A 72,089-nucleotide genomic window follows, 5' to 3' on the forward strand; every position below is an offset into this window, starting at 1 on the left:
GGTATTTGGATTACGGGGACATGTACCGTGCCCTACATTGTGATGTCTAACCTTAATTACCAATCTGATTGACCTGAGCCATGTCCACAAGATGAGGAAGAGTATAACTCTGGCTGTGTCTGAGGACTCTGACCCTCTTAAAGGTTAATCCATCCATGAAGACAATGTTTGAATAGACTGTTAAGAAGTGAGAAGACAGGCCTGGATGAAGAAAGCAGGTCGTTGGGACAGGTCCTGAGAGCTACACCTTGCCACAGGCCATTCCTGTTAGTGATCCACCCTGCTTTTTATCCACCATTGTAATGTGAACTGCTCCTCTGTGCCCTCCCTACCATGAAGTCAAAACTATGAAAATTAATCAGATATTTTATGTAATGTGCATATATAATTATGTTAGCTATTTTGTCATGTCAATGCCAAGTCTAAATAACACACTGTCACGTTTAGGTAAAATGATAGAATTGGGGCTATGGTGTGCCAGTGGGAATTAGACAGGAAACGTGAAACACATGCTGGAGGATTTTGAAAGGAAAAAAAAAATCTCAGATTTGTTTGACGATGATGATAGATAAAGCCAAAGCACTTACCTTTTTATTCTTTGAGAATGTGCATGTAAACTTTCTAAAAAAAAAAAAAAAAAAGTGTCCTAAGTTTCTGTCTTCTTTATTTTCTAATCTCCTGGCCCTCCCATTTAGGACACTATCATTGGAAAATAACTTCCTCTTCCTGCTTAGATGCTCCACAGAACTAGTTGATGTAATTGGAGATGACATTTTGGTTGCAATGAATAGAGAAATCAAGCTGGGAAGACATCAGTGGTCTTACCCTGCTCTGAAACTTTATAGTTGGTAGTACCAATCAGCTGGGCAGTATATACACAGCTGAGCAATAGTGACACAACTGGACTAGATATAATTAACTATTCTCTGATAGAATTTGAGGCTCACTACACAAGAGGAAATCTGTAGTTACTACTGTAAACCCAGTTAAACAAACAAACAAACAAAACCCGGGGCTGAGGAGATTAGACCCTAGGGTGAACTTACTACTTTTGTTTAGCTAAGCTATCATGGTGCAAAGCTATCTTCTAAATGTGTTGCTAGACTTAATCTGGGAAGCCTGTCTTTGAACTGAACAGTAGTGAACTCAGTTGTATGTCCTCTCAAGAGGCCGAGAATGAGTTGAGTTCTCAGTTGGGTGTTCAGTCATAAAGAAGACATTTACCACCACGTCTAAGGAGCACAGGTGATTGTGGAACAGGGAAGAGAAAAAGAATGTAAGAACTAGAAGGCAGGGGAAAGGCCTGTGAAACACTGTCTATGGGGCATGACAAAGCCAATGCAGCCGTGATCTTAGAGTAGCAATATGACCTTACACATTACCTACAACATGTCTAGACAAGACTGGATCCGGTATCAGACTATCACGGGCTGGGCAGAGGCTCATAGGGCTCTGCCCCTCTCTGCTGAAGTACTAGCTACTGTTGAATTCCTGGGGAGAGACAGTTGTTGTCTTCAACTGTGTACCCCACTAAGGTGCCCATCAAGTACCAATGGATAATTCCGAACCTGTGTCTATACGTTTGATCCATGTTAAAACTCCATGGTTTTCAAACAAACAAAGAAACAAACGACACAAAACCCAGGAGATATGAGTGTTTGAGAGAGACTTTTAGCAAGGAGAGAGTATCAATAAGGCTGGAAGAGAGGGTAGAGGTTATGCTGATCCAAATGCACTTTATATGTGAATGAAATTGTCACTGAACAAATGCAATAAAATAAAATATTAAGCAACTTTCTCTATAGTGGCACCAATGGACATAGGAATCAGAAGCCTTGAACACATGGGTCTCTGTGGAGCACTCATGGTCCACATCGTAGATGCTCTCATCTCGCTTACTCTTATGAGAGATTAGAAGATAGTGAAAACAGAGAAAAGACAGAAGGAAAAAGACAGCCTTCTACAAGGAGAGACATCAGAATGAAACCAGTGTTGCTGACTGGTCTACAAAGTTTTTGCTTCATTATGGACACCCTATCAAACTGCTATAATACCTGTGGAAAGTACCAAAGCCTTTACAAAGGGGCTTGTCAATCAAATTCTTCAGGAAACTAAGGATTAAATAGTACCTGCCTTATGGTACCTGAAGCTCAAACTGTAGTCAGATCCAGTAATTCCTAAGTAAAATGTGCATTTAGTTTTTGTCCATGGACTATGGGGTTTACACTCACCCTAACTTTAAGTATTATGAGAACTTTAGCATTCTTTTTTTTTTTTTTTTTTTTTTTTTTTTTTTTTTTTTTTTTTTAGGCTACCATGGGCACGTGTCTGTGTAGATAGCTTACTTTCTTTGGGATGCTATATCTTAGTGTCTATATCTGAAACCTTCTTGTTGGAAATGTAAGAAATGTTGGAAATGTAAGGGTTGGTTTGGTGACAAGGAGTGTTACATGAGCCAGAAGACCCAGACCCGCATCTTCATTCTGTGACAAATGTTCTGAAAGAACTTAGCCAACTAAATATACCCATTTGAGCTTAAGGTCCATACATGGACCTCATTGATGATAGTAAGACACTCTTCCATGGGACCCCGAGAGGCTTCTTGTCAAGAGCTTGACAAACTTTTCATTTAGCTTCTCTTGAAGAATATACATAAAACATTATTTTAGGTGCAGCAATACATATATGATACATTCAAATGTGTTTTGTTTCACAGTTTAATGTGCCTGCGAACACCAATATGTTAAAATGTGTTACTGGGTTAAGTTGAAAGAGCACCAGAATAGTATCTTGTCATCTGGGCGCACATGTTAAATGAATTAATGCTGCTGTTCTCTGCACTGCTCTGGCTGACTTATTCTGATGTGGCTGCTGCACATTTCCAGTGACATAACTTTCCACTTGCGTGTGTGTGCGACCACAGTGCATTCACACCTGCTCACTTAGGGGCCAGGTCAAATTCATTTGTATTTGCTTTCTTCACAGCGTGAGACTTGTTTGTATATTGCAAACCAACTCACACATCTTGAAAACATCACATTAGAACTGAAGGGATGCTTCCGTTCTGACTTTATGATGAGAAATGAATGACTTTATTAGGTGTTTGCAACAATTCGACTTTGAAACAGACATTTCCTAGCACTTGTTGTGTGAGCTTCTGGATGAGTTAAGTTGAGCAGGGACCAGACTTGTTGAAAAAATTACTTTGAAACAAAACAGAAACTATGACCATTTGCAACCATTTAACTAGAAAAATAACTATTTTACAAATGTGCAACGGAAGTAAAATATAATAGTAAATCAGATGCTGAGGATAACATGATTCTTTAACTTTTTACAGTCATCACAGTTGTCTCATAGCCATCAGTGACACACTTTCTTTCTCTTGTGAAGCTCTGTGTCTGTCTGAACACTAGGATTCCATAAAAGACTTTACTTTCATCAAGGATAAAGAGAAAGCATTAGTTCAAGTGACTTCTGATATTCATCTGGAACTCACCCTTGAATCTTTCAAGGTAGGCGTGAATTAAGTATAGGGAGGAATGAGTTAAGGGCTCAGGGAAGGTAACTGGATGTCAGTCTCTTTACCAGGGAGAACTGAACACACACACACACACACACACACACACACACACACACACACACACAGGAAAAATGAGATGGTGATCAAAGATTTAGGTAATTAAAAAACACAGGATGTCATTTTTTTTTTTATCATTACCAAGTATTGTGTGTCGTCTACAACTGCATGCTGCATGCATTAACACAGATGGCAGCACAATAGCTTGTTTACAGCATTCTCACCACAAACACCAGAATAAGACATTGTTCCACAAGACAGAGACAGATACACAATGAGACTAAGGAAGGCAAGAGCAGGTCCCCATGTCGCATGCTGCATGATAATCAGTAAATTTTATGTTTACTCCGTGGTTGATGAAAATGTTCTTCTTATCTTCTTATGAGGTCCACCTCTTCATATTCTTCTTTTTTTTTTTAATTAAAATTAGGTTTTTCCCCCACACAATATATACTGATTATGGCTTTTCCTCCCAGTTCTCCGTACCTCATCTCCCGCCTAGATCCACCCCCTTTCAGTCTCTCAAAGAACAAACAGGAATTAAAGGGATCAATAATATACCATTTAAAGAGAACAAGAGAATATAAAATGTAAACAAGCAAATGGGGGAATCACAAAACAAACAAACAGAAAGAAAAGAGGCCAAGAAAAGGTAAAAGAAACAAACAGACACAGAGAAAATGCATGTTAGCACATTCAGAAATCCCAAAGGAACACAAAACCAGAAGGCATGATATACACACAAAACCTGTAGGGCTGAAAAAAACAAATCAGCCCTGACACAACATTTTGAGACAAGAAACCTTCAAAGATACGGTTGAATTTGTTCTCTATTAGCCATTTACTGCTGGGCATGTGACCTACACTTAGGAGTAATTTGTTTCTCTTGTGAGACTTCCTTGGAGAAAACTAATTTTTTATTTGAAAGTGGTTATCAATTGAAGATAGCTTCTTTAGGGCTGAGTGTTCTGAGGTCTTTCACTCTCTGCCTATTTTCTGGCTGTGGATTTCTGTATTTATACCTATCTGCTGCAGGAGAAAGCTTATCTGATAAAGACTGAGCAAGGCACTGATCTAGGAGTCCAGCATGGACTTTAGAAATCATTTTATTACTATGTTCCTTTTGTAGAACAGTACTGTTTTCCCCCCTAAGGCCTTGGATGATCTACTGTCAGCTTCTTGTTCACCCAAGCAGCACTAGGTATGGGTTCCATCTCTCCAAGTGTACCTTAAATCAAATGAAGGACACTGGTATTAATTCTTCCTTAAAAGTCTGTGCTAAAACCCATCTGGTCCTGGGCTCTTGTTTTGCTTGGGAGACTTTTGATGGCTGCTTCTACTTCACACAACCAGTGGGTCATGACCCTTTCAGAGGTGTCTCCTAAAATAGGAAACACAGATATTTATATTACAATTCATAACAGTAAACAAAATTACAGTTATGAAGTAGCAACGTCAATAGTTTTACTGCGAGGTTTACCCCAACATGAGGTATTAAAGGGTTGTGGTATCAAGACGTTTGAGATCCACTGCACTAGGAGTTATAGGTTATAGGTCTGTTTAAATTGCTTACATGATCTCGATTTAACTTTTGTAGGTGGTATGTACTGAGAAAATTACCCATTTCTGTTGGATTTTCCATTTGTTGGAGTATAGGTTGCTAAATATGTCCTATGACTCTCCAGATTTCCTTAGTGTCAGTTTTTATGCCCCCATGTTTATCTCTAATTTTGGTACTTTGGATCTTTTCTCTCCATCTTTTAGTTCATTTAGACGAGGTGTTTATTTCATTTATTTTCTCAAGGAACCAACTCTTTGTTTCATTGATTCTTTGTTTTGTTGTTGTTGTTTTGTTGTTGTTGTTTTTTATTCTATTAGTTTAAGCCCTCTGACTCTTTTTTGCCCATCTACTCCCTTTGAGCATGATTCTTCTTTTTCCATTTTAGATTTTTCAGATGTGCTATTAAATTGTGAGTATGAGATCTCCCCATTTTTTAAAAATGTAGACACTTATTGCTATGAACTTGCCTCTTAAACCACTTTCATTGTGTCCCATAAGTTTGGGTATGTTGTATATTTATTTTCTTTGAATTATAGAAACTTTTAAATTTTTTCCTTAATTTTGTCTTGACTTGTTTTTCACCTAGTAGTGACTTGTTCACTTTCCATGAGTTTGTAAGCTTTCTGTTGTTTCTGTTGTTGAAGTTCAGTTTTAATCTGTGGTGGTCTTGGAGGATACCCGGTGTCATTTCAGTTTTCTAGTATCTATTGACACTAGCTTTTTGCCCAAATATGTGGTCAGTTTTGGAGAAAGTTCGTGAGTTGCCGAGAAGAAGATATATTCTTTTATGTTTGGGCGAAATGTTCTGTGAAAAACTGTCAGGTCCTTTTGGTTTATGACATCAATTTGCTACAGTATTTCCCATTAGTTTTTGTCTGGATGGCCTTCTATGAGTGAGTGTGGGGTACTGAAGTCTCGGTGCACATGATACATATACTGATAGTGGGTGATGGTCAATATGTAATTTAAGTGTGGCAGTGTTTCTTTTACAGCCTTTGGTGCCCTTGTGTTTGTTGCACAGATGTTAAGAATTCAAATGTTATATTGATGGATTTTCCTTCGATAAGTATGTAGCATCTTCCCCATCTCTTCTGATTAGTTTTTCTTTGAAGTCCACTTTGTCAGATATTAAAATGACTGTATTGTTTTACTTCTTAGGTCCATTTGCTTGGAATATATTTTTTGCCTTGAAATGCTGTCTATCCTTGACATTAATGCATGTTTCTTGGATGCAGCAGAAGGACGATCCTATTTTCACATTCATTCTGTTAATCTTTGTCTTTTTATTGGGGAATTGAGATAATTGATGCTGAGAGATATTAAAGAACAGTGCTCGTTGATTCCTTTTATTTTGTTTTCTCCATCTTACTTGACTTCTGGCCTGGGACTATTTATTCTTTGGATTTTTTTTCTTTTCTTTTTTTAGAGGTGTGGTTGTAGTGTTGGTGGTTAGTCTCTTTAGGTTGAAGTTTTCTTTCTAGCACCTTCGGTAGGGCTGGATTTTCAGATAGGTAACTGCTTAAATTTGATTTTATCTTGTAATGTCTTTGTTTCTTCATCTATTGTGATACAAATTTTTGCTGTATATAGTAGTCTGAGCCAGTATCTCTGGTCTTTCAAGTTTGTAGAACATCTGCCCAGGTCCTTCTGGCTTTCAGAGCCTCCATTGAGAAAGTCAGATGTTATTCTTTTAGGTCTGCCTTTTTGTTATTTGGCCTTTTCCCCTTGTGGCTTTTAATAGTGTTTGTTATGTGCATTTAGTGTTTTGATTATTATGTGTCAAGAAGACTTTTTTTCTGGCTCAGTTTATTTGGTGTTCTACTTGCTTCTGTATCTATATACACAACATCCCCTTCTTTAGGTAAGGGCAGTTTTCTTCTCTGCTTTTATTGAAAATATTTTCTCTGCCTTTGACCTGGTTTCTTCTCCTTCCTCTAATCCTATTAGTTATAGATTTGGCCTTCTTATGGTATCACAGATTTTCTGGATGTTTTGTGCCTAGAGGTTTTTATATTTAATATTTTCTTTGACTGAGCTAACCATTTCTTTTGTTGTGTCTTCACAGCCTGAGATCTCCTCTTCCTTCTCTTGTATCTTTATTACTTCTGAGGTTCTTGTTTGCATTCCTAAACTTTTTGTTTCTAGATTTTTCTCAGCTTGAGTTTTCTTTTTTGATTCTATTTTCACTTTCAGGTCATGACCTGTTCTATTCACTTCCTTCCTCTATTTGTTTATGTTTTCATAGATTTCTTTAAGGGACTTATTCCTTTCCATTTTAAGGACATCTGTCATAGTCATAAATCTTATGTTAGGTCTTTGTTTTGTGCTTCAGCTACATTGCATTTTCAGGGCCGCCATTGGGTTGGTTGCTGGGTTCTAGTAGGAGAATTTTCTCCTGGCTATTATTGATTATGCTTTTAGGTTTCCACCTAAGGCATCTAGTTTTGGGATGATTTTAATTCTAGAGGCTAATATCTTGTTTTGTGTTTTGTGGGTAGATATATTTTTCCTTGGTTTCTGTTCTCTTAAGAACCTCTATGGTTCTTAAAAGAGTATAGTGGCTGTGTGTTGAATGCTTCTGGGGTCTGGATAGGCGTTACCACTTTCAGTTCCAGGGCACCTAAAAACAATCTGGTTTTAGGTATTGGGAGGTGATACTGAGAAATTGGGATGGGTGGGGAAGGGATGTTGAGAGACCACAAGAATATGCAAATCAGGGTGTTCCACCAAGATCTACTTAGTCCCCTGGGAATGACAGAGAGTTGTTAATCCTACAGATGGGAAAAGAAAGACCACCAATCCAAATCATTTAATGGTCAAATTAAAGTAATCTGTTTTTAAAAATTTCTTTCCTTCCTTCCTTTTCTTTCTTTCCTTTCTTCTCTATCTTTTTAATCTATCTTTATTTATTTGAAAATAGACTCTTCTCTCTACAATACATCCCAACCATAGTTTTCCCTTCTTTACATCTCCCAACTCCTTCCCACCTCCCTTCTTCTTCAGATCTACTCCCCCACCATTTCTTTTTCAGAAACGATCAGGCCTCCAAGAGACAATAGTCAATCAGGAGAAAACAAGATACAATAAGATAAGACAAAAGCCCTCTCATTGACACTGAACAGGGAAACCCCAGAGGAAGGCTCACAAACTGAATCCAAGAACACATCAAAGAGATCATTCACCATGATCAAATCAGCTTCATCGCAGGCATGTAGGGATGCTTACATATACAGAAATACATCAATGTGATCCATCATATAAACAAACTGAAAGAAAGAAAACCACATGATTATCTCCTTAGATGTTGGAAAAGCATTTGACAAAATCCAATACCCAATCTTGGAGAAATCAGGGATACAAGACACAACCTAACATAATAATAACCTAAACACAACCTAAACATAATGAAAACAATATAAAGTAAGCCTATACCCAATATCCAACTAAACAGAGAGAAACTTAAATCAATTCCACTAAAATTAGGGACAAGACAAGACTGTCCATACTCTCTGTATCTCTTCAATATAGTACTTGAAATTATAGCTAGAGCAATAAGACAACTAAAGGAGATCAACAGAATATAAATTGGAAAGGAAGAAGTCAAAGTATCATTTTTTTTTCATGGATGATATGATAGTATACATAAGTGACCCCAAAAGTTCTACCAAGGAACTCTTACAACTGATAAACACCTTCAGCAATATGGCTGGATTCAAAATCAACTTAGCCTTCTCAATATCCACGGAAGCCATAAATTATCTTGGTGTAATTTTAACCAAGCAAGTGAAAGACTTGTATGAAAAAAAAAGTTCGAATCTCTGAAGAAAGAAATTGAAGAAGATATCAGAAGATGGAAACATTTCCCATACTCCTGGACAAATTTTTGTGGGTGGAGGACAGTACGGTTGAAATAATATTATCCTGACTTTAGCGTCAATTATTATTTTGGAAAAAGCTTACCTTCACCAGAGCCCTAAACAACAGCAGTTTAAATAGAACAGGTTATAGTCTTTTTGTGCTCTGTTCTACACAGATGTCTTAAAATCCTGGTTACCTCTGTTTTATTCCACTTTAATGACATCATCTTCATATGTGTGGTTCAAAATGGCTCCCTTCTCAGCAGTATGGAAAAGTGGAGGCTAAACCAAGGGAAGGAATATTTTTGGCTAAAATATAGAGTTTATATCTCTAAGAGGCCATCAACATTGAAATGCTTATACTTCAGAAAACAGATTAAATGGTGTGTTAAGTACTAATGCCATAAAGAATCACTTTCCAATGTAATAAGAAATGAGCTTGACCATGTTTCCATGACAGGAAACAATTATAGTGAAAATATGAAAAAAAAAAGCCACAGTTCAAAAGTTAAAAGTATTTATGTGTTCTAGTCATTCTGAAGAAGCAATTACATAATATTTATTTATTCCTACTGTGTGTGCGTGTGTGTGTGTGCGTGTGTGTGTGTGTGTGTCTGTGTGTGTCGGTGTGTGTCTGTGTGTTTTCATGCCATGAAAGCGCACTGACACCAGAGGATGTGGGACATCTTGCCCTATCATTTTTTCCCTTACTTTCTTACTTTCAGGGTCTCTCACAGAAACTGAAAGGTAGATGTAACAATCTTCTCCTTCCCTTTGTTTGCTTACACTCCTCCTGTTCCCAAGGAACCAAAACTAGAGACATTACATCCAGTGAGCCTGGTGGTTATGCAGCCAGACCTCTGCTATTCAGGCTTGCCTTCTGTTCTCACTCCCACCTCCTACTGAACATTCATCATAAACCAGTCACTGTCCCACACATTGGAGATACTCTGGCAAATACAAGCTCCAGAGTCTTTAGGGAACTTAGTAGAGTTTGATCAGAACTAAGAGCAACTGAATCAAAACTAAACATAACCAGTATTTTCTGAGTAACAACTGCCTTGAAGAAAAGTAGTCAAGATAACAAAAATCTGGAGGCACTTCTATGGTCAGGAGGTGATTCATGCCAGATGAGAAGAGGCCTGAATGAAGGTTGAGTGAGCCATACAAACCTCTTGAGGAAAAGCATCCCAAGATAATATGAGCAAATAAATGCTGTGCTCATTGGTCACAGCACTGCAGGATCAGCGGAGTCCTAAGCATAAACAAGGCTTTAAAAAGTATCATGTTTTATGATGCAGAAGAGACAGAAGTATGACTAGTGGAAGGGGATAGAGTTAAGTCCACACACAGCCTTGTATAGGCTGCTGCACTGCTTATCTCTGGAAGGGAAAGTAGGTTCAAAAGGTCTTCGAGGGTTGGTAGGCTTGATGGGAAAATTAACTCTTTTCTACTTAGTTCTAGTTATCAGTAAACTATCAAGGGATGTCTGAAGCAGGATGGGCTCAGGATAAGAGTAATGACTTCCTGAGGTTACGAGGAAGTGAACCTACCAGCAGATATACATGAGCTTCTGGGTGATTCTGTGGGTCTCTTTTAACTGTAGTATTGGGCTCATGTGAGATCATTCTGCATGGCTGTATAATTTGCTCAGTTATGCTTTGATGCCTAGCTTTGAAGGTAGAATCAGAATGGTGAATTCACTCATGTGACAGGATTTATCCAGTTAACCAGGACCCATTTGCCATCCTTCATTGAATGTGATGCCTCAGAAGGCTGTCACTTAGGACAATTCAATGGATCTCTTGGACTCTGGACTGGTTTTGGCTGATGACAGACAAGGAGGAGACTGTAGTGGTAGACACAGAGAGGCACTTATGTTTAGTTTATTTTCCTTCCTCTCACAATGGTCTCTCACCAACCATGGCTCTATTTCTCTGTGGAAGCCCAGCTGTCTTGGGCAGCTCCCACCCATAGCTTTACTTTTCCTTCATTCCCAGAAACCACCTTTTCTTATTCCTGCAGGTTTATATGTGGTGCCTGATCTTCTTCCTATGACTTTGGGGTCAATCCGATGCTTTCTTCCAACAACTCCTTCTTGGTAACTTACTAATTAATACTGACTTGTTTGGGGCTTTAGTGATGGAGGAGTGACAAAAGGTCAGACAAGCACGGCATTTGTGAGTATAAGGGGGAAAGATACTGTAGAAAAGATACCCTAAGATCAAAATAGAGGGAAATCAATGGTACGAGGAGGGTTGAATGACTGGAAAAAGGGCCATATTAGGTTTGCGAAAATTCCAGGAAGGTCAACTGATTTATGGGATGGGATATTACAGTAAGCTGAAAGTTAGCAACTCATCCTCAGAAGATAGAGTACTTTAAGAAGAAAATTTATCATTGATATCTTTACTGAAAACAGAAATTTCCAGGTTAGTGTTTCTTAGCTCTGTCCCATCTATTAAAATGATTGGGGACAATGGCAAAAATTATCAATGGCTGATTTAACCTCAGGAGAGCCTGGGTACAGTGGCTCTGATTTAGGCCTGACACATTACAATCTTTACAAAAGTGTCTCAAATAATCCAAATGTATGGCTGAATTCAAGGATCACTAACAGGGTGCTGGAAGCATCTATTGTGCACCCCCCATAAGCTGAAGCAGGATGATGATGATGACGATGACGATGATGACTAAGACAACAGGGTTGGGTTGGGTTGGAGAAGCCACCACAGTTTCTTTCGTAGCTGCTAGAATTGGGAGGCTGGTGGAAGTTGGAAGACTTGAATTTTATACATTTTATGGGTCAACGTTTAGGGATGGGATCGTCTCTTGGTAAACTGGTTTTGTGTCTCTGCTTCCTCAATCTCATTTCCATCTTTGGTTTCATTGTTTGCTCTTAGAATTACTTTGTCTCCATTTCTGGTGCCTGGAGACCCACAGGTGGGTAAGAGTTTCTGTTGTGTCTTTGGCCTGCTCTGAGTATTTTGATCTTTACCAACCTTTACCTTTCTTCCTTTACTCATCAAAGAATTCCTTTCCTCTGCACTACTCCCTTTGGAATCTCTTTGGGACTGATAAATTCCAAAGGCCCATGAAGAGACCACACCAGTGTGTACTGATTGAGTGTGTGTGTGTGTGTGTGTGTGTGTGTGTGTGTGTGTTTGGGGGGGCATGTTTTAGTGCACAGGTAGGGTGGGCAGCTGCACTGAAGCATTCAAGTCTCCCCAGGATCGTGCATGTAACACTCCTTGGTTTGTACAGAGAATGGGCCACTGAAGCTCAGAGTTTTACACTCTCCTTGGTTTTCTATAAGCATGCCACATTGTAGGGCCATTGACATAAAATTTTTCTCTACAGCTGAACAGAAAACCTGCACATTTCTGATTTTGCTCCTTCCCAAGTTAATTTCTGCTGTTTAATGAGATTTCAGAATGAAGTCAGGCGTGAGGAGGAGAAAGGTCACAGTGTGTGCTCAAAGGTATATTAACGACTGCCGGAGCAGATATCGTTCTCCCTCCAAAAGGACAAAATTAAGCAGCAAATAGTAAATACGTTCAACAGCACTTTATTGCAAGTAGGACCATTTACAATGAAATAAGAATATGAGAGTGGCTTCACAGAGAAGATGGAGCTGCAAATAGAACACATCTTTCCGGTTAGCCTGTGAATGTGATTCCCACCAAGGTTAATGGGGAAGTGAGTAATGAAGGGCACAGATTCCAAAGCTGCATGATGCCATATTGTAGCTCACAAAGGTAATTAATACTAGGCACTCTGGCTTGATGGAAACATTCTACAGAGCAGACAATCTAACATTCCACACAATGCTTTATGACTTATCCCAATCCTGACAGGGTGACATTAGAAGCAGTGCACTACCTCCCTTTTCATCAGGAAGTCTGTCTGGGTAGCAAAGGAAGACCGCCAAGCAGAAAGAAAGCAAAGGCAGAGGGGTTGCAGTCTGTGTTTGGGCAGTGGGCACTAGTGTGCAAGCCTAGGCTTCCTTCTTCTCATTGGCTCAGTTTCCTTATCTGTGAAATGAAGGAGCCAAAATGTATACTCCTGAATGCTTTGTAAATGTTAAGTCTGGAGGCTGCCTGTACTTGTTGCCATGTCACCATTATTGCCTAACAACTTTTACACTAGATAGGGAAGCACCATACATACCACTGAGCTAGATCCTCAGAATTCATGCTTCTGAGATGGCAAGCCATAGCTCTCTCACTCCTCTATCATCAGGGTTTGTGTCTTCTCCTATTATTCTCTACCAAGAACGAGGTCACATATAGAATTAGAAACGTGAGCTCAAGATAGATGTGTATGAACGAGCTCCTGCAGCTATCTGTCCCTAGTAGCCAACCTCTTGGTCATCTCCTTCCTCTGACCATTGTGGGAGGAGGATAAGGCTTCCAAAATGCTGCTGGTGTGTGTGTGGGGGGGGGGGGCGGGGAGGGGATAACAGTATATTCTTTGCACTCATCTGCCTCTCTGGTTGTCTGGAGAGTTCCGGGATCACATACGTAAGTAAAGGGGCTTAAAACCAGAAGCTGTGAACAAACATTGTATCCCAGGATCCACCCTATTGGCAAGCGTCTCTTAGCTAAACACTTTTGTCCCTGAGGGCAGAGTCTATTATTTATTTATTATTTATTTACTTGTACAAATTTCAGGTATACTGTCTATCTTTCTTTTCTTGTCCCTTGAACTCTCTTAATATGCTTCTTTTTGTCCCTGAAAACAAACAAAAAACCAACAAAAACCAAAAACCTCCAACCACTTTCAGATATAGATGTCAGACTCTAGAAAGTATTTCTTTATGGTCCTTATGGAAGATTTGAGAAATCAGTTGGATTGCTCCAAATATATCTGCTTTTAAAAAGACCTGTTTAGAGCAGAGGGAACCCAACAAGTTAGGTATCACTTTATAAGCTAGGTCTGCTGGCCTCATGACCCCATTCTCTCCTCCAACAATGGGAAAATAATCTTGGAGAGTCACAGCTGCTGGGCCAAGTTACCAAGGATATTGACAGCTGCAGCATTCATTGTAGCTATTGATTGGTCTGCAGAAGCAAATGTTTCATCAACCTTTCACGGAGCTGTTTCCTAACAGAACTAGGTCAGCCTCCACGGTGCTGCTCAGTTTAAGGAGTTGAACACTAGCCTTAGTTGAAAATTCCTTAATAGACTTTTAAATCGGTTCTAGAACTTTGCTCTTCTGCTTAAAGTGTTTATTAGCATCCTCTGGGAGACCAGGTAAAATCAGTACTTCATCCCCACCAGATGACTCACCACAACTGGGGACGAATTGGGTAACCGTATTTTTAATAAACTCCTTTAAAAAATTATGCTAGTTAGCAGGAGTGTTCACCGAGGATTCCGTTGACAGCTTGGTAACAAAATTAAGAAATTAAGTGAACAAAAGGCAAAATCCTGGAATCCTGGAAAAGGCACATCACTTCTTTTCCAAAGGAGGGGATGCAGTTGCGTGGATGTGGAGAGGAAATGTCAGCACTGTGTAATTTCCGTGTTTGGGAATATCATTCCTTTTCTTTTGTTGTTCTGTTGCTTGCTTCATTTCAAGAAACAATTATACTTTCCTGGATGAGCCTGTAGCAATTTAGATGGGGCATCCCTGTCCCTTCTGATTCCTTGGTGGAGCCCCGCCCCCATTATGGAGGTGAGTGAGTATGTTGGTGAACTGGGCACTCAGTAAAGGAACGCATTGCATTTCATTTCTTGATACTATGTAATGTGCAGTGATCTCCTTCTACTGGTAGGTTGCCCGGATGCTCAGGTAATTCTGAGTTTTATTTCCTAGTACTTATATGCTCATGAACTTTTTTTGGGGGGGGGTGAGGAAGGGGAGACTCCTTCTTTCAAAACACAATCCATCTGATCCCATATTGGCATCCTTCAGTCTCCTTTAAGTCATGACATATCCCTTAATGAAACCACAGCATTCTGTGCTGTGGCTAATGAAAATCAAGGCGCCATTCCATCAAACGGCTGTGATAGAAACGCCTATTCTCATTTTGAAAACTCACGTTTGGTTTCTGTTGCTCTTGACCTGGAGGGATCCTTGAGGGGGTGACAGGAAAATAGTAAAGACGAAGGCACTACTGCTGAAATAGGCTGGTTTGTTTACATCCCTACTCTGTCTTGGCTTTGGAGCCACTCCTCATTGGTGGACAGCAGAGCCCTATGGCTTCTATAGGTTTGAAGATGCATTATACAGAGATTGTCCTGACTACAGAGACCTGTTCGTTCACGTTGTCTCTTAAGCAGATAAAAAGAGGGGTCAGTCAGAAGTAATTCCCCCACTCCTCATATAAACAGTTTAACGGCAGCAGCAACATACTTGCTTGGAATTACTCCCTCAGATTCAATTCTCTTTTCCTGTTCCACTTGTAAAAATGGTTAGTGTCCTCTATAAACTGCAGCTCACGAAGGTCCAGGGCTTGCTGTGCTGTTGTAGAATAAATGTTAATCTAATACAGGTTACTAGGTCAAATGCAATCACAGGCTTGTGGGAAAAGCACAATATAGCTCTGCTTCTTCTAACACAGTAAACCCGGATATTATATGATAGGTTAAACACCAGTGAGCCATAGCAGGGATTTTCTTGAAAGTGAGATTTAGTTGAAAGGAGACTACATTGAAAGAGTGACCTAGGATTGACTTTGTTCTCCAAGAGAGCACTCGGAGGCGGTGGCATGCGCTGAGAAAATGAACTTCTTACAAATGTGTTGTTCGGAATCCCTTGGTTGTGGGATGAAAGCCAGCGGCAGCAGCTGTGGCACATCTGGAGGCTTTGTATGCATGTTGTCAACTATGGCTTCAATTTCTCCTCATGCCCCCAAATCCACAAGTGCGTGCACACACACACACACATACACACACAGACACGCACATGCATGTACATATATGTACACACATACACAAATGTATACACACATATACACAGGCAAACATATGCACACATGTACACACATGTGCATGTGCACACGCACACACAGGGGAGGGGGCCTGTTAGGATCTGCAGCCTAATTTGTATCACAAGTAAGGTGGTATGGAGCTTGTTGAGCCGATGTGGGCCAATGGCATCAGGATGACCGTGTAAGTGTGGTGGGCTCGTTACCATTTACATAGACGCTGGTGTGCTTTAGTGTACAGTAGTGATCAGACACAAAGCTGAGTTGTGCTAGCAGAGGTATCATAAGTGCTTAAGTGAGTGAGGCTTAGATCTCAGGGTGGCCTCTCAGGCTGGCCTGCAAAGGCAAGGCCTGCTCAGGGCTGTTTCCAGCCTCGTAGGATTCTCAAGAGGCTGCTCTCAAACTCTTACAGTCAATGTGGGAGCATCAAGGTGCTGGTCTCTTTTCTGCCGAGATTGTGTTGGACAAGATGCTCTAGCAAGGAAAGGAGCCCCACGACATAAGCTGGAGCCCATTGCAGCGTCTCAGGCTGGAGGCCACCTCTGCAACTGACAGCCACTGAGAATGTGCTTATATGCCTTTCTTCAGCTTTGAGAACATTAAAATCAGGCTCCATGGATTTGCTTGGTTTTTAATATATATATATACACATATATATCTTATACATAAATACATATTTATTATACGTGGTGTGTGTTTACTAACTGAATGAAACTCAACAGTGATGCCTGTTTCAGCTTCAACTCTTTGTGTGTTATCCAAATTAGAGTGCATAGGTATTTAATAGATGGCCTCTCTCTGGCTTTCCTGTAAAGTGGCAGGATTAATCTGGCCTCTGGTTTTCTCATAATTATAGAACTACTAATGAAAATTGCCCTATGTATGCCAGTGACCCTCTAATAAGACTACAAATATGTACAAGCCAGACATAGTTTGTGGTGAAATGCATCTTTTAATTCTGTGAAAATTTAGGGAGTTAATCCAGCAAACTCTATTTCAATTTTAAAGTCTGTCCTGACTAACAATCAAAGAAATATATACAGCTGCTTCTCACCCTGTGGCCATGCACAGCCATCGTCGCTGAGCCAGTCCCAATCATCACCACTGCAGCTCTTGGCATTGTGACTTAGGTGTGCCATAGGTCACTTAGACGCCGAAGCTGGCTAGAGCGAGCAGATGAAACTTCCTCATTCAGAAAGTTCCTGACGCTTGAGCTGGAGACATACTCTTCAACAAAAATGGGGTTCTGAGGCCTTCACTGACTGAGAAGAGTCAAACACAGAACGCAGTAATGATTTAAAACAATGTAAATTCCTTAAAAAAAAAAACAAATAAATGTATGAAAAACCCAACCAACAACAACAACAACAAACCCTCTTTTTTTATTATTTTTAATTTTTTAATTTTTTAAAATTTATTCTTGTTACATCTCAATGGTTATCCCATCCCTTGTATCCTCCAATTCTTCCCTCCCTCCCATTTTCCCATTATTCCCCTCCCCTATGACTTCCTGAGGGGGATTACCTCCCCCTGTATATGCTCATAGGGTATCAAGTCTCTTCTTGGCAACCTGCTGTCCTTCCTCTGAGTGCCACCAAGTCTCCCCCTCCAGGGGACATGGTCAAATGTGAGGCACCAGGGTACGTGAGAAAGTCATATCCCACTCTCCACTCAACTGTGGAGAATGTTCTGACCATTGGCTAGATCTGGGTAGGGGTTTAAAGTTTACTGACTATATTGTCCTTGGCTGGTGCCTTAGTTTGAGCGGGACCCCTGGGCCCAAATCTGCCTATCATAATGTCCTACTTGCAGGTTTCTACGACCCTCTGAGTCCTTCTACTTTGCTCTTCTCCCAAGCTTCTCTCACCTAGAGTCCCAATAGGATGTCCTCCACTCTGTCCCAGTTTCCTGATAAGTGAAGGCTTTCGTGGGACATGCCCCTTGGGCTAGTATGCAGATATAAGTGAGTATATACCATTTGATTCTTTCTGCTTCTGGGTTAACTCACTCATTATGATCATTTCTAGCTCAATCCATTTATCCACAAATTTTGGGAATTCTTTGTTTTTAATAGCTGAGTAGTATTCCATAGTGTATATGTACCACAGTTTCTTTATCCATTCTTCTACTGATGGACACTTAGGCTGTTTCCATGTTCTGGCTATTATGAATAAGGCTGCTATGAACATGGTTGAGCAAATTTTCTTGTTGTGTGCTGGAGCATCTTCTGGGTATATTCCAAGGAGTGGAATAGCTGGGTCTTGAGGAAGCCCTATTCCCATTTTTCTGAGATAGCTCCAGATAGATTTCTAAACTGGCTGTAGTAGTTTGCATTTCCACCAGCAATGAAGGAGTGTTCCTCTCTCCCCACATCCTCGCCAGCAAGTGGTGTCACTTGAATTTTTGATCTTAGCCATTCTGATAGGTGCAAGATGGAATCTCAGAGTTGTTTTGATTTGCATTTCCCTGATGACTAAGGAGGTTGAGCATTTCTTTAAGTGTTTCTCAGCCATTTGATATTCCTCTGTTGAGAATTCTCTGTTTAGTTCCAAGCTCCATTTCTCAATTGGGTTATTCGGTTTGGTGTTGTTTAATTTCTTGAGTTCTTTATATATTTTGGATATTAGACCTTTGTCAGATGTAGGGTTGGTGAAGATCTTTTCCCAGTCTGTAGGCTGTCGCTTTGTTCTCTTGACAGTGTCTCCAGCCTTACAGAAGCTTCTCAGCCTCATGAGGTCCCATTTATTAATGAACAAACCCTCTTTCGTTCCCCAAGTTTTTCTTTGAAAAGATAGAGAGGAAGACATGGCTTTCTTTATATTCTTTTGTGTATTCTTTTACCATAGAATGCTGGGAAGGACTGCACTAGGAAGTGTTTATGAGTGTGTGTGAGTGTGTATGGGTGTATGCGAGTATGGTATGAGTGTGTTTATGTGTGTGTATATGTGTGTGTATGAGTGTATGCGAGTATGGTATGAGTGTGTTTATGTGTGTGTATGTGTGCATGTGTGTGTGTATGTGTATATGTGTGTATGTGTGTCAGTTTGATCTACAAGTACTACATGAGGAAACAGACACTAGTCAGTGCAATGGAGACTACTCCAGTGAGTTCTGGGACAAAGCATTGCTTGTGACTCTTTCACATGAGAACGGGATAACTCTGAAGAAGACTGGCCACACAGCTCAGAATGGAGATTCAGTTCCTGTAGAGAATTCTGTTCTGTTGTGACATGAGAATGGTGTCAGGTGTCAATGCAGCATTTCCACTCCCTCACAGTGTTGCCTTAGACTTTGTATGCATCTGCACCTCAGTTTTTAGCTGCAAAATGTCGATGATATATCTACCTGCTCATTCTTACAACTTTCCCCTCACAACTTGACCACACTCAGACACTGGCCTGTGTTCAGTAGCAGATCCGCGCTTCCATTGTCCTCTACCCCAAATCTTGGTGTGTTTCCTATCTGGGTCAAAGTCCTTTGTCTCCTCTTTAGGGAATTGGTCTGATGTTTGGTCTTTGTATTATCAGGTTTTCCTAAATTTTCCTGTTACATGTTTCCTCCTTGGCTGTCTTTCCTCCTTCTTAATGCCACCACTAAATTCTTTATTAACTAGTCAGCTTAAGTGGAAGATTCAGACCGTCCTACACGGTTGCTAGGAATGGAACAACGGGTTACGTGTGAGGAGCCTAAAATCACTGGTTTGTGTTCTTTTCCCTTTTCTGAGAAACACTGTCTGTGGTGGGTGAATAAAAAGGGCCTCCATAGAGTCATAGAGAATGACACTATGAGGAGGCGTGACGTTGCTGGAGGAAGTGTGTTACTAGTGGGGGTGCTTTGCGGTCTCAGGAGCTCAAGCCTGGCCAGTATGTTGCTGTCACTTCCTGCTCCCTGGCAATCCAGATGTAGACTGTAGAACTCGGTACCTTTCTCCATGTCTGCCTGCACACCACCATGCTTCCCGCCATGATGACAACAGACAAAACCTCTGACTAAGCCCAACTAAATGCTTCCTTCATGTAACTGTTGCCACAGTTGCGGTGTCTCTTCCCAGCAATAAAATCCCTAACTAAGACAGTGTTCCAGCTATCACCTCTGACGATGGTAAGATAATCCCCCACACTGGAAAACGAGGTGAAATGACATTTCACTGGGTCATAGGGAGGGTGAACAAGATAATGATGATATTTCATTGGGTCATAGGAGGGCCAAAAGCATAATGCAGATTAGGAAAGCCAAACCCTGTCATCTCCACCTGAAAGAAATGAAGGATTCACCCAGAAATTGCCAGAGGTGGGACATAAGATTCAGAACCGAGCAAGTGGTGAAAATTATCTGTCACTAGATCCACACACCTCACAGATACACTAGCCTGGTGATGCTTCTAAAGACCCATGAAAATATAGGGATTTTAAAAAATGAGATGGGAAAAGTGAACATTTAGGTAGAAGAAAATATATATTTACTCTAAACCATTAGAACATTAATGTCCATAGTGATTCAGTTCTCAATATGAGGGAAAGCACGTATGTATATGCATATATATATGAATACATACATGGTACTAAACAAAAGCAAAAGTTTCTAATGGTTCATGAAAGTCATGTACATGCATGGCCCTGTTTGTCATGACTTTATGCCCATTGCCTTAGGAATGCTAACTGCTAGCAGGCATATCAGCATCTAAAACCCAATCCTCTCTTTTTCCACCCCTTATTGAGGAAAGCCCTGTGAGTAAATTCACTTCAGCAGCTGATTTCAAAGAAAGAGGAAAGGGTTATTGTTACTGTGATTAAAATGTCACTCTTCACCACAGTAGTGGGGCAACTTTGGTTAGGAGACCCAGCTTTAGAACTGGGGAAATCCCATAGATATTTTTATGTACATCTTTCCTATGACCTCCGAGTTATAATACATCTTGTTACCAGGTGGGGAAAGTTCCAGGACAAACTGACGTATCAAGTGAGAGCCTTGTCAGATGTTAAGTCACATCGGTCTTCCTATGCATCATGCGTTGACCCTACAACCTTAAAGCTTCTTAGATATGTGGAGTGCTAATGCATCCACTTCTTATTTAATGAGAAGAGAGAAAACCATGTGTTTTTCACCAAGACTACCTCGAGTGCCAGATTCAAAACAGGGCTCACAGTGGGGAAGTCAAAATCCCAGGTACTGTGAACTATTATAAGGTCAAATGCCTGCCCTTATTTGGTGACTTCTATGCCCCATTTCGTATTGTTTGTGGAGTTAAAGTATACCCGGGAAACTTTAACTTTAGCCAATCTGTAAGAAGGGAGCTCCTGTGTGACACAGCGTGGCTTCTAATTTCTTCACAACTTTATGAAACTGATCAGTTTCTTTGCATAAAATCTTTAAAGGGCTCCACATACTCTTTAAGCTGAAGAAAGGCTTTGAAAGCAGTTCAGGAAATTACCGTCATGAAAGCGATTTCCACATATGTCTCTCAATATTACAACCTCCCCCTTCAGGTTCTGGTCTTTTCTAGACTGTAATAAGAAATGAAAGAACAGCTTATTTTATTTTTAAAATGAGGCACGATTTGGGGGTGGGATGGGGTGGGTGGGGGAGTTCTCCAAACTCCCATGGGGATCCCGTGCAGACTATTAGAATTCTTCGTGGCTTCAGGACCCAGTGTGTATTCTCAATTTGCTGTGACTATTCCATCCCATCTGGGTCAGGAGGAATTATGTGTGTAACGGAAGTGCAGCGTGCATTTTAAACAGAGCATGTCCTGAGGATGCAGAAAGTCAGTAGACTAGGCTCCTTCCTATGAGGAACTGCTTCTAATAATACAAACCCATCTTCATCCAATAAAATAGGAAGGGAGGGAAAAGACGTGACACACAAAAGACTTCACACAAACCCTTCATTTTCACTAGGAAAAAAAAGTGTTACAAAATTATCTGTGTCTCCGTCAAATGTCCTCAGGGTTCCCTGAATTGTTGTGACCACTCAGGGCCATACCCTGCCGACCAGCGTAGCCTCCATTTCTGTGGAACGACTCATAGCTCTCTTCCTAAAGGCCTTGAGGAGTGGGATTTGAAGCTGACTTGGTGGATTTCTCTGTTGCCCAGGACACACAGCACACAGCTGTGCTCCTGAACTCGGTCCTAAAACTTCCAGATTGTTCCTTTCCCCCCATAGTTTCTGAGTGCCTTGGTGTGACTAGGTCTACCATAGCAGGTGTAAAACATGGGAAGATGAAGACACAGTTTTGTGTCCCTTGAAGATTTCACAGTCAGTTAAGGGACACAGAAGTGTATGGCATGAAGGTCAATACGGTTTGCTCATTGACCTGTCATATGGGCAACGAAACCCTGCCAGGGTGAGGTGTGAATGGGAACAGGAGCCAGGGTGGAAATAGGAGCAAGAGGGTTCCTTAGAGAAGAATGCGGGAGGGCATACTGAGACCAAAGGAGCACTGACACAAAGCATAGAGGGGTGGGTGCGTGTGTGTGTGTGTGTGCGTGTGTGTGCGCGCGTGTGTGCATGTGTGCGTGTGTGTGCATATGTGCGCGTGTGTGCGCGCGCGTGTGTGCATATGTGCGTGTGTGCGCATGTGTGTGTGCACATGTGTTGTGCACGTGTTTGTGCGTGTGTGTGCATGTGTGTGTGCACGTGTGCTTGTGTGTGCACGCGCGCGCGTGTGTGTGTGTGCACGCACACGTGTGTGCGTATGTGTGTGCATGTGTGTGTGCGTGTGTGTGAGTGCGTATGTGTGCGTGTGTGTGTGTATGTGTGTGTGTGTGAGTGTGTGTGTATGTGTTTGCTTTTAGTTTCTAGTAACTATTAAAGTAGAAGAAGAAACACAATTTGTTGGGTTTGAGGCATTCTGGGGTAGGGAATAATACCTAGGTCTAGGTATATCACAGCTACAAGAATAGGAGACTGGAAAATATCTGCAGTCAGCACTTTGATGGCGAAAAATGAGTTGATTTAGAAACAGAAAGCCAATGGCAGGCCCTCACTGAGCACTTACTAGGCAGTCTGTGTAGCCCAAGCATTGGACAGCTATGAATTCCGTATGAAATGGAGGTTTCTATGTTTATTTGCAGCTGACTAAACTGAGCTTTTATGCTTAACTAACATGCTATAATTCACAGTAAGTGGTACCCAGCACCTGTGGCTTTATCCTCTTACGAAAATAAATTTTCATGAGAAAAGGTGCAAAAGAAAAAAACAAAAACAAAAACAAACCAAAAACAAAAAAAGAACATGTGAAACCTTCCTATATTCTCAAAGTTAAAGAGACTGGATCAGAGTCATGTAATTTTAGAATTCAGGAGTTCATAAGAATCTTTCCGTGTCAGGATTTGGGGGAAGGTTAAAGCCAGTGTAGACAAGGGACTCAGTAGTTTCTTCGTTCATAGTGAGAAGTTCCGTAACTTAGTAACTGTCCCCTGATACTGTGCATTGAATCCAGGATTTGAGCATGCTGGACAAACCCTCTACCATTAAGATCTATCTCCAGTCATATTTAGCTAATTACAGTGGACGAGGTAACATCATTACAAAATTTGTGTTGTGTAAGTTTACAGTTTTTGAAAATACCAGTTATATTAAAAATGAAGGACGACTCAAACGTTACCGAGATATAATTGCATATAACAAATCTCCTTTCGTAACTAAATTTGGGCCCCTAGTTGGTAGTAAGTGATCAGGTTTAGAATGTAATAAAAGACTGTCTGGTTCAAAATCACTCGTTTGAAGACTCGTGCAACAAAAATGCCCTTAAAGAACTGTAGGACAAAAGCCACTGACAGTCATCCTTTGAGACCTCAGTGTGGTGGGAGGGGGAGAGGCTTTTCCTCAGGCGTCCTTTTGCCCAGGGTCAGGACCTCAGTGCTGTTTTATTTCACATCACACAAGTCTGCATTAGCTTAGTCCTGATTTGTTTCCATACATTTTACTTAAAACCTCATTTTAGTGATTTCTCAGTTGTATTACATTTATGCTTTTATGCTTTAGATTTCTTAAAGCTTTAAGAAAGAAATAGATACCAATATTATTTTTTTAATCCAATCTCTGACTTTTCTTATAAATGTACCTTATACTAATATGATGTGCCTGGTTTATGACGGCCTTTATTTTACTTTTTATGAAAAATCCAGTAAAAAATGCTAAAATTGACTTTTGAAAACATTGCTTTTGTGTTTTGAAAAAAGGAGCTCCACGGGAGCATTTTCTTTTCTTTTCTTTTCTTTTTTTTTTTTTTTTTTTTGGTTTTTTGAGACAGGGTCTCTCTGTGTAGCCTTGGCCATCCTAGACTCACTTTGTAGACCAGGCTGGCCTCGAACTCACAGCGATCCGCCCGCCTCTGCCTCCCGAGTGCTGGGGAGCATCTTATAATGCCAGGCAGTTTAGCCGCCATGAGAGAAGAAATGATGGGACTTTGGGCCCAGGCTGTTGTGTGTGCCAAGCAGCTAGTGACATCCCATTGCTACCTAGAAACCGCAGTCAGAAGTCATAAGCTTAAGCCAACCCAAACAAACTAAACAGTGGCTAGGATGCACAGAACCTTTCATCAGGAAAGCATCCTAGCAAACTTACTTATTTTCAGTTCTTGCATCAGCCCTAGACATGAGAAACATTATTTTATATAAGAACTACACTAGGGGTTATGCCCCGGGCTCAGACGGAGTAACGTTTTTGGGGCCAGAATTTAAAGTCTCTTCTTAACATCTTGACCAACATTCCAGGCTACTTGCGTAAAACTCAATCTCAGGAATGGAACAGGCAAAGGTCCCCTTTAATTATGGCCTGACATCTGAAGGCTGTCTGTCCGGTTAGAGAAGAAAGGAAAAGGGCAGAGGGTAAATTGCTTGAGTAAGAGTTGGTTTGGGAGGGTGTATTACCGGTGGGACATTTTTTTTTCCCCTAAAACTAAGGTGATTCTTAGAATCAATCATTTTGTACTAAGAGATGATGTTAGAAGCCAATTTCACAAAAACAGGAAACTCCACCGAGGTTAGGAGAGAGTGGCAGCATTTGAAACCGCTGTGTCTGTGTTGATCCCAGTACAAAGAGTAGGAGAGCCACAGTGGGAGATTTCAATATAATGCAAATAATGAAAATCACCGAATTTTAAATCTGCCAACCCAGAGTCTCTGCTATTAGGAGAAAAGGAAAGTACCCAGACTCTGGGAATGGAATGAAGAAGGACCATCTTCCAGTAAAGAAGGGACGTGGTGGGGACCCGGGACAGCCACCAGGCAAAGTTTTAGCAAACATTGAGTGGTTGTTAGCACTCAACTTACGATTGTTTCTACCTGCTTATGAATCGCATTTTCTGTGTAAACTGTAATGGACTGAGGTGAAGTTCGTCTCATGGCTCGACGTTGGTCCTTTGGACTCTTCCTTGTGGCGATCTTTAGCAATGCTGAGTTCTAAACTCACCCTCTCCTCTACCTGCAGGGACCCCACTTCCTCTCACCACCCTGTTGCTTCTTGAGGAAATGGAGCCCAGCGAACTCCCCCATTTCCGCTATGGTTTCTGCCCAACAAAACATAAGCGGGGGTGGGGTGGGGTGGGGGGTGGCTTATGTGCCAAACACATTTCCTTGTATAGGTCACATTTCTTTTTCTAACTCAGCACATCTGAGCAGGCTCTCTCGCCAAGCCGGCAGAATTTGAACATCTAATTGATCGTTTGAAAGCCACTCTTATTTCCCACATAGGCAAGGGTAGGAATCTGAAGCTCTCTACTTTCCTACTGTTAGTGTTTTGTTTTCTTTGCTTCAGGCACTCCTCTCATAAAACCCACATTTTTTTTTCCTATTTAATTTGCCAGAGAGCAAAAGTCACACCAGGAGTCACAAAAAAAAAAAAAAAAAAAAAGCCTGAACCATTCTTTTCTTATTTCTAGAGATACTTTATGGGACCAATGAAAGATGCTGATGCTATCTTTTTAATATTCTGAAGAATAATCCTATTAAATAAAAAACAAGGGAACTGTTATACCCACAAGGCAGATTTACCCAAAGCTGACCAGCGGGGTCGAGTTACTTTACAGAACTCTAGCTGTGCCCTGTTCCTATCATTCCATCAAGGGCTTGGTGAATGAGAAATCATTCGCGGGTTCTGCTCATCTCTCTTTGCGAACTTTGTTCTGTGGAATTAGATACAACTTTGACAAATTAGAAAAGGCTCCTGGGTGCCCCTCTGTCCCCAGAGAAGGACAGTCCACTGATTGTGTGCCGCCCTTCTGCAGGCCTGCCATGCCAGGCCGTCAGCGGCAGTCGGTCCATCGAGTGCTTTTTTAATAAGCAAGTCTGTCAGCACCAAGTTCTTCCGATCTGCCAACGTTGCCTTAATCCTCAGGACATGCTGCCTTCTTCTCTGTTTCATCTGTGGCAAAAGGCCCTCTGCACAGAGAAAAAAAATCTCCTTTGTTTATAGAGCACGGACAACAAAATTAACCTTTGAGATTAATTGTGGGTGAGGATCGTGTTTTATCTTTACCCCAGACAGTGTGGTGGGATTAATACCTGTGTAAGGAGTGAGCAGGGGCTGCGTTCTCTTTTGTACAGACGTAGCTAATGAAGGAGACTTTCTTTCTTTCTTTCTTTCTTTTTTTCTCCTCTCCAAGTTGATTTCGGGTCTTAGAGAAATGCAGAGATATAAAATATCAACATATAATTGCTTCCTGGTATGTCTAAAGATAAAAATCTCATCTGTCTAAAAGCACATGACCATCCTTGCCCAGTGCAGGTCTTGAATCCACCAGTATCCTGATGCAGAGCCAGGCCTGTGAGTTGAACCATCCAGAACCGTATTTATGGGAAGTGTGTCTCTCCTTTGGTTTGCACAGATCTCACACACACACACACACACACACACACACACACACACACACACACAAACACACGTGACTGAGTCAGGTGGTAGTGCTGGAGGATATAGGAAATACCAGGCTGCTATGTAACACTTTAATGGCTTCAAAAAAAATGTAAACACAAGCTATTATATAAAATGAACAAGACACGTATGTGCTTATTTCTAACAGGCATAACCAAGATGCAGCTGGACTCACACACACTGTTATTTCCAAAGTAAAGATGACACAAACAGCAACAATAAAGAAAGTGTTTATAGACACAATTGTGGTGGAACTTGAAGGGATGCTAGATGCATCATAAATGTCATTCTTGGCCTCTGGAACCTCTCGAAAGGTGAAGCAAGATTGAATTAGTTCTGCCCATGAAAAGCCCCCAAATGGCACTGATCACGGGTACCTATTGTTTGCTGTTGAGAGCACTAAGCTGCCCCCCCCTTTTGGTAAGTGTTTCATGTTATAAATAGAATTTGATCTAAGACAAGATACCACTGCCACTAGGAGCCAAACCTAGGCACCCAGTTTCATGTACCATCTTTCCTAAAGTGGCTGAAATGGGTCTGGAACCTGGAGTGATGATTTATCCTGGTCTTAATCATTTCCTGAAGCCAAGTGGTTCCTTCTATTAGCATTGCATTCAGATTCTCATTTCTTAGGGCTTCAGTGGATATGGGGGAATCTGACCTTTTAGAATTGTGTTATTTTTCATCACACACCATCACACAGTATCATTTTTCCTCCTCCTCCTCCTCCTCCTCCTCCTCCTCTTCTTCTTGTTCTTCTTCTTCTTGTTCTTGTTCTTGTTCTTTTTCTTCTTCTTCTTCTTCTTCTTCTTCTTCTTCTTCTTCTTCTTCTTCTTTCTTTTCTCTCTCTCTCTCTCTCTCTCTCTCTCTCTCTCTCTCTCTCTCTCTCTCTGTCTCTCTCTCTCCGTTCACTCAATAGTAGCAATGGCCATAACAAACATAGAAGAAAGGGACTTGCTATAGGTGAGAGACTAGGGTTATAGGGAGTAGAGATAATGACCATGTCAGTCTCCACGAGCCCACTACATAATGCTCAAAGTTTCAGAGTAATGAAAAAACAAAGACATATGTTGGATCCCCAGGTACTCATTACCAATGTCTTGAGCTAGGCACTTCTCACGTGCTGTGCTGGTTTGGGCTGAGGAAAGTGCTTGGATGAAGCAGGTTTTAAGGTTCACTTGATGTCTCTGGAAGGCAGTAAAGATTTCCATTAGCAAGTAGCACCCTGTTCTATGGAGGGTCTGTGTTGGCATCATCATCTCCAGCGAAGTGTTATGCTCTTTATTTGCTTTGCGGGGAAGAATAGCAGGCCTATTTCAGAGACCTGGTTTGAATGTGGACATTTTGCTTTTTGGGTCTGAGATCTGTTCAGGTCATTTAGCTGCCCTCTACTATCCACATTAGCTGAGTGGAGTTAATTTTGCCTGTTAAACGCTTCTCAAGAGCAGCTGTAAGGGCCAGTGAGGAGCAAGTGATGAAGGGCTCTGTGTTACAGCTCTGCAGAGACTGCAGCTTCTGAAGTACATTTATAGCCTAGGTAGACGTCTGGGGCCACCGCACGCTTTAGCACACTACATATAGACTGGAGTTTACTTGGGCCCTCTACTACTTATCCCGAAGCTCCTTGGATATGGAAACACAATTGGCACCTTGTATTTTTTTTTTAATTCATTGTATGTTATATGTATGGGTGCTTTGCCTGCATGTATGTCTGTGTACCATGTGCATGCAGTACCCGCGGGTCCCCTAGAACTGGAGGGAGTCACAGATGGTTGTGAGATGCTTCTGGGTTCTGGGAATTGGACCAAAGCCCTTTGGAAAAGCAGTGGGTGATCTCAACCCACTTGTACTAGTCATCTTGTGCTTAAATCCCATCTCAGTGCCTCAGTTGGAGTAGGTGACCAGTCAGGGAAATCAGATGTTTGACACATTTACCCCTATCATTAACGGGGCTTCTCAGACGGAAGATAGATGTAGGAACACCTCTATATCTCCTCCTCATGAGCACGTATGTAGTTAACATGCTATCTTGAGTGAGTTTTCACACATTTCATGCTTCCACAGATAAGATTCTCTTCAAAGTCTTATGAAGTGCAAAAAACTAAAAGCAAAGTATTAGTTAAAGAAATAAGCATGCCATATGCTCTCCAAGTTCATTGTATGAAATGCAAGAGCAAGTGCTGACATGAGGAGGCAGCTCCGTTAAAACACTTGATTGTGTAATCACACCCACTGTGTCCAACACTCCTGTGTGACCAGAACAACACTTATGTAAGGTGAAGTCAGGAATATCAGGCATATCAGCTCAATAGGCAAAAGAACATTAAAAAAAAGTGTGTTCTAGATTCTTCAGGAGTGTGAACAAATCTATAAAAGCAAACTTGCTTTTCTCCACACACAAGGCCACTTTGAGGACACTGTTCTAAGGAAGAGAGGCATGGATTTTCTTTCTTATCTCTTCCATTCTCCCTCCCTTCACACTTGGCATTTTCCAACAGATATGGATGGCTAAAAAGACATTAGCAATGCATTGATTGATCATGGGCACCTGACTTTCAGTATACAATTCAACTAAGCCAAACTCCATTAAAGTGACAGGCGTAATTTGACTTTAGGACGGAGAAACAAGGAAACCGAGTAAAAGTAGAGTCTCTACCTCAATCATGTCAGCATTGCATCAGAGATGATGTGTAAACATCTCTACATCACTCACGTCAGTATTGCATCAGCGATGACATGCAATCAGACTTAGAAATCACAGCGGCCATCATAGAAAGGACCAGGGAGGAAGTCACTAGAAACTTTGATTTGGAGAACCTTTCAAAGGGGGAAACCTAAGTGAACCAAATTCACCTTTTCTGCAGAAAACAAACATTCTTTAACTATAAAATATCATTGGTAAATAAAATCCTCTTTCCCTATATGAGCAGTCCTCTGCCTAGACACCAATGTTGAGGGCAAAACCAGGCTTTATTTACTAATGCCTATTTATGAAGTTATTTTATTTTCTTAAGTATAACCTAGACATGACATATTTACACTGTTTCCAAAATATTTCACGTTGATTTGTTTCTATTCTCTCCAAAATCAAATTCAGAGAATAAAGTATATTTCACATATATAAGAATGGAATAAAATTTTAGTAATGTTTTACTAGTTATAAAAGTGGAATTTATTTACTATGGACTAATTAGACAAATACAAAAATGTACCTAAAAAGTGACACAAAACCCATTTATAGTCCCTCACTTTGAAAATATCAAGGTGATCGGCATCTTCCTGTTTTGTAGTTTGTAGGGCTGATGGTTCTACTGTGCTTTCTTTCTTCACTTTATGGCTTTTCATAAACATTATATTATTTCCTAAAACAACACTTAAAATTGCTTAGTATAATCCTACCAGATGGTTAAGTCATGTCAGTGTTTACCAAGGTTAATATTTTTAAAATTTAGCTGTTTCCAGTGATTATTATTTTCCAAATAAAATACATGAGTGAGCAATACATATTCTGCACATCCATTCTACACATATTGCTGACTTTTTTCCTTATGCTAAATTCCTGGAGGCATTTCTTTGGTATAGGGTATAGACTGCTTCCATGTTCAGTTGCCTCACAAGAAAGAAATTTATCCATAAGGAAAAGGTAGCTGAGCCACAAGTACCCTAGGCACCAGGACATAAACCTTGTGTCTACCCTGGAAGAAGGTAGGTACTCCTCAAAGGATTATAGCACAAGCCTCAGGGTAGATAGGCAATAGTCATAAAATGGATGAATTTAAACAACTTTCACATTTCTATGTGAACAAATGAGAAGAGAAGAAAAATGATCAAAATTGTAAAAAAAAAAAAAAAAAAAGAAAAAAAAAAAAAGAAAGTCATTGTGGTGGTTTGATTTAGAACACCTCTCATAGGATTAAAGATCTGAACTCTTGGTTAACAGGGAGTGGCACTACTTGAAATTATTAGAAGCTGTGGCCTTGCTGGAGGAAGTGTCTCAGTGGGGGCGGACTTTGAAGGTTACAAAAGAAGCCATTCCAAGCCCAGAGCCTCTCTTTCCCCTTTGCCTATGGATCAGGATGTGGCTCTTAGCTACTGCTCCAGCAGTGTGTCTGCCCGCGTGCTGCCATGTTCCCCACCACAGTGACAGTGGACTATAATACATATCTGAAACTGTGCAAGCCCCAGTTAAACACTTTCCTTTATAAGAGTCACCATCATCATGATGTTCTTCTTCACAGCAACAGAACATTAACGAACATAAGCCAACTTTATTTTAATTTTTTATTATTGTATTTAATTAATTTATTCAGGTTGCATCTCAACTTTAAAAAGTCAACAGATCACAGTAGAAAAAAGCTGCTTATCCAGATTTATCCAGACGTGTACCTTCACCGCCGACAATGATGTCATTCCAAGTTCCATCCACTCCTTTTCCAAGCACAGCTATCCCACTCAGACTTTGAGATTTGATTGATCTCTGGCAGCTGTGGTTGGCCTTTGCCCTGATTCACTAGTGTGACTGGTACAAGCTAGGTTGGCTGGAGATTTCCTTAAAGTCCAGAAGACTGTCTTCTTTATAAATCAAATATTCCTTTTGTTACAAAAATGAAATTGAAATCTCTGACTCATATTGGCTTAAGCCAAGGCATTTTTGTTGGCCTTTGTACCAAGGTATTTTGGAGAGGCATACTCTGTGGGTCTGATTTGATCAGAAACTTAGATGACATCATCAGGATCCATGTTTTGATTTCTCTCTCTCTCTCTCTCTCTCTGAGTGGGCTCTTCCCTCATGCTGGCTAACACAAGTGGCTACCCCAGCGCCAGATTCATGTTGCACTGAGATATGCTCAGCTGTAAAGGGTTAGCTTGTGCTGAATATTCAAGACATACTGGTTTATTCTCAGCCAACTCATTTAGTTTCCATGCCTGTCGTTGAATCTTCAGTCACTGACCTTGATAACGGACTCCCCTAGTCAATTAAAGTAATTTTGAGCTTTTCTCTGGAGCTAAAGGTGAAGTCTATATAAGGCAGGGCAAGGAATTGGAACTCTATCAGGAAATACATCTAGATGAGGATAGCAACAATCATGTACATTTCATGTTGTTTGAGTCTCAGACTTTGCCATGTGGAAGTAAATTCTACCAAAAGAGAGACAGATACTAGAGAGGAAAGAAGAAAGCAGAGGAACAATATGGAAAGACACGATAGACTTTGAGTTGCGGCTTCTATTTCCTTCCCAAGGCCTATTCTGTTCCTGGATATGGTCCCTGCAGGCCCCCATGTATTTATAAAAAACTCCCCTCCCCCCATTTTCTAGCTCATTCTTTAGTGCGACTTCTACATTTACATCCATTTCTATCTGTCCTGTGAGGCTGCCTGGTTTTATTGTCCCCTCTGCCTTACGTGTGGGCCTCCCTCTTAATAATTCTTTTCTGTGTATTGAAGGTGAACCCATAAGTGCCTTGTATGAATTATAGTGAGGAGGAACCGAGAACACTGAAAGATGAGCATGAGCCTAAGATGAGCTGGCTGTAGTGTATCAGGTGACTGATACAGTGTTGGGGACACATGGGTAGCACTTTCTGAAGAGATCAGTTCCTTCAATGGGAATGTTGCAAAAACTTCAAACAAGTTTTTCTTTTTTTCCCTGTTGTATTATAATGGGGATGCTCTGTGAAATATGTTACATTCTTTTTTTTTTTTTTTTTTAACAAACAAAACACATGAAAGTGTCTTGGTCAACATGTAAGGTGGTGACAAACCCTAGTGTATTATGTCAATCATATTTCTCCAGGTTACATTAAATGGCATCCTGTAATGTGATTGACATACCAGGGGACAGCACACAATGGGGAAGACCTCAGAGACAGAGAAATACCAGAGATTGTAAAGTCACAGCTGGGAGTTGCTCATGCGCCAGCAGGCTCCTGCATGCTGCCTGCCCTTTTGTCCGTAATTAGCCAGGGATGTGCAAGGCAGTTCCATTCTTTAGAGCTGGGTAGACTCGAGTTTTGAATATTTCCGAACCTCCTTTCAGTGTTTTTAGTAGTAACATTTATGTATACTTTGAAATTGTTTTCAGAACTTTCATATCACAAGAATTGTGTCCTCACTCATGCATCTTTTCTCTGCCAAATTTACAATATTTCCTGTCTCTTATTCTTCTAAAACTGGAGGCAGGAAAAGAATGTAAACAAAGCGAAGAATACCTTTTCACATTTTACTCCGAGGTCCATACATAGTGAACCACCCATAATGAGAGTTTGATGCATGAGTTGCTGACCGCGTTCATCTTTGTGACTTGCTCGTGCTCTGGATGGCATTTAACAAAACTCAGCAAAGCATCATTTAACTCCTTCTTAATGTTTCCCTAGCAGATAAGCACAAGCACGGAGGTATCAGAGATATGTCCTGCACAGTTCTAGAGGACAGACGTCCCAATTCCAGGTGCTGGAAAGGGTATGCTTCCCCAGCGACCTTAAGGGGAGAATCTGTCCAGCCTCCTCCAGCATTCGTCATAGATACACTTCACAATCTCAATGTCTCCTTGCCTCCATGGCCCATCTTTTAGGTTGTAAGCTTCTGTGCCGTTTCCTCTTCTTTTAAGAACACTGGTCTTTGGAGATAAAGCCTACCCAGAGGATCCTTTCAGCAGTCCTTAACTGTGTTTACAGACCTCACTGTTTCCCAAATAAAGTTACATTCATAGGCCTTTGAAAATAGAAATACCGCTGTCCTTCCTCTGACAGCAAGTAGCCAAGAAGAGACTTGATACCCTATGAGAATATATAGGGGGAGGTAATCCCCCTCAGGAACAGTCATAGGGGAGGGGAATAATGGGAAAATGGGGGGGGGGAGGAATGGGAGGATACAAGGGATGGGATAAACATTGAGATGTAACAAGAATAAATTAATAATAAAAAAAAGATATATAAAAAAATAAATAAATAAAAAACTAAAAAAAAAGAAAAAAGAAAATAGAAATACCTTTTAGTACATGCCTTAAGCCAGGCATGTAGGATTCCCTAAGCTGGCCAAAGTAAGAAGAAGATGGGGGATGCTGAGAAATCAGCAGTTTGGGTTTTATGGTTTCATTCTCTCTGTTAACCTTTCACAGTGATGGCAGCAGGAAGGTAAATATAGTTGACATATACTATCACAAGGGTTCCAGTTGGATATAAAGTCATATGAGCTTACACAGACTCTAAATCCCCTTAGAAGAAAGAAAACTGTCTTCACTTCCTCCCCAGATGGGCCGATGAGGCAGGTGTGTTCATACAGGATGTGGGGAGAGACTTGATATCTGAGCGTTTGGACCAGTTAGATCCCATTAAGATTCTTAAGCATAGATCGACTCCCCTTGCTCCACCCCCAACCATCTATGTCCAGTTACAGACAGAAGTTCAGAGAGGAGAGAAGCCTCAGTAAAGAACTGTAATCTGTAAAGGGAGTCTAGCACTGTTCTCAGGGCAGTCAACAGTTCCCCTTAGAGAAGACTGGAAAGGGGTATAAGACAACCATCACTTCTGGCCTGCAGGTAGAATGCTTTATACATAATAAATAAGTAAATCTTAAAAAAAAAAAAAAAAAAAAAAAAAAAAAGAGTGAGAGTAGGGATAGCTTGGGAATACAATTTTATATGTTTGAAAAATTTACAATGAACCTCATTATTATGCATACTTAATTTAAGCTAATAGAATGGGGTTTATTATTAATAAAGAGAGGCCAGACCTGGGTAGACAGTACCTGCTAATTAGGCAGAGGAGGGCGTGCCTGTCACCATGGGTTTATATTTCCCTCTTTAGTTAATATTTATGGGTACATAGAATTGTTTGTGTCTTGAGAAGGGATCTCACGTAGTCCAGCCTGGCCCTGAGCTCCTGATTCTCCTGCCTCCACTTCCCAAGTACTGAGATATAGACCTGTGTCATCATGTTTGCCTGCATAACCTACTAAGTCAAAATCATTGTTTTTAGCTTCATGTTCCTTTGGGTCCAGTTAAATAATTGGGATATATTGGGTTAAATCCTTTTACAGCTCAATCAACATAGAAAGCTCTATAGCAAATATTGATGCCCCTTGAATGATCACACCAATCATTTATCATGACTGGTATGATTCAGGCAGTTTTGGTAATTCATATTTTTATATTATTCCTAACATCAAGCTCTGTCCTACACATCTAAAATTGTCCTCTCCAGAAAGGCATGGGAATTCTTAAGCAAATGAAATCATCTGAATTTATTATACTAGAAACTCTTTAAAGATATTTTATTCACTTTATATCCCAATGATAGCCCCCTCTCTCCTCTCCTTCCAAGCCCACCCTCTCTCCTTCTTCCTCTATCTCCTTCTCCTCAAAAAAAAGGGAGCAGCCTCTGTCAACCCACCCCTGCACATGAAATCACATTAGGACTGAGCACATCCTCTTCCACTGAGGCCAGGCAAGGCAACCATGCCAGGGAGTGATAAAAAAGTACGCAACGGACTCCATGTCAGAGACAGCCCCTGCTCCCCTTACTAGTTCACCCCCATGAAGATCAAGCTGCTTCACCAAGTAAGTTGACAGCTGAAATTGGTTATGAAAGTCCCTTTATATAAAATAACCAGACTCCACTCATTAAAGCAAACCAGTAGCTCAAACTTCCATGAGTCACAGGAAATGATCACCTCAGAAGAAACAAATTTTTTCTTAGTATGCCTACAAAACAGAATATCTCAATTTGGCTAAACCTAGTTAAGAAAAACAAAAGACTTTAAGGGAGGACCAATAAAGGCACTTGCTAACTACCTTTTGAAGGCTTCATGAAAATCAGATTTTTGATAGCTCAAAGGTCATGATACATTTCCAAAAAAACAAAGCAAAAAAAGTTTCTTATATAATATTACACTTGATTATATTCTTAAAATCATATATATATATATATATATATATATATATATATATATATAAATATATATAATCAATGACTTATCTTAAAGTTCAGTACATGGTGACTTCTTGTTGAGCACAAACTTTATTTATTTATTTATTCGCTTTACATACCCCTCCCTCCTGTCTTTCCTGTCTGCCCCTCACACCCTTTCCCCTAACCCCTACCATTCTTCTCAAAGAAGAAGTAGAGCCTCCCCTCATATGGGTACCAACCCACCCTGGCACATCAAGTCACAGCAAGACCAAGTGCATCCTCTCCCACTGAGGCCAGCCAAGGAAGCCCAAATAGGTGGAAGGGATCCAAAGGCAGGCAACAGAGTCAGACACTGCCCCCTATGCAGTTTGTTAGGGGCCTCACATAAAGACCAAATTGCACATCTGCTACATATGTGCAGGGGGCCTAGGTCCAGCCTATGCATGCTCTTCGGTTGATGGTTCAGTCTCTGTGAGCTCCCATGGACCCAGCTTAGTTGACACTGTAGGTCTTCTTATGGTATCCTTTACCCCTCTGGCTCCCTCAATCTTTCTGCCCACTCTTCTCCAAGTTCTGCCTAATGTTTGGCTGTGAGTCTTTACATCTGTTTCCATCAGCTGTTGGATGAAGCCTCTCAGAGGACAGATATACGAGGCTCCTGTCTGCAAGTATAGCAGAATAGAGGCAGGGGTGGTTCTCTACCATGGGATGAGTCCCAGTTTGAGCCAGTCATTGGTTGGCCGTTCCCTCAGTCTCTGCTCCATCTTTATCCCTGCACATCTTGTAGGCAGGAAAAATTTTATGGGTGGATTGGTGTCCCCATCATTACACTGAAAGTCATGCCTGGTTACTGAAGGTGGCCACTCAGGCTCTATATACTCCCTTTCTTGGAGTCTCAGCTAGGTTCATACCCATGGACTCCTGAGAGCCTCCCTGATTATCCTGTAAATTCATCCACCTCCCAGCCTTCCATGCTTCCTACACCTGATTTCCCACCCCAAACTCTTTTCTCTTCCCCATCCCCTCTCTCACCCAGGTCCCTCCCCATATCCTTCCAACGTCTAATTTATTTCTTCTTCTGAGTGAGATTCAAGCATCCTCCTTGAGCCGTTCGTGTTATTTAGCTTTTTTGGGTCTTTGGATTGTAGCTTCGTTGTTCTGTACTATATGGATAATATACATTAAGTGAGCACATATCATGTATGTCTTTCTGGTCTGGGTTACGTTACTCAGGATGATCATTTCTAGTTCCACCCATTTGCTTGCATATTTCATAACTTCCTTGTTTTTAATAGCCGAGTAGTATTCCATTGTGCAAATTTACTACATTTTCTTTATGCATTCTTCAGCTTAGGGACATCTGGGTTGTTTCCAGTTTCTGGTTATTACAAATAAAGCTGCTATGAACATAGTTGAACAAGTATCCTTGTGGTATGGAGTAGCATCTTTTGGGTATATTCCAGGAGTGATATAGCTGGGTCTTGAGGTAGAACTATTCCAAATTTTCTGAGAAAATGCCAGATTGATTTCCAAAGAGGTTGTACAAGTTTGTACTTCCACAGGCAATGGAGGAGTGCAGAGTTCCCCTTGCTCCACATCCTCTCCAGCATGTGGTGTCACTTGAGTTTTGGTTCTTACCCACGCTGTAGGGTGTAAGATGGAATCTCAGAGTTGTTATGATTTGAAGTTCCATGATGACTAAGGAAGTCAAACATTTCTTTAAATGGTTCTCAGACATTAAAGATTTGTCTGGTGAGAATTCTCTGTTTAGTTCTCCACCCCATTTTATAATTGGGTCAGTTGTTTCGTTGGTGCCTAATTTCTTGAGTTCTTTGTATATTTTGGATATTAGCCCTTTGTTGGATGTAGGGTTGGTGAAGATTGTTTCCCATTCTGTTGAATGCCATCTTGTCCTCTTTACAGTGCCCTTTGCCTTACAGAAGCTGTTCAGTTTCATGAGGTCTCATTTATTAGTTGTTAATCTTAGAGCCTGAGCTATTGGCGTTCTGTTCTGTTCTCTCCTGTGTCAATTGAGTTCAACGTTCTTCCCCACTTTCTCTTCTACTCGATTTAGTGTATCCAGTTTTATGTTGAGTTCATTGATCCACTTGGACTAGAGTTTTGTGGGTGGTAATAAGTATGGATTTATTTTCATTTTTATACATGAGGACATCCAGTTAGACCAACACTATTTGTTGAAGATGCTTTTTCCCCATTGTATGGATTTGGCTTCTTTGTCAAAAATCAAATGTGCATAGGTGTATGGGTTTATTTTGGGGTTTTTTATTTGATTCCATTTATCAACCAGCCTTTTTATGCCAGTACCATGCAGTTTTTATTATTAATACTCTGTAGTACAGCTTAAAGTCAGAGATGAAGATACCTTCAGAAGTTCTATTATTGTATAGAATTTTTAAAGCTATTTTGGTTTTTTTGTTTTTCTACATAAAGTTGAGAATTGTTCTTTCAAGGTCTATGAAAAATTGTATTGGTACTTTGATGGGAATTGCACTGAATCTATAGTTTGCTTTGGGTAAGATGGTCATTTTTACTATGCTGATTCTACCAATTCATGAGCATGGGAGATTTTTCCATCTTCTGATACCTTCTTCAATTTCTCCCTTCATAGACTTGAAGTTCTTGTCATGCAGGTCTTCCACTTGCTTGATTAGGGTTCTTTCCCTTTTAGCTTTTAATATTATTTCTTTGTTCTATACACTTAACATTTTGATTATTACGTGGCAGAAGGATTTTCTTTTCTGATTCAATCTATTTGATGTTCTGTAAGCTTCTTGCATGTTTTATAGGTATCTGTATTTTTAGGTTGGGGACATTTTCTTCTACAATTGTGTTGAAAAATATTTTCTAAGCCTTTATACTGGGGATCTTCTTCTATTCCTGTTTTTCTAAGGGTTGGGCTTTTTATAGTGTCCCATATTTCTTGGGTGTTTTGCGTGAAGAATATTTTAGATTTAACATTTTCTTTGACCAATGTATCAATTTATTTTTCTTTCGGATTTTCTGTGCCTGAGATTTTCTGTTGTATCTCTTGTATTGTCTTGGTGATGCTTGTGTTTCTAGTTCCTGTTTTCTTCCCTAGATTTTTCATCTCCAGGATTCCTTCTGCTTGTGTTTTCTTTATTGTACCTAAATCAATTTTCAGGTCTTGAACAGTTTTATTCATTTTTAAAAATCTATTTGATTGTATTTTCCTGTATTTCTTTAAGGATTTTTTCCCATTTTTTTTTTCTTTAAATGCCTCTATCATCTTTATAGGATTGGATTTAAGACCATGTTCTTGTGGTTTGGCTGAGGTAGGATATCCAGGACTGTAGTAGGATAGCTGGCCTCTCATGGTGCCATATTGCCCTGGCTCCTGTTGATTATGTTCTTACACTGGCCGTTAGCCATTTGGTTGTCCTTGGTGCTGGTTGGCAACTAGAGATGCAGGCAGAGTTGTAGCCTGGAAAAATGGAGTGCAGGGGAGTGGATGTAGTCTGCCACTGTTGAGTATGCTCTAGGGGGAGTTGGCCGACAGGTGAGTGGTGAAGAGGGATCCAACCTGCATGTTCCTAGTGCCTGCAGGGCTCCTCAGGAAGGCAAGCAGTGTCATGTGTGGGACAATGGAGCTGTGAGGAACAGCATGCAGCTCACCGCTGCTGGCTGTGTTCCAGGGGGACCTGGCAGGCAGAGCATTGGCTCGGAGAGGTCTAATCTGAATGTTCCTAGGGCCCAGCAGACCTGCTTGGGGAAACTCTCAAACTTAATTTTTAAGTGTCTACAATAAGGTATAAGTCTCACATACATATTTACAAATTAAATACTGTTCTCTCTGTCCATGAGTTTCCTTCCTTTCAAAGGGATTGTGAAATCTGGTCCTACACACACACACACACACACACACACACACACACACACACACACACACACAATAAACTATAGTATAATATATGCTTTTCTGAAGGCAGACATGAACAGTCTTTGCCATTCTTATGTTTGTTAATTCTCTCAAACTCAGAACATTGACACAATCTGTTTATCGGGAGAAGTCAAAGAACAGGAATAACATGTCTGAATTATGACCTGAGGATAAATCTTGGAATGAGTAGGATTATATTTGTTCATTTTATAAGAAAGAGAATTATTCCAAAATTCATAGGAATGGTTATGCCTTCCCACCAGGCATTGTTTGCCAAATATGCACTCAGAGGATGATTTACTTTATATTTATTTATTTACTCTTCTGTGTGTATGTGCAAGTGCCTGAATGAGTTTATATGCACCAGAAGAGGGTTTCAGATCTTAGAACTAGAGTTCCAGGTGGTTGTGAGAAGCCTATCACGGAGTCTTCTACAGGAGTTCCAAGTGCTCATCACCTTTCAGAGGTTACAGTATCTTCTGCATCCCTTTATATCAGGTATTATCCTAATGTTCTTGAGCTCAATTTCAGCGCTGATTTATGGCTTACGTATATTCTTTCTAGGTGTTACAAAAGAAAAGCCAAGGCCTCCTCTCAGCTAGCAGCAGCAGAATATCATGGCCTATCAACTTTGGTTCCCCAAAAGCTGCAGCACAGGGCCTAATTTTGTCTATTTCTCCACAATTCATTTTAAGTCGTTCCTGCACCCCACGTGTACACATTTTACATTTTTCATGTCCTTGCTTACTTTTATATCTTTTAGTCTCAAAATACAGAGCAGTGCTGTACAGAATGAGAATTTTTTACATAAATGAGATCTCTGAACATAGATTTAAAGCATCTGAGTTGTTTTGTTTCTGTGTATGCATTTGATAAGAGCATTGAATGAGTAAAGTGAAGAATGAACAAAATATGATGGAATATTCATGGCACATTCAGACCTTATCAGGCCTGTGATCAGTTATCTGCTGAAGAAAATTACATTGCATCTGTCAATAGACTTAATAACTCGGGGCCTGTGATTTCATAATGGATAATCACACAAATTCAGGAAGCTATACCATATGCCATTCCAGTTTTCTACTCTCTTATTCACCTTAATTTTCTAGATGACTGAAATTATCTAGCCCTGCACTGGAGATGGCCCACATGGATGGAGGGCCTGCAGGAATCCAGCCCCTCCCATGTCAGGCCTGTGCAGGTTGAGGCTGCTGGCCTTTGTCTGAGACCCAGGCATCTAATTGAAATGAGCAGAACTTGGAAATTGTAAACCTGGACAGGCCAAATGATTAATGGGATGGGAAACCATGCAGGGAAGATGTGGAACAGCTGGGGGGAACTGAGGAGGGAGAAGTGGGGCAGTGAAGGCCGAAGATCCAGCATCTGATGAAGAACTCCACGTCTCTGTGTGTGAACCACGAGCGATATTGACTACGTGCTGCAACCTATTCTAGAAAGCTCCTTGGAAGCAGGGACTCTTGTTTTTAATCGTTAAAGGTGCTGTTTCTATTTATAGAACCATCTCTCCACTCCATACTATGTGGTCCCTATATCAGTAAGTTATGGTGTTGACTACAAGTACTGAGTGACTTAATTTAAAGCCATCTAATCAAATAGGCATTTCTTGTTCTCAGGTGGGATCTGATGAAGGCAGTTTCTGGTGTGCATTAGGCTGCTCAGTGCAGCCATTGGGATCTCAAAATTTTTCCACCTTTCTCCTATACTCTCTACCATCACTCTTGGCTAATGCTTGTTTACAGGAAATTGCCAGGTAGCCACTTCATCTGTAGACCATTTCTTCCTTGGTGTTCTCAACATGTGTCCCTTCACATCAGAAGCAAACCTGACCAGAGACTCCCAATAGACGCTTGCTCAAATTGCTTCCGTCTAAACTGTTTCTCACAGACAAGGAAGCTTGTCACTGTCTCACTCGAGGCTGGCATATTGCTGCCTACAGACACCTAGAGATGTGTGAACAAGGAATGAGGGAAGGACACATGTCAATTAAGCGATGACAAGGACCTGCTGCGACCATTTGCTTATGCTCCTAAGTAAAGGGAACAAGCTTTTGGCCACTGTGCTATTACTGGACTGCAATAGTCCAAGCAAAGAGAAGGCGGGGGACGGGCGAGGTCAGCAGGACACTACTGTTGCCTGTCTTTGTATTATTTCTTTTTTTCAAATTCGTTAAATGTTTAAAAATAATTTTACATATAAACCCTTTGTATACTGACCACTCTCACCTCCCCACCTCCCTACCAACCTGTCTGTCCTCCATTTTATTTTACACATCTTTCATGCATTCATGTCTATTCATTTTGTTTGGGGACCTTCCAAGATTAACCAGGACCATGTGTGTAACTGCGGTTTTGGAGCTAGCCACTGAAGCCTGGAGGGCTCAGCAGAGGTCCCCTGAGCAAAAGCAACGGTTGTCCCTCTCCCAGAATCTATCAACGGCCAATGTTCAGAGGTAAAGGGTAGGGCCACAGGAGGCGCTCCCTCCTCTGTGGCTGATTGCTGATAGGACTCGTTTTTATGTGGGCCCGGGGTGGGTAGCTATAGTTGTTGTGAGTTAATGACCAACAATGGTTGAGTATAGAGGATGACATTTCACAGCCAGTCTTCTGGCTTCTACACATGTCCTTTTCACATTCACTTGGCCTTAGAAGGGGTGGTATAATTGACTTGATAAGGGATAGACCCAACATCTGTCACTTAGCCTCTGCATCTTGGGTAGCCACCTGAGTCTCTGAATTTAACAATGTTTGGCTCGTTCCTGATTTCAGCTCTGCGTGTAAGCATGGCTACTGAGAAGGCAGTTCATTGCTAAATCAGTGTAGTTAATTATCAGAAATATGCTCCCCCAGTGGGCTTACAACTCTCCCCACATCTGGTGATTTTTCTAGGTTTACAGAACCAGGCACTGTTTACCTGCTCCTCCTGGGGTCTTGACTCCATTCAAAGGGCAGTTGGCTTTCTCCATAACAGTCAAAACGCTATGGTATAGATGGTCACATCTTGCTTTACACATGTGTTCATGATACTCTGTGTGTGTGTGTGTGTGTGTGTGTGTGTGTGTGTGTGTGTGTGTGTGTGTGTGTGTGTGTGTGTGTGTGTTTGGAGCCCAGATATGGGAGGGGTGTCTCTCTATGTAGCTCTCCTGGAACTTATTATATAGACCAGGCTAGACTTGAACTCATAGAGATATATATGCCTCTGCTTCGTGAGTGCAGTACCATCATGCCCAGCTTTTTAAAGTGGTTTTAATCTGCATTTCCTTAATGGATAAGGGTGGTGAACACTTTTTAAATTGTTTCTTAGCTATTTCTTCTTTTAAATGATTTCTATTTACTTGTGTAGCCTATCCCACCTCTCCCCACCCCGCCCCTGCTTTCTTATTAGTAGAATTTCACTCTGTAGCCCTTAAGGCTAGCCTGGAGCTTGCTTTGTAGACCACGCTAGACTTGAACTTAACAGAGCTACACTTGCAGTTGTCTCCAGGTATTGGAGTTAAAGGCCTTTATGTATTGCTCATTTTTTAAAAATAGGGTCAATTTTTTTTGTTGGTGTTTAGGATTTTAGGTTTTGTTTTGTTCTGTTTGTATATTCTTGTCACTATTCCTCTATGGGATGCATAGCTGGCAAGGAGTTTTTCACCATTCTGTGGGCTGCCTCTTTATTTGACTGACAGGTTCATTTGCTGTGCAAAAGCTTTTTTTTTTTTTTTTTTTTTTTTAATTTCATGAAGTCCAATTTGTCAACTGTTAGTCTTATTTGTGGGCTACTGAGGAAGCCCAGAATAATTGTTAGCTCTGCTTATATGTCGAAGCATGTTCCTCACCGTTTCCTCTAGTCACCCTAGAGGATCTGCTCTGATGCTGAAGCCTCATTCATCTGAGTTGAGTTTTGTGTAAGATTGAGATAGGGATCTAGTTTATCTTTCTCTCTGTTGATACCCGGACTTCCTAGCACTGTCAGCTAAAAATGCTGTCCTTTTCCCAATGCACATTTGTGGCATCTTTGTCAAAAACTCAAGCAGCAATTTTTGGACTGTTGCAGATGAGTAGGTGAGCCATTTAGCCTTCCTCTCGGCTTACACTTTTCTCATTAGCTTTGAATCCCCATCTAAATATTCTTATTTCCCTTTTTATTACAGAATTTTGGCCTCTTCTGCCTTCCCCGCCAGTCTGTATTCCTTCTTTTTTCCGTTTGTACACCAAACATTCCTTACTTTGCTCCTTGGTCTCCTTTCATAAACCAAGTGACAAAGCCCCTTTCTCTACTGTGTCCCAGGGTCCCTGAAGCTGTTGTTATCATTTGAAGGTGGCCATGATCATGCATTTTCTGTCTTCTTTTAGGGGGAGTTACTCCAAATGCGTAAATGGAGTCAAGACCTCCTGTTGCTCCACTGGAGGAAATAAAAGTCTCCTCCTGTTCCAATGAGGAAAGAAAGAGATCTGGCACTGAGTTTGTAATGGTGGCAATGTCATAGCCTTGTGGCTTTGGTCAGATTGTTTTTTTTTTTTTTTTTTTTTACAAGGAATCCAGTTATGAAGGGTCCTTTGACTCCTGTTGTCCAGGGTTCACACAGCAAGGATGTTTCTAGTGACGAGCTCTTTCCAGGTAAACATGACTCTCAGCAAGTGGGGCTTAATCTCTCATTTGTCAATGTTTGAGCTGGGTGAGTTTGGAGCTCTGAAGGGTCCTAATAAGTTCGGAAAGACCTCAAGGAGCAGATTTATAATGCGCCTGTGGCTCTTGGCAATGTGATTTCTTGTGCTAGAAGAAGGAGATCCTGAGACTTCTATTATCTCAGTAAAGATGCTGCTGGGAGATGGACTGTGCATCACCCGCTCCTGTGCCACCCAGTTTCCTTCTGTGATCTTGTTGCAGTAAAGCCACATTTCCTGTTCTGATACCTACTTCATGGAGATGCCTAGACAGGTGATGCCTACAGAGGTGGTGTCTAGAGGGGTGGTGCCTAGGGAGGTGGTGGGGTGGCCAGCTTTTTTTTTTTTTTTCTCCTTGAGAGAAGACTTCCTTCTGTCTAGATGCAAATTTAGCTCTGGAAACTTATGCAAAAGCACAAGAAACTCATGAGGACTCTGAGATATTTTCCTTTTTCTTGAAGGCTTTCCTTCTCTGCCTTGGCCTCTGAAGCCTCTAGATGAGCAGTCCCCCAGCCAGCTGTTTCTCACAGGCCACTGGGAAGGCTGGCCACAGAGGTAGCTCCTCCTTGCCTTCTGCCAGACAGTGTGCTACTTGCCTTTTTTTTTTTTTTCTGAACACAGTTTTGTTTTGCTTTGTTTTGTTTCAAGGCAGATGAAACTTCATGGGCCATTTCTTCCCACTTTCCTAGAAACAAAGGCCGACCCAAGGGAGGGAGCGTGAGGCAGGAGACTTACAAGGAAAGTCACTTCTCAGCATCCGCCAAGGAAAGTGCTGACCTAGTGGAGGGGCACTGGGATTCAGAGCCAGTGCTCCAAGCAGCTGCACAGCTGCGCGTGCACATTAATCACGCAGCTTCCGCAGCACCAGGCAGAGTGGGACTTGTGTGATCAAGGGCTCACTATAAAACATGTAGCTCTCTCTCAGTACCCGCCCCCTCCCCCGCAGCCTGTCGTCTCTCCCCATCTCTCTTCCTCCTTTCTCTCTCCCTACTTCTCTTTCTTTCCCATTTCACTCTCCCTCTCTTTTCAGCTGTCTCCATTCACTCACCATGTCTTTCTTTCTTTCTTTTTTTTTTTAAAGAGAAGAGTGGATGCTTTTCATTTATTCCCCCAAACATTATTATTTTCTCTGTTCTTTGCACTTTCTCAGTTGAAATGCAACAGATGTTTCAAAAGGGTTTGGAACAAAATTCCTCATTAGGGACCATGACAAATAAATCACATCCCTAACTGCACAACCCCCATTTGCTCAGATCTTTGCGGATTTTCTTTCCCAGGGTAAGAGGTGGAAGAAGAATCTATAATAAATCTATAACGAAAAGAACATAATAATAATCACATTTATTAACTGAGCTGGGAGTTGCTGCTAGCCTAAGTACTTTCCCTTTTGCTATGTCACTTCACACTTGCAGCCACCCTCAGGGACAGGTATTACTGCCTCTATTTAGCTTATAAGAAATTGAAATACAGAGTTGGGGAATTAAGCAAAATAAAAAAGCTGATCCACATCTGAAGAGTTTGAGCAAGGTATGGAATGCTACAGTGTCTACAACAAACCAAACTTTCTAAGTGTTAACAGTAAGAGGCTTCCACTATTAATGTGCTCTGGACTTCAAATTTCCCTCCATTATTTCTATGAATTTTCAAGGGTGTCAATATATTAATTGCCTTTTTTTTTAATCTCTCTCTCTCTCTCTCTCTCTCTCTCTCTCTCTCTCTCTCTCTCTCTCTCTCTCTCTCTCTCTCTCTCAAATTGTTTCTTAAGTGTTTTTCAAACACTAATAATGGCAATATACTCATAGGGTATCAAGTCTCTTCTTGGTATCCTGCTATCCTTCCTCTGAGTGCCACCAGGTCTCCCCCTCCAGGGGACATGGTCAAATATGAGGCACCAGAGTTCGTGTGAAAGTCATACCCCACTCTCCACTCAACTGTGGAGAATGTTCTGTCCATTGGCTAGATCTGGGTAGGGGTTTAAAGTTTACTGCCTGTATTGTCCTTAAGAGACTTGATACCCTATGAGCATATACAGGGGGAGGAAATCCTCCTCAGAAACAGTTATAGGGGAGGGGAATAAGAGGAAAATGGGAGGGAGGGAAGAATGGGAGGATACAAGGGATGGGATAACCATTGAGATGTAACAAGAATAAATTAATAAAAAAATTTAAAAAATTTTTAAGAAAGCAAAAAAAAAATAATAATAATAATAATGGCAATATAGCCAGCAGCAGACACCCTGCATAAAGCAGGTGGTGGCAGTGTGGCTCCTTGTATGTACCCAGTTTGGGCTTACATGATGTCTAATGCCAGATGAACAGTTTCATTAAGTCTCTAACATTTCTTCAATCATAGGTAAGCATATATAATCATATATAAGCAGACAATGACTGTAGCTTCCAGCCTATTAGGTGAAGGTGTTAGGATGAAAAGGCAAATGTTGTGGACTCCTTTGTATGCCTCGTCTCTCCTGTGGAGTCTTCCAGTCTCTTTTAGATCTCTGAACCAACAATCATCTCAACAAAAACTGTTTTAACCACTCTATTGCAAATGGCTATATACTAGCTAATGAGCCAGTTGGTCAACCCGATTATCACCGATTTCTGTCTGTTCTGAAAGGTGCCAATGTCTCAAGATCTTAGGACCACATTTAGACTGAATCAGACACTTAAAAATGTTTTCTGAATGGATCAGGCGTCAGAAGAAAGGAATAAAGTGGAACAAAATGCTTTGAGGGAATCAGAATGATATTAAAGGGTCTCCAAACATCAGAATTTCAGGACCACAGTCTTCAGATTGCTCACTGACCAAGGTGCTGTTATTTCATCAAAGGTCACTTTTCTAATCGTGATGTTAAAAGTCATGTACACATGTGAACTCCCTTGCAGAAGATGATGAGGGAAAGGTGATGGCCACACTTCTTGGGCCAGCTGTATGATTTTTTCATTATTGTTCCAAGCCCAAAGCTAAAGTGTGAAGCTTGGAGGAACTGGGAGGGTAAGAGGACAAACGTTCTTTTCCATGTGATGTCTAGCTTTTGTTGTCATTGTTGCTGCTGTTGTTTTAATCACGTACATGAATCTATACAGGTCTTCTACAAACCAGAATCCAAACAGAAAGGAAAGCATGCCTAAGTGCTTATTATAGTAATTATTGTTAAACTGAAGCCTGGGCTGGGAGGGAGGAATAGAGCTACCTTTGAAGCCATCAAAAGGGCATTGTTCTTAGACTATCTGCGTATGTATAGCTGCCCCCAATTTTCCTGGAAGCTGATCACCTACTGACTTGGTCCATGTAGAAGCAACAGCAGCTGTGGTGTCTAGGAAAATCTTTCTCATCAGCTAGGGACATAGCCCAGTGTTAGATAGGTTGTTGGCCCAGCACACTCTGGGTCTGTGACCTGTTACTACAAATTACCACATTAAACCGGTACTATTTCAGACCTTTCCCTGACTGACTGAATCAAATTTTGCATTATAATAAGATCGCCAGGGGCTCAAGTGCACCCAGAAAATCACTAGCTTAGGGCATTAATTCAGCTAAATGATTACATTCTTCCCTCACAGTTTGGGTATTTTACATTTTCTGTACTTGCAGAGACTAAACTTTTATCTCACTCTATGAGAGTAGTTTGTGAACCCTGACATTTCAGTATGGCATCAATTGCTGCTTTTCAGTTTCATTTTCTGAAAGATCTGCTAATTTTCAGACTGTGGAAGTAATATTTTAAAATCAGGGTGTTATGGTGGAGACTGCGCAGTTTAAGGCTCAGGGGTGAATTTCAGCGAAGAAAAACTTTTAAAAGATAAATTATGTGACTAGAGAACTTGCTGCCCATTAGGATCCTTGCTGTCAAGCTTAAGGACCTGGTTGTGACTCCAGGGACCCACATAGTGGAGGAAGACAACTGACTCCTTCAAGATGTCTTGTGACTCCACTTTGTGCCTTGGCTTGCGTATGCGCACGTGTGCATGTGCTCTTGCGCGCACGCGCGCGCGCGCGCGCGCGCGCGCACACACACACACACACACACACACACACGCTAAATATACTTAACAATAAAAGAATCAAAAGTAATACTAGTTCTTCAGATTTTAAATAATAATTTTTTCTTAGAATACTTTAATCCGTGTTGGGTATTGTTAATCTAAAATAAAGAGCAAGCTTAAAGTAGATTAAAGTCCAACATATGTATCCATTTTGCCCAGTCTAAACTTAAAGAACTTACACCTCTGTCACTCATCCAACATTTCTCGTTTGTATTACCATTGCTCCCATTCTCAGAGTAGAGCATGGAGCACTGCTGGGTTTTGGTGATTTTAGATTAGTCTTACTTCTCTCCCTTATCTGAATTATTAGAAGCGTTTCTCTCTCTCTCACACACACACACACACACACCAACAAAAGAGTTTTCTCTATGGATCGCAGTAGTCATATCAAATCAACGGAGCAATCATCTTAGCTTGCTTATTTTATTCTTCATTGTTGGGAAAAATTTCTGCACTAGCGATTGTGCACAAAACCTAGCTAGGGTTAATAGTTTAAGCAACATTTCTCATAAGGCTATTCACATTGCTTTAAAATGTAGTCCTATTGTCTTTAAATAAACAAAAATAAAACACTCCATCTTAAGACATATTTTTATTCTTTATGCATGTTTGGGGAGACAGGAGAGCGATTGGAACAGAGCAATCAATATAACGTCCATAGTTGTCTAACTTCTTCCTTGACTGATGGGGAAACTGCGAGTGAGAGAATGTGCCAGAGGCACTGAAGGTCAGAACTCAATGGTGCTTTTCCACTGTATTAACAGAAAATAGCGTGAGGGAGCTGGGGAGGAGTGGTGCTGACTGCCAGCTCCAGGGCTGGATGCACTTTATTTAAAAATATAAGCAGGCATGTAGGTATGCCTCCCACTTAACCTGCCCTTTGCTAACTCCTGCTGTGGGAATCCTGCAGCCCACCATACATGAAGGCATTTTAAAATAAGCAAATGGTCTTGGAGGTTCCTATGTCTAGTAGCATTAACAGTTGGTTAAAATTGGCCTTCGATGTACTGGTGACCTCTCCCTGTCAAGGCCTCTATAATACTTTGATTTCCTGTGAACCACTCTTTGCCATTTCGGCTGCCTTGAAGTCAAAGCATAGAAAAACCATATAGGATGCCTCAATTTGGATCAAATGACCTGTGTAATAGCAGCAGTTACAATTGATTCCAGAAGACACACACTCTTTGCTTCTTTCATTTCTACGTTATGAGGCAAATAGAAAGAAGAATGAATACTTGGGACAGGGAGTAAAAAAAAAAAATTACCAATTGCTTCCCTGGATAGGCACAGCATGAATTCATGAATCCTTATTCCAGGACAGATTAAAGCACATTTGACAGAAACAGAGCCAAGCATAGACATCAGGATTCAAATAGAATCATTAAAGAATGTACCCTTGGGAGTTCTTAGCATTAATCACAGGCGATTATGAGGGCCTTGCCATGTTGTGAGTGTCTGTCATGCAGAGAGACTTGCAAATCTCCTTTAGCAAAATGATGGAAAGGGCTGAATCATAAAACAGTGGTTGCTAACTGCTGCTTCGGAAAAATGGTCCAAGTTGTTCGAGACGCTAGTGTAAAAGGAAAGAGAAAGTGGGGGTGGGGTGGGAGAAGGGAGGAGAAAGTGAAGAAGAGTAGTTTTGCTTAAGTCTAAATGTGCTCTGTGTTTTAGAACTTACGTTGATTCAAGATGCTTCAGAGGATTTAGATCAGAGGGGCAGGTGAGTTTCTGAGCCAAGGAGCTCAGATCTGGATGTGTGACAACTCTGTGCATTGCCTCTGCAGGGTGACAAGGTCAGAGCTCCCTAGGAATGCTGGTCAGGCATGGGGCCTAGAGTCAGCAGCTGCCACTTCATACTGGAGAAGATCAAGACCACCAGGGGAGGAGCTGGGTACGTAGATAAAGTAGGGAGGACTCTTGCAGTTGTAGAAAATGAATCAGCCATTGATCTCACATCTGTAATACAGGAGAACTTTTCACCAATCCTGTGTTCAATTCAATTGTGAGTGATTTCATCATGAGCAGGGTGGAATCTGTTTTAATTCACTCCTGGCTCAGTGTCCCCTTCCTTTCTGGACTATAGGCTACTGCTGTCCCAAGACTCTCTTAATATCTGTCTCCATATCCCTACGTAGACTTTTCTCCAATTATACTCAAACACTTGATATACTACTTGTTTTTTATTTGAATGACGGAGAACCAAATGAATAAATTTTAGGCTTTTACAGAGGTATTTTCTTTTAGAAACAAGAAATAGTTAGTTGTCAAATGCAAATGTGCTTTGCCTTGGAACTTTCTGACCCAGAGCTTTGAGGGCACCCTGGCAGCCAACTCCCCTTCTATGTTGCTAAATCCTTGAGTTAGGGTGGGCACAGGGCTCTTTCCTGTAAAACCACTTGATACACAAGCATCGACTCCCCATTCAAATGGTTTCTGACTTTATACATTTTGGACCAAGAAGGAGCCAAAACATTCAGAAACTTTTATTTCTAGGTGACTTATTTTCCAACCTTTTTGGTAGTCCTAAAAGTGCCATTGGTTACAGTCTTTAAGGCAGCAAATTACTTCTGTTGTGGATGGTTGCAGGGTTTGTTTGTTTGTTTTTCATTTTATATAAACAATTATATACCTCCATATTTCCTGAATAATCTCATTTTAATGCTCCTCTGTGATTTGAAGCAGGGCTGTGGTTATCAGCACCATAATATTTTCAATGATGTGAGGTCAGAAGACTGTAACTTTAAGAAATTTAAAGAAAGCCTTCACATTAGTATAACTTTAAATTAGGATATCTTGGTCACATTCAGCAAATAAAACAAGACATCTAAGTTTGAATTTAACATAAACCACTATTATTTAAAAATAGTGTAACCACTCTGAGAAACACCCCAGGCATATTTATACTGTTTTCATTTGTTATTTATCTGAAATTCAAGTACAACTTAGCATGTTGTGTTTACCTTTCAACCCCATCGCAGGACCAAGGGGTGAGGTCATTTTATAGGACGAGTAGAGCCAGATAATATCTCAGCACTAAAATCTTCATATCAAGAGGTGCTACATGCAGAAAACTCAAGGTGGAAGGACTTACTGTGATCAACAGCTAAGGGGAATAACTGGATCCAATGCACCATGTCAGGGTCTAAGAGACAAAGCTTGGCCACAGATGCAAAGTGGGGTTAGAAAACCAGATCTAAGTCAGTCACCAAACTGGACAATTTTTGTTTGTTTTGTTCTGCATTACCCATGAGTGTCTTTTTCATGTTTTCCCCCTAAATATCTCATAAAGATAGATGAGGTTTGCTATCTAGTGATGCTATAGGAGGCTGAGCACTAATGAAGAAAAGATGGCCATCTGTCTCAGTTCACGACTCTCTGGGCCTTTAATACTAACCAGCTTTTTCCCCTGGTTAGAATTAAGCTGGTGTCATAGATCCTCTTACACAGCTGGTACTTAATGGACAGAACAGGCTTGATAAACCTGCTAAGGAAGCAGGCCTGAGCCCATAAATCTGGCATCGGGACTCGCTGCTCTATTCCTCGCTGCTTTGACGGTGAGCATCACTGCAGATGGAGAGAAACTATGAAAGAAAATAGGGGACCAGAGCACGTGGAACCTTGGCCTTTTGTTCTTCAGTTTGCTTATTCTTTTTGCAGTTAGAGATAAGAATCATTATCCTTCTCATATACCAAGGCAGACGTAGTGACTTCACAAGGCAGAGGATAAAACGGTCTCGCAGAATGAAGAGAACGCTACACAAACTGAAGAGGGCGGAAGGTACTATCTTTGCTCTCTTGGCTCCTCTTTCTTACAGCTGCATATCTCAGCTTTTCCATGATAGCCCATATTTACTCATGCTATCCCATAATAACTAGTAGCAGCCCTTCTGTGCCAAAACATGGAGGATGTCATGAATTCAGGCAAGCTTGTTAATGAATGTCAACCTCAGATACATTGGAAACGCAGAGCATTTGACACTAGACTTCGGTTGTTTGGAGCTCTCACGATTATACCATGTGGCCAGACGCTTCGGGGCTCCTTCTTTAGTTCACTACCTCACTTCCATTCTTGGGAGTGATTTTCTTTTTCTTAGGAAGTTACTTTATCCCATGCCCAAATTCCCTTATCATGTCACAGAGAAGAGGATGCAGGCTGTCCTGATGAGACTTGATAGGCTGGAGTCAGTTGGTAGAGGAAAAGGTCTCCCCGTCTCTGAGGATTAGGGAGGGGAATGGGGGAATAGGGAGAAGGTGGGACTGGTAAGAGATGAGGAAAGGCTACTATGGGGATGGAAAATGAATACATGTTTGATGATGATGATGATGATGATGATGATAATAACAACAACAACAATGAAGAAACACAACTTTTCTCCATGTCTCTTGGTAGCTGGCTGGAAATTTCACCTAAGACTTTTATGTTTTTCTCCTAAACTCCAATAAAGTGCTCTTGAGCTGCCTTTAGAGCCCATTTCCAAGTTCTTTTATTAATCCCCAAAGTGGAACCTCCCGTTGATCTACAATGTGGCCAGCATCTTTGCTCTCAACAAAATGGAGCTTTCTTTATCCTACCTTGGGAAGATCATTTGAAGGGCCACAGGAAGTAATTCACTTCCTTGAAGCATTTTCCAGCATTACAGATCTCATGATCAGGTCTTGCCATACAGATTATGCCCAGCAATTGAGCAATCAGACAGTTGTCAAGGCAATTCCCTTCTTAATTGATTTTGTCATAACTACACTTACAGATGAGTTCATTCGCTGACTTTGGGCACCCTAATGCAGTGTGTGTCTCCACGGTTCTCTGCATGCTAATTAAAATCTAGTTGAATTTAAGAAAGGAGTCACCGAAGACTTGACATTGGTTAAGAAGCTGAACCATCTTGTGGACCTTTAGGCTCACATCATTGGTGTCTCTGAGGCTTAAGTCAGAAGCCAGTTTAGGTTCTGTAGGTGCATAGCTATCGTCAGCTCTTCTTACCTTACTGGCCATTTGAGTCTTGTTTTGATTTACCTTCTGATATTCTTCATGGACTACAAGGCACTTGCCTTTTTTCATAGGTAAGCATATTCCTTGCTTTTTGAAGCACCTTCGGGGCAAACTTTTTTCCCAAGCTCTTTCTTTCAACTGGCAATTCTTTGACTTTTTCTTAAAGGTTTCAGCAGAGTAGGGACCTTCTTTTTCTCCTCTGTGGTGGCCTTTATGAGTACAGCCAGAAAATGAATTAGAGCTGACGTTGTTTGAAATACTTCATATTAACAGCTCTCTAGCTTTCTGTACTTCAGGCCATGACAGCCTTGGAGGAAAGAGAATAGCTATGGCTCCATGTGCACCTTGCAGCATCTCAAGGCATTGGAAAACAGGTCAGATGGTTGCCAGGAGAACTGCCTCATGTGGCAGGTCCTCAAGCTGTAGTATCATGGATCAAAATACTGAAAGTATTTTGATGCAGCTTTTATGAGGCAGGGAAGGGTTGATTTTAACTAATTAGGTGCACTATTACTCACCAAAATACTATGTAGATTTCATTTATCTTTCTGTGCAAAGGTGAAAATTTTCTGATGCTTCTTCATGGAAAAAAAATCACTGTATAGATTTTTCTCTGTGTTCCATATCTTGGCAAGAATGTCTTCTAGTTGTTTCTCAGAAATACCTCTATTAAGCAATAAACCTTAATATTTATTATTCATTCCCTTAGAGATGGCAGTCTTTAAACATAGACTCTTTATCAATCAATATCTGGTATTCTGAGAAAAACGTGTGCGAGGAGTTGTATCTGGGGCTCTTTGTGCTGAGTCCTCACTCTATAACATCAGCGATTTCCATTGTCAAATCTGAGTGTTGAAAGGGAAAAAAATTCCACTTTCCATCTGAGTGTAACTGGATCTCCTGCTGAGGAGAAACACGGACCTTGTTACTACAAGAAAGAGCATGTCCCTGAGGCTCAGATGTAGGGGTTGACACCATGACTTTCCCCCTTCATGCCAAATAATACAATGCACGCTGAATACTGAGCTTCAGTGCACTGCTTTCATCCTTGCTGGTAGCCTCCACTTCTAGCCCTGGGCAGAAGAATAGGAGCAAGAAGAGGGAGGGAATATTATTGATGGAGAATGAGAGTAATCAACAGGGACATTGGGCAATAATTGTAATGACAGTTAACAAGTCTTGGTGTTTTGGAGGGGAAACCTTTGGTATTAAATAAAAGCTGGTGTATGTTAGTATAGGTTAGGCATTACAGTATTGCACTGCACTTTCGTACTTTGAGAAGAACTAGATGGTGGTATAGAATTTGAGAAAAGAATGTCTGTTATCTTGTTTAGCTGAGCCGAAAACTTGCCTGTCAATTCCAAATATGTAAAGTAGCAGATTCTCATAGTTTTTAGCTGCAGTAGCAGTCCTCAATCACTAAAGATTGGTTCCTAGTAATAAAGGCTGCCTAGGCACGTGGTAGAGTAATGGAGTAACAGGTTGGAGTGACAGAGTCCTGTTTCTGGGAATAAACAGGTAAGAAGAATGGATCTTCAAGATCCTATGCAGCCCAAACTGCAATGTTGTCAGGGAGGCAAAGTTGAAAGAATGGGAAAGCAGTACCCTGAGGCCCTCAAGCCAAACTCTTCCAACTGAATAGATGAGGTAATTCCACAATACCGGCCAGTAGATGTCTCTTTCTGTGTTATTTCCCTTCTGATCATTACCTTGGCCATCAGACAGTTCTGCTACATTACTCGACTGTGCTGGCGAGAGAGAACTGACAATATTAAAATGACTCCATTGCTTTTATGAACTTGCTACAGGAGACTAGAGTACATTTCCATTACTGAGATGTGTTGCATGCTTAACCAAATGCTTTTGGAAGCAGATAATTAGGCATTGTAGGCTGTGATTGTTTAAGGAAGATATACATTGAGGTCCGAGACATAGGATGGGGGAATTTCTGACTTTGAGAATAACCTGGGGTGATTTTGGCTGAGAACTTGGAAAAAGATGGGATTTCTTCCTGTGGCAAACACTGCCAGGGTAGTAATGGCCATACTTTTAACACAAGCACTCAGACCAGATGACTGCGGAGCAGTTCTCAGTCCTGCTCACCAAACTAGGGTGTTGCTTTTACAAAAATGTCATTTTCTTGTTCTGAAATGGCCAGTGCCAGCATGTAGAGTTTGCATGTGCAGACACAAAGAATATTTGAAATCTGAAAGCATTTATACATTAAATAATACAAGATTCAATATCTGGAGTAAATTACTGAAAGTTCTGGTTTAAAAGAGATTCATTCACTACAGCTTTTAAAGCCCCCAAAAGAATCTTATAGAAAAGAATATTTTTGAATAAAATATATAGGCAATCTGGAGCCAATAAGGAAGAAACAGATAGAGACTTTTGCTGTACTTTCCTAGGTAGTCAGGAGGAAAGGTAGGGCGGTTACTCACTCACATCGCTCATAAAATATCCACAGAGACCTTGTCAAGGCTTCCAGAAGATTCTAATGCATCTGTTTAGGAGACGGTCAGGTTTGAGTTCTAGATCTAGATCTGCCAAAAGTCAACCCCAACCTTGACATTCAAAGTGTGGAAAACAGAGGAGGGCTTCCAGATGCATCTGGAGCTTGTTGGAGGCACAGATCCTCAGGCTTTCCCCCACGTGAAGAATTGGAGTGTCCACTTCCGTAACACCCCAGGTCATTTGTTTCCATCTTTCAAAGACAGAAATGACATTTAGTCATTCTCTTATTCATTTGCGTATTTAACGAGCAAAGGACTGTTTAGCTGGTGCTAGGCTTAGGACTAGGCTCTGATAATACAGTGCTAAACAAAACAAGATATATATATTTTATTTTTACATTTATTTACCAGATAGTGATAGCATTGATATTTGCAAACCATGACTATTTGAAGTGCTTCACTTCTACTGACACATTTTAATCTTTTTTTTTCTTTTTGGAGAGAGAAAGAGAGAGAGAGAGAGAGAGGAGAGGAGGAGAGAGAGAGAGGAGAGAGGAGGAGGAGAGAGAGAGAGAGAGAGAGAGAGAGAGAGAGAGAAGGTTTCTCTGTGTAGTTCTGGCTGTCCTAGAACTCACCCTGTAGACCAGGCTGGCCTTAAACTCACAGAGACGTGCGCCTGCATCTGCCTCCCAAGTGCTGGGATTTAAGGTGTGCACCACCGATGTCTGGATTGACATTTTAATCTCCCAGTACCTCTGTGAACTTGGCATTATAACTATTATTGCTTACACTTTAGAAATAAGGAGGTGGAGGTAAAGTAACTTGCGTAAGAATAAAAAACACTGCACATGGCAGAGCAAGGATTTGAACGCAGAAGTCTGACTTCAGAGTCCAGATGAGTAAATCAATCAGCTAGTTATGTTATTTACTATATAAGGACATAAGAAGAATGTTGTGATAGAAACGATGGGGCTCTGTCTACTTAGAAAACGGGAAGCATCCTCGTGCGAAGATGTGTGAAACTAACTCTCAAAGCATCTGTACTACGAAGAATGTGGCCTCTTCCAAGACCACCCAGGACAGCCTGGCTAAGGATAAGGTCGTAGGAGAAGTTATAGATAAAGCTGCGGAGAAAGCAGGAAAGGTCAAGCTGGGGGCTAAACAGCACTGAAGACACAGGCCTCTGGAAGAGAGCAAGGGAGCTGGTTTAATGCGAGGTCTTCTGAGAAGCCAGTGAGGGTTTGCTCAGGAAAGTGTGGCAGGGTGACTGTTAGTGTGAAAACTGAGAGGGCAGCAGGTTGTAGAAGAGGGTAGAGGCATCAGAACTACCCAGAGTTTGTTGAGTGGCCCACTTGCAAGATGGCCTAGCTCTCATTGCACATGTAGTAGCGAGGATGAAGGGGAGTCAGGTGTTAAGAGCTGACTTGCAGGCAGGGCCAATAGGAACAAGTGTTCACACACAGGGATGTGTGCGCTTCTAAGACTCGGTGATGCTGAAAGGGCAGAATTAGGTTATTGCCTGGGTTTGTTATTTGCTAGGTTGGGGGTAAGCAGTTGGGTGAGTGGGAAATATGTTTTCCTGTTGAGATGTATCAACTTGAGATGCTCCTGAGGCTTCCAAGTGGATATTAAACAGAAACATCATTCTGGCTCTTGGATAGAGGGTTTTTTGTTTTGTTTTTGTTTTTTGAGACAGGATTTCTCTGTGTAGCTTTGGCTGTCCTGGACTTACTTGGAGACCAGGCTGGCCTAGAACTCACTGAGATCTGCCTGCCTCTGCCTCCTGAGTACTGAAATTAAAGGCGTGTGCCGCCACTGCCTGGCTGGGGTAGAGTTGGAACTTCTATTTACTAAATGAATCTCAGAGAAGACGGCTGGGAAAAAACAAGTAGCTAGTTCCCTAGCTGTTTAGCACCTCCTGATGGTTGTTATAGCATGGGAAAAAAAGCTTTGTTTGCTTTGTATAGTTAGGATGGCATACAATTGTAAGCAACCACCCCAGGACACAAGTCAGAAACAACAGTGGTAGCTTAACAATGCAGTTTACAGTAAGATATAGAGGAACTTCTTGAGAGATGATTATGGTAGTTGACTGCTGGCATTGGGAAGGGGAATGAATGTAAGAAACAAGTGTCTCACAATCATGTTTTATTCTTCAGAACATGGTGCCTAACCCAAGAGTTTCAGAGGATGCTGCTTTGGGTAAGATGTCTGTGATGAATCTTGTCCAAGGCCAATGCTCCTCTGTTAAAGCAGACTTTAAGCCCATTAGAGAATTTGAATATTGTATGAAAGCCATTCACCTCTTCAAGGTGATGCTATACACTCCTTGTATTTTTTGTTAATCTCTAAGCTTCTGTTCTCTTATTTCAGTTATGGAAACAGTAGGGACTCTCAACATTGTTCTTCCAAAACTGAGATGTGCAGAGAAATAGTTATTTGTTTTGGGGTATCTTATAAATCCACTTGATTGGGTTAGAGAAAGGAAGCAACCACCACCCTAATTTGAATGCGTTCCATTTTAGGCCAGTGCTCTAATCTGCCTCTCAGAGCTTAGGACTCAGTTCCTCCCTCCACTGCATCCTATCTTAAGATGACACGTGACAGGGAGAAGCATTTTCACAGTGTCCCACTGGAGATCTCTGCTTGATGCTCCAAGGGTGAGTGCTGGCTGGTGTTTGCTGAATCTGGCTTTCCGAATTCTTCCATGAGGCATTCAGTGGCTGTGAGTTTTGTGGTGAGCTTCATAGACTGATCAGTAGAACTAACATGGAGAGGGGAGATGAGAAAATTACCCTAAATATAATATTAGTCATGCACAGTTGGACTCTGTAAACACAGATGAGAAGTCTGAGTAGAATAAAGTAGAACCTTAGAGTACTTTGAGCTCTTTGTGATGAGAGAATGCATCCAATCCAGAGGTTTGAAAACTGGCTTTTGGAGAAGAACCGGACTTCTAAAGAGTTCTTTTGTCACTACAATGGATTAGGATTTCACTGGCAAATAAAAGGCTAATTGCTCCAAAATCATAAAGCAGTGTTATAAAAAAAAATGGGATTAATTCAAAGAACATGTGCTTATGGAGCCTCCCAGGTGCCTTTCTTTCTTCTAGTGCTATGGAAGGAAAAAAAGGGTAAATGATATGTTCATTATCCACCAATAGATGACAACCATGTGGGGAGAAGTGACACATATTCATGCAGTAGTTGACTAATGAATGCAGTTGAGATAGGGATGTTGAAGCAAGTGGTTTTTGAAGATGATAAGTATTAGAAGAAATGAGGAATGGGAGGCTACTCTGAGCATGGAGATTATCTACAAATGATCATTCATATATAAGCCATTGAGAATGGCTGTGCTGGAAGGAAAGATGGGAAAGATAGAGGGAAGCATAAAAAAAAATCATAATTTTGACACGTGACTAAGTAAGATTACATTGTCCAATATGGTGCCTACTAGCCTCATGTGGCTATTGTCCACTTAAAACAGGGAGGTGCAAACACCTGTGGGTGGTTAGGTAAAAGGCCCTTTGGGAGGATCTAGTGTTATCATTCTGCCAAGTGGCCATAATAATAAACTATTCTATAAATTATTATACTTATACCTATCAGTGCATCTCTCAACTCTCATTAGAGAAGCCTTTTTTTTTTTCAGTAGTAGATAGTAATTAGTACAGAGACCAGTAACTGGACAATGTACAGAGAAGAAGAGACTATGGAGTTCTTATCTCTAAATGCTACACCTATTTCGCACCCCCTTCCCCCAAGCCCTATAGGATCACTGAGGAAGTGAAGGTGGAAAGATTTTTAAGGCATAGGAGGGGTGGATATCTATGGTCAAACAGTATGTGCTGGACATGACTGCACACTTGCACATATGAACTCATAGCATCTAGAACTGCATTCACGAGATTTTCACAAGCTCAAGCCAGCCTAGCTTCCAGCACAGATGGGAAGGAAGCTCTTGTCCTCACACTGTAACTGAGGAGCTGTGGTAGTTCATGACTGCTGGGAGGAAAACCACTCTTCTTTAGGGATGTGGGCTTGAATGACTACCCATACTCCCACAGATGAGCCCACACCTGGGCACATATAGGCAACACTAAGTAGTCACAGTGGATATTATATTGAAGAGAATGGGGGAGAGAAAGGAAGAGAGAGAGAAAGAGAGGGAAAGAGAGAGAGAGAGAGAGAGAGAGAGAGAGAGAGAGAGAGAGAGAGAGAGAGACACTGTGATAAAAGAGAAATTGGAAGAATTGGAATAGGCAGTAGATTGAATCTTAATATATTATAACCAATTGTTAAATATCTTTGGAAAAGAAAATGAAAGATTAAGAGATAATGCCCTGTAGTATGTTCATGTAAGACTTACAATGCCCTTTTAATGCAATTAATTAACATATTGACTAAGTCACGTGAACAATGTTTCAAAATGGCTTTTAAACAATGTTTGCATTTATTACAGTAAAGAAAACTGTTAGGCTAAAAATGTATCAGGAAATACAAGATTATCAAAATTATTATTATTACATATTAGTGCTCTATCTGCATGTATGCCTGCATGCCAGAAAGGGCATCAGATCTCACTAGAGATGGTTCTGAGCCACCATGCATGTGGGTTGCTGGGAATTGAACTCAGACCTTCTGAAAGAGCAGCCAGTGTGCTCAAACATTGAGCCATCTCTCCAGCCTCTAATGTTTAATATCAATACTAATTTTAAAATATAATAAATTGAAATGATAATATTGGATACATTAGATTAAAGTACATTATTTAAATAAGTTTTCCTGTTTCTTTTCATTTTATTTTTAAATATGGTTAGTAGGAAATTTGAAATTATGCTTATAGCTTGCCTTAATTTCTCTTGGACAGCATTGGTAGAAAAATGTGAGAAAAGATTGTAAACTAAAGGGCTTAGATTTGTGATACCCAGGAGGCTTCTTCCTCTCAGGAGGTTTGCTCACCCTTTTTTTCAGTGAAGAATAGGAAAAGAAAATTCTAGAACTCTGATAGGACAGCAATTGCACACTCAAACCTAAGGATTCAAGAATTCGGTAACATTTTTACAAAGACCCATATTGTATCAACTTTAGCAGTTTTTTACACATATAAAACATAATTTGTCAAGAAAACTTAGATAGGGAATACCCTGAACTGACTAGCATTAATTTAGGGTTGTTTTTTCTTTGTTTAGTTGTTTTCAGTTTGTTTGGGTTTTGTTTTGTTTTTATCAGAAGTTGTAATTCCTGAATGGAAACTGTGAAGAGTGGGGGCAGTCTAGATAAGAGCACCAGCTTCATTGGACAGTGTGTTTACTATCAGGAATAGCAGTTGAGGGTTTATTTCTTGGGCTGTGAAAAATCTAGTGTACTCTTCACATTCAATACTTGTGTCCACCTAACAGGGTTCTGGGATATTCTTGCCGTGTTTTGGTGCTGAATTCTCCTCTCTTGCAGCTTGGATCATGCCCCTAGCCTTACTCAATGAGAAAGTTTAATAGAACTGGACTTTCTGGGTGTTTTTAATCCTCTATTAGAATCGTTGTCTAGTACAGAGCCAGGATTGCCAAGCAAGAGCCCTTTGCATGTCTCTGTGACAGGTACAGAGTTGTCATCTTGTAGCTAGAAATGCTGCTGAATTCTGGTCTGAGATTATCTTGAAATCTCTTTTCCAGTTCTGTTTTAGTGTCTGGCCTTATCCTAAAAGATTAAGAACACGCAACTTACCCAACAAGTAAAATATAACCATACCCAAAGCCTACTTATCCTGGCATTGTCATGTTGGGAGCTGCCTTTACCAGAGCAAAAATGTATCTTCAAGGTGTGTATGTGAGGCTGGAGATAATTATTGTTATGAGGCATCCATCAAATGAGATAAGAGACAACAATATGAACTTGAAAAGCCCTGCTACTCGTAGGGACACAAAGATTTTTCTTTTTCTTTTCTTTTCTTTCTTTCTTTCTTTCTTTCTTTCTTTTTTTTTTTGTTATTGTATTCTTTTTAAACTTTATTAACTTGTTCAGATTATAACTCAGTTGCCATCCCATCATTTGTATCCTCCCATTCCTCTCTCCATCCTGCTTTCACCCTATTCCCCTCCTCTATGTCTATGACTGAGGGGGACCTCCTCCCCCACTATATGGTCATAGGCTATCAAGTCTCATCTTGGTATCCTGCTTATTCTTTCTTTGAGTGCCACCAGGCCTCCCCACCAAGGGGAGGTGGTGAAATATGGAGCACCAGAGTTCATGTCAAAGTCAGTCCCCACTCTCCACATAACTGTGGAGAATGTCCTGTCCATTGGGTAGATCAGAGTAGGGGTTCGATGTTTACTATTGTATTGTCCTTGGTTAGTGCAATAGTTTGAGCAGACCCTCCTGGGCCCTGATCCACACATCATGATGTTCTTCTTATCAGTTTCTAGGACCCTCTGGGTCCTTCTATTTCCCCATCTCTTATATTTTTCTTACCTAAAGTCTCAGTAGGATGTCCTCACATCTATCTCAAACTTTACTTAACTCTCCAAGTGTTTCTGGAGACTTGCCTTGACAGATGTATCCTAAGGTCCCGCCATCAGTGGCTGTTTCCTCACTTAGGAGATGGAAGTAACTATAAACTACCATATTTTTTTGGACCGTAAGATGCACTTCCCAACTTCCAAAGTTGGGAAATTAGGGTGTGCTGTTTTTACTGTTTTTCTTGTTTTATTGCTCTAAAAACTGGGTGCATCTTATAGTCTGAAAAATACGGTAAGTCATTTTAGTGTTAGCACCATGTAACCTAGAAGGCTTTAGTTTCTTTTACCTTGTCCTGGAGAAAGAAATCACTTGATATTGCTATTAAAATTATTGTTGTCCGTGAGAATCGGGACCAGTTCTTCCTTATCCAAAACTCATAGACAGGTGGATGGGCCATGTGGAGTCTGCTCTAAATGTGGTGGTGGGAGTGTTGGTTCAGTCACACTCACTGGCTCATTCCAGGAATTTAACTGTGACATCAAGATACCAGATTGCACTTGCACCAATTTGTGAACTGATAGATATGGCCCCCTCATCATTGTGGAAGTAGAAACATTCCCAGTTCACCTTTGTTAATTTTAGTGGCAGAAATTTTCTGGGTAGGGATAAGTCATGGAAAGGGTAAGACTGTTGAATTTTAGCCTTTGGTGGCTCTTTAAGAAGGCATATGTTCTGATAGGTGTAAGATGGAATCTTAGGGACATTTTGATTTACATTTCCCTGATAACTAGGACATTGAGCATTTCTCTAGGTGTTTCTTAGCCACTCCATGGTCCTCTCTTGAGACTTCTCTGTTTAACTCTGTACTCCATTTTTAATTGGATTATTTGGTTTGCTGGAGTTTAATTTCTTGAGTTCTTTATATATTTTGAATACTAACTCTCTGTCAGATGTAGGGTTGGTGAAGGAATTTTCCAGTCTGTAGGCTGTCTCTTTGTTCTGTCATCATTGTCTTTTGCCTTACAGAATCTTTTCAGTTCTATCTTATACCTATCAGAATGGCTAAGATCAAAACTTCAAGTGACAGCACATGCTGGTGAGGATGTAGAGAAAGGGGAACTCTCCTCCATTGCTGCTGGGAGTGAAAACTTGAACAACTTTTGAAATCAATCTGGTACTTTCTCAGAAAATTGGGAATAGTTGCTAACTCGAGACCCAACTAAACCACTCCTGGGCAATACCTGAAAGATGCTCCACCATCCAACAAGGACATTTGCTCAAAGATGTTCATAGTAGCTTTATTTGTAATAGCAAGAATCTGGAGACAACCTAGATGTCCCTCAACTGAAGAGTGGAGGAAGGACAGCAGGTAACTGAGAAGAGACTTGATACCCTATGAGCATATACAGGGGAGGAAATCCCCCTCAGGAACAGTCATAGGGGAGGGGAATAAGGGGAAAAGGGGAGGGAGGGAAGAATGGGAGGACACAAGGGATAGGATAACCATTGAGATATAACAAGAATAAATTAATAGTAAAAAATTAAAAAAAACTGTGGTACAATTGTACAACGGACTACTACTTAGCTATTAATAACAAGGAAATCTTGAAATTTGCAGGCAAACTTCATCTTGAGTGAAGTAACCCAGACCCAGAAAGATATGCATGGTATTCACTTCTAAGTGGATAGTAACCCAACATAGATGTAGACTGAGATTCTTCACCCACTGGGGGATCATTACAGATACTGGGACTCACAACAGGACTCTGAGCAGAGAGCTGAGAGTTGTATGGAGGAGTGGGGGGAATGGAAGGACCTGGGACAGGGGAGCTCCACACGGGGACCATCAAAGCCGGCGGATCTGGACCCAGGAGGGCCTGAACAAACTGCTGCACCAACAAACAACGAATTCAGAGAACCTAGAAGCTAGACCCACTTGTTCAGATGTAGTTGATGCACAGCTCATTCTCCACATGGTGGTGGGTAAGGGAGTGGGACCTGGGGGCGTAGAGTGGGGACTGCCTCTGACATGAACTCTGGTGCCAGTGATTTGATCACTGCCCCTTGACAAGCAGCCTTGAGGGCATACAGAAGAAGATCCAGGCTATCCTGGTGAGACCTGATAGGCTGTGGTCATATGGTGGAGCAAGAGGGCCCTCCCTATCAGAGGTCTAGGGGAGAGAAATAGGGCAGAAGAGAGAGGGAGGGGAAGACAAGGATAAGGGGATAACAATAGAGATGTAATGTGAATAAGTTATAAAAAATTAAAAAAATTAAAGGCACACTTCTCAGCCTTTCTTCGGCCAGGATAGCTTTGGTTCATGATAATCACGGTCACCAACACTGGTTCATCTGATACTACAAACTAGGAACAGAACTAAATGTTCTATACTGACAGTTTTCCCTCCCGTTTTGTGATAGTACTGAGGCTCATGTGCTTTACATTTTGTCCTGCCCACATACACAATGATAAAGTTTAATTGCAATTTAGTCACAGTGAGACATAGCAGCCAATAATAAGACGGGACAATTACAGCAATGCACTGTGACGAAAGCTAAGCTGTGGTTCTTTCTCTCTTTGTGTGGCTGGCTCAGTGGCTGCTGGTGCTCATGCTGTCATCAGCCAAATTCTCTGTCATGTTCTCCCACATACAAATTCAGTGCCTTCTCCATCTTAACAAAGCAGTTATCAGCATCAGCAAACTTAGCATGGAATTCTTTTTCTTCCTTCACAATTTCACAGACAGGACATTTGCTCTTACTGCAATCTTAGCAGCCTTTGCATGTAGTTCCTCTTTCCATATTAAATAGAGAAATTTAAATAAACTTAATAAATTTCTTTTGCCTAAAGCAAATACCTTGTGATTCTCTTTGGCATAACTGAATCACCAACATCGCTACTCTTACATTTTAAAAAATATTTTTGGGTTTTATCGAGTCATTTGATTTTCCCATTGGACAATTACTATTTTTGTCTCCGTCAAATCCTTTTCCTCAGAGCTGAAGGAACCCTAAGGTAGAGGAGGCAGGAGGATTGGGGGAGACAGAGGGGAGGGAAGACACTAGGAGAACAAGGCCCTCTAAAACAACTGAGCAAAGCTCATATGAGCTCAGAGACTGAAGCAGCCGTCACAGAACCAGCACAGGTCTGGTCCTCTGTGGGTACTCTCTAGTTTTCAGTTTAGTACTTTTATGGGACTCCTGAGTGTGTAAAGCAGTGGGTTTCTGATTCCTGTGACTCTTCTTGGGGCTCTTTTACGTTTCTGTTTTGTCTTGTCCAACCTCAATATGATGGTTTTTGTTTGATCTTACTGTGTTTTATTTTGTTACATTTTGTTGTTATCGCTTAGAAGCCTGTTCTTTGCTGAGAAGAGACGGAAACTAAGTAAATCTGGTTGAGAGAGAAGGTGGAGAAGCAACTAGAAAATGTAGGGGGATAGGAAACTGTATTCAAATAAAAAAAGAAAAAGAAAAATATAAAGGTATAGATGAACCTCACAGAAGGTTAATACCAAACTAGCATGTCATTTTCAATGACAGCCACAATGAAAAATTTTAAATTAAAAAGAAATAAATTGCTACTTTTATTTTTGAACACTCTATATATCTATGCAATTCATTGTGACCACATTCACCCCAACACCCCTTTTGTCCCACTTCCACTCCTGTTGATCCCCACTTTTTTGCTGATATCCTTTTTATCCCCAACTAGGCTCCTCTTATTTTCCTCTGTGAGTGTGTGTGTGAGTGTGTTTGTATGTGAGTGTCTGTGTGTGTGAGTGTGAGAGTGAGTGAACATACCTGTGTTTGTGAGCGTGTGTGTGTGTGTGTGTGTGTGTGTGTGTGTGTTCAGGTCTCATGCAGGTAGTCACAGCCACAGGGCCATCTGCTTACACAAGGGCCATGTCATATCAAGCAAACAGCATTTACTGCTGTTGCATTTTGAACACAAGCACTGAGATACAGTGACAGTGAAAGTGGTAACTAACCACCACTAAGTAACTAACAGCTGGGTAGTTACACAGGATGACAGGACTGACAATGGGATGTTTCCTCTCCTGAGCTGTATGAAACAGTGTGCTATGAGATTTTATCGCTTCCCAGGGCAGCATTCAATTGAAAATGCAAATCACTTACTTTAGAAACTTCCACTTAATACTCTTGTGCCTCAGTTGACCACTGAAACAATGGAATTCAATACCATGGAAACTGACAATCTTGTGTGTCCTTACTTACTCATCATAGCATCCTAGGAGAAAGATAAAATTATTGAGCATTTTTTTTTTCATTTTTTTAGGCAAAGGCATAAGACATAGTATTTTAAAATTTTACTTGAAAAAAAAAAAAGATAAAGATCTCATTTTCCCCCTATACAGACTTAATTTTTTTCATTGCCAAAACAAACAACATAACTTTCATCTCAAAGATGCTGCATTCTAGAGTCAGTCATGAGTGACCATAGCACTGGGACAAATTTAGGTTGCCCCAAATACAACTTATTTCATGAGATTTTATAAGACTGCAGTAAAGAAAACCATATATCATAAACATTTCAAAGATAGTGGTGGAACATAAGGTAGGTTGGCTGCAGAAAAGTGAAATCATCTGCTGTAGACCTCTGAGGCTATCTGATGACATTATTGGCCCTTTGATGGGTGGAAGCTAGTGGTCTGCCGGGTTACTACCTTCTGAAAAGTTTCACTTAGTCATGAAAAGAACTTTAGGTGAGCAAGTCTAGCTATTAAGAGGGTTAAAAGACAAAGAGAAAGTGTAATTGAGCTCTGGGCCTGTAGCATTCCACTCTATCCGTGATCACCAATGTAACATTAGGTTTCTTCTTAGGAACATTCATGTCTCTCTGTCTATGTCTGTCACTGTCTCTGTCTGTCTCTCTTTGTTTCTGTCCCTCTGTCTCTGTCTGTCTGTCTGTCTGTCTGTCTGTCTGTCTGTCTGTCTGTCTCTGTCTCTGTCTCTCTCTCCCCGTGTGTGTGTGTGTGTGATAGAGATTAAAAGAGAAGGTGATCTATCCATATCGGGGAGAATGGAAACAGTGGGAGTTGAAAGGAGGGTAGTAAAGGATGAAGGTAGTGGGGGATAGATGTAAGCACAGTGGAGATATATATGTGTGTGTGTGTGTGTGTGTGTGTGTGTGTGTGTGTGTGTGTGTGTATGAAAGTGGAGTGATATATATGTGTATGAAAGTGGAGTGATTGATATATATATGTGTATGAAAATGTCAACATGAAAACCATTATTTTGTATGTTAATTATAAAAGAATAAGAGAGATGATTTGTCTGAAGTTCCCCATTTGGGAGAGGTGGAAATGGCACTTGTGTCTCATAGCTGGGCAAACAGATGTGAGGACATTGTCCTGCAGAGACATACTCTGCTCCTCTGTGCTCCGCTGATGGGAACAAGTTCAGTCAATAAGCAAAAAAGGAAGGCACTTCTCTGATTGAAGCTGGGCCATGATGTGACTCTGATGTGATCCATTCAGGGCCACAAACTTATCTTATCACACTTATTTGGTGGGTTCAACTGAATTCTGTTGGGATGATGCAAAAATGTCTCCTAAAAGCTGGTGTGTTTGACTATTCATCTAGACAGTTAGTTGTGCTGCTTAGGGAAGATGCAGAACCTTTGAGGGGTGGGAGCAAGGAGAGAGGAAGTGCGACAGTGAAGGGTCCGGCTGTGATAGGCTAGCCCTGATGTTCTGCTGTGAGGATCTCTGCTTCTTCATCCACTCAGGTTTGAGCAAACAGCCTTGAGCTCCTCCCACATTTCCTGCTGCCTGCCTTCCCTGCCATAATGAGATCCAAAAATAAAACCTTCCTCCTTTAGATTATTTCTTTGTAGGGTATTTGCTAACAATGATTAGAAAAAAATGACAATTAGGACTTACAATATGGTGTAGAAGCTGTGCTTAGAAACCTATTCTTAGCAGAGCTTGGTTATCCGGAGCAATTGCTAGTGTAACCAGCCTGTCATGTATCCCTCCATTTAGTTATCAAACTATTGAAACAATTGACACCCCCCCCAAAAAAAAAACCTTGAGTTCCTCCAGGAATCTCCTGCTTGGAGAAGAAAAAGCTGGAGCCCTGGGGACATCATGGGAGGAGCTTATCTTCTAGAAGAGGAAACTGGAGAAAGACATATAATTGCCAGATGATCCTGCAAGAGAGAAAGAAAGCTGAGACGGTAGTGGGCCTCATTCTGGCCACACTGCTCAGTTATGTGTACCCATTATCTTCTATTTAAATTCTTCTCTCATGTCAAGACCCCAAAGACAGACTTGGGATGGGGGGACAGATAGAGATGGATCTTTCTCTTCCTTTCCCCTTTCTCCAATGTGGCCACATTGAATATTCCTTAAAAAAAACAAAACAAAAAAAAACAAACTTAATTTTCTATTATTGTGACAAAACAGCATGTCTAAGGCAACTTCTAAAAAAAGAATGGTGTGCTTACAATTTCAGATGGTTAGAGTCCACTGCCATCATGGCTGGGAGCATGACAGTGGGCAAGCAGGCATGGTTCTGGAGCAAGTAGCCAGGAGTTCACATCTTCATCCACACCTACAAGCCACAGAGAGCTACCTGGGAATGGTGTGGACTTTTGAAACCTCAAAGCCCACCCCTAGTGACACACCTCCTTTAACAAGGCTGGTCCCCCTAATCCTTCCCAAATGGTTTCGTCAACTGGGGACCAAGCATGTGAGTTTATGGGGTTCATTCTCATTCTAATCACCAAACTCCTGGTCCTGCTCTTCACTATTGATTAGCTTATTGCCAGAAGGGTAGCTGAAGCTAGCCTGATGAAGGACAGGCAAAGACGTTAGGTTCAGCAACACTAGCATCCAACCACCAAATAGCATTCTCAAAAAACCCAACTGCACCTGAAATCCTATTACACAATTTTCTCAGAGCCAGTAAGTGATGATGTCAGCCTTCCCAACAACTAGAACGTCTCATAGAAACAGAAATTTGTGTTTGGTCTAAATAATGACAACTCTGCCCAGGCTTGGACAGCTGCTGATATAGAAGGTCTTCCAAAGTTGTGCCTTCCAAAGAGATGCTGAAGGATGCATGAGCATTATAGGAAATTCTTGCTCACTCCCAGTTGTTATTGGGGCTGCAGCCTTCAGGGTCTGACTAATGTGTTCTCCCTGCCCCTTGACATGTTCAAGCCTGGTTTACTTGCTTTGGCGTACAGTAATTTTACTTTGTATTTCCCTTGGTCCAGGTGCTGAGACCAAGAATTTGATTAGAAACAAAGAATCATGTCAGTGTTAGACAAAGGAGGCCACAATGAACAAGTAGCTCAGCAAGAAGACCTTTTGCAAAAAGGGGTGCACTAAGACCCATTCTTGCCTAGCAAGCACACTTGCCCAAGAAGGGTACCATCTTTTACCCCAGTTATGCATCCCATTAGTGGGAGCTTTACTTCGAAGTCTGGATCAATTGGATAACTGGCTCTCACAGAATAAGGAAGGTTAAGGAAATACTGGTATGTACCAGGCTCCTCACTACCTTTAATAGAAAGAGGGAAAAGAAACACACACACACACACACACACACACACACACACACACACACACACAGACAGACACACACAGACACACACACAGATACACACACACACAGACACACACACAAATCCCTGTTTACAGACTCCTTCATTGACTCAGGACCTTGATTGAACATATACTGTCTGTCATCATTCTGCAAATTTGTATAACTTTTGTTGAGGAACAGGGGACATATTTTCTTTCCTTTTTTAAAAATATATTTTGTTAATTTATTCATATTACATCTCAATTGTTATCCTATCCCTTGTATCCTCCCTCCCTCCCATTTTCCCCTTACTCCCCTCCCCTATGACTGTGACTGAGGGGGACCTCCTCCCCCTGTATATGCTCATAGGGTATCAAGTCTCTTCTTGGTAGCCTGCTATCCTTCCTCTGAGTGCCACCAGGCCTCCCCATTCAGGGAACGTGGTCAAATATGAGGCACCAGAGTTCAAGTGAAAGTCAGACCCCACTCTCCACTCATCTGTGAAGAAAGTCCTGTCCATTGGTTAGATCTGGGTAGGGGTTCTAAGTTTACTGCATGTATTGTCCTTGGCTGGTGCCATGGTTTGAGCAGGACCCCTGGGCCCAGATCTGCCAGTCATAATGTTCTTCTTGTAGGTTTCTAGGACCCTCTGGATTCTTCTATTTCCCCATTCTCCCATGCTTCTCTCACCTAGAGTCCCAATAGAATGAAAGCAGGGGACATATTTTCATCTTACAAATTATGTTGCCCATCTAGCCTGCAACTCAGTTTTGGGATATGTGTTTTTCAGTGACAATAGATTTTAAAAGTTATATTTGCAAAAGAATTATAGTCTATTCCAGTCCCCAATGTTGCTGGAGAAACACACACACACACACACACACACACACACACACACACACACACACACACACAGAGAGTACATAGAGTACAGAAATGTATGTACGCCACATGAGAAACATGTCTCAACACTGAATTTTGACTTTACCTTATGAGATAAAGGAGCAGTAATTTCTCCCTGCCTTGTGCTACTTTTGGCTTATAGGGCTATGACTCCAGCATGTGTCTCTTTAAGCAGTCTTTTGGCTTAAGGATGCTGTGGGTCATGGCCTAGCGGTTTTATCGTTCATTTTTCCCGTGGGTATTACATGAGACTTAATAATGAAGGGATCCAGGAATCTCAGTGTGGTTGCCATTTTTCTTGTTGATCCTATTTAAAATAAATTATCAAATTACTCCAAGAAATTTCAGTTTGTTGCTTATAAAAGACCCAGTGTTATTTCTCAAGGTAAATGTTGAAAAATGACAGGATCATAATGACTTAGTTTACTCATATAATCTATATTAAGGTTATAATAGGACATATTGAATTCATGCAAGAAGATATTATAAAGTAAATGTTCATAATATAATTATTAGCAAGATTATCAATATTGAGATTTAGATGGCATAACAAAGAAAATATAACAAAATATAAGAATGTAGCTAATTTAAAAATGACAATTCAGTTACTAATTTTGTTAGTTCAGGAATATCAATAACAGAAGTTTATTTTGTTTTGCCATTTAAAGTAAGGTGGGGCCTAACTGTCTGGGTCTGTGGCTATTGATTTTATTTTATTTTATTTTTCATTATCGTTGAGAACTTCATACAATGAATTTTGATACTATCCACCCTTCTCCAACTCTTCCCAGACCACCCCCTTCCCTATCTTCCCAAATTCTTGTCATCTTTTTTTTTTAACCCATTAAGCTCAATATCTGATGCTCAAATATTGTAGATGTGTGGCCTTCCAATGGAGTGTGGTCTATCCTCTAGGGCATGTAGTCTTAAGGGAAACAGACTCTCCCCCAGCATCTAGCAACTGCTAATGGGGTTGGCACTTCACGCTCACTTCTCTCTCCATGCTGGGATTTTGTCTGGTTTGAGCTTGGTGCAGGCTGTATTTATGTTGTTACAAATCACTGTGAGTTGCATGTCAAAAGTTTTCTCTCATTTGTCGATGCTTGCTTTGATCGCACACACATGTACATATACATATATATTTACACATATGCACACACATATGTATATATTGGAATATTCATAGAGGTGGAAATTAGAAAAGGGCCATGGAGGAGGTTTTCAAAGAAGAGAAGACAAAATTCAGTGACATAAAAGTTATAGGGAATAATGAAACAGGTATGATTAAATTAGGGCTGGGGAAAGGTGGGCAGGGAAAAAGAAGGATATGCAATACATAGTGTTAAAGGGCTTTTAAAAACCATGTGGAAACTAT

The sequence above is a fragment of the Acomys russatus genome, chromosome 22 (assembly GCF_903995435.1).
Source record: "Acomys russatus chromosome 22, mAcoRus1.1, whole genome shotgun sequence".
Taxonomy (NCBI): Eukaryota; Metazoa; Chordata; class Mammalia; order Rodentia; family Muridae; genus Acomys; species Acomys russatus.